The sequence below is a fragment of the Anarhichas minor genome, unplaced genomic scaffold (genome assembly GCF_050575085.1).
Source record: "Anarhichas minor isolate MPS153535 unplaced genomic scaffold, ASM5057508v1 ptg000043l, whole genome shotgun sequence".
Classification (NCBI taxonomy): domain Eukaryota; kingdom Metazoa; phylum Chordata; class Actinopteri; order Perciformes; family Anarhichadidae; genus Anarhichas; species Anarhichas minor.
Window position 1 is genome coordinate 6,055,764 of NW_027466489.1, and position 72,089 is coordinate 6,127,852.

The 72,089-nt window shown below is 40.1% G+C and overlaps 1 protein-coding gene across 1 annotated transcript; it reads right to left on the reverse strand.

Annotated features, from left to right (window-relative positions):
- Positions 1-36,032: 36,032 nt before the first annotated feature.
- slc6a11b (solute carrier family 6 member 11b) lies at positions 36,033-57,578 on the reverse strand. The gene is made up of 14 exons (XM_076110738.1): positions 57,368-57,578; positions 56,629-56,763; positions 56,390-56,530; positions 56,126-56,207; positions 53,253-53,385; positions 49,729-49,863; positions 43,348-43,451; positions 43,002-43,126; positions 42,088-42,200; positions 41,630-41,767; positions 39,006-39,108; positions 38,194-38,294; positions 37,432-37,602; positions 36,033-36,176 (listed from the first exon to the last, which is right to left on the reverse strand). The coding sequence occupies exons 1-14, from the start codon at positions 57,576-57,578 to the stop codon at positions 36,033-36,035; spliced, it is 1,836 nt and encodes a 611-aa protein (XP_075966853.1).
- Positions 57,579-72,089: the final 14,511 nt, after the last annotated feature.

Genomic DNA, 72,089 nt, shown 5'->3' on the forward strand with positions numbered 1-72,089 from the left:
TGAAGCGAGCAGGGACGTAACATGGAGCGCAGGATCCTCACTCTCATCTACATAGCGTCAATGTCACCTCAAAGTCGACCCACCCCAACTCCAACATTTCCACCACTGAGATGGCAGCGAGTTTGAGAGAGGAGCATCCTCTTGTCTCAAGGTTTTATATCCTTACTCCTGCAGCTTTTTTTTTTTTACATCAGCAAGTTCTCTCTCTCTCCCATTCTCTCCCTCTCTCCCTCATTCATCCTTTCTTGCTCACTCAGGGGCCAGTTGATGCTAACTAACCAACTTAATAAATAGACTCCATCAAGTTGCCATAAATAACACTTATGTGACACATATTTTTATTTTCTAAACTTCCATCCATTCAACTTTTGGGTGGTGATCATGAAACAGCTAGAAAGGCCAGGCTATGGGTAAAAATATAAAGTGTAATGTTGCACCAAAAGCAACCATTCCAAAGTAGCTGATATAGATGAAGATATAGACGAAGATGCCAATGGCTGCTTTAGCTCCTGGCAACACATGATAAGAGGGTCCCAGCCAATAAAGGGAGTCAGGGTGTGTGAGATGAATTGAAAACTGCTTATAATCTTCTTAGCCAGCTGTCTTCCAAAATGAAATACCCTTGTGGAACATCCCAAATGAGCAGTCTTAATGCAGACTTTAACTCCCACATCGAGATCAATTATTAGGGTCTCACTGGGAGATTAGACCCTCGCAGGGTTTAACAGTTAAAGTTTGAGTTGTGAAAATGAGTAAGGATTAACAAACAAGTGTTAATATTAAAAGAACATCTACAATTGCCTTTAGGAATGACAAACATCTGACTGATGAAAACTGTGATGGTGATTCATTTCTCCCGTATTTCAAGTTTGTTGGAAAGCTGTGTAGTGACACCTTGTAGTGATATCTTGGTGTCATAGCAGCTTCATTTGAATGTCAAGTGGAATCATATGCAATGTCATGGCTTATGTCGTTGTTATGGATGCTTGCAAGTCTGGACTGTATCAAAAACGTTTAAGAAAATGTTTATATTCTCCCATTCGTTTGATTAACTTCTTTTCCGTATTCCTTGTCCCACACCATCCCTATTTCTCTCACGTCTCACTTCCTTTGCTAACCCCCTGTGCTCATCTGCCCAAATCTTTCCCTTCCATCTTTTGTTCTTTTTGTCTCCGTCCGCCATGCTGTAGGCTGTGCGGTGCTGATACAGTGCAACAGAAAAGCCACACCACTGAGAGGGAAGGAAAGAACGCCCAGATGGTGAACCAATGAGGGGGTGAGCTAACCTTCTAATGATATGAAACAAAATTGAGCATTTTTAATCCCAACTGGCTGAATGGCCTGCAGGCTGTGGCACCTCAGATGTGCAAACAGCCTCCCGTTGGCCTGCAGCTCTGACACGAGGGGAATTCAAAATGCCACAGTGATGAGAGCTGGTGGAGCTGCGCTTGTGGCCCTGGCCACACCTGATGGCGAGACTGTGTGCAGTGGAGCTTGTAATTACAGAAGGAGGTGGTAGTAATAGAGAGTAGAGTAGAGGCAAACACACAGGCAGACAGCTGGCCCCCTGTCAGTTTCACCGCACAGAGATAGGGGACAAAAGTGATGTTGTGAAACTGTAGAGCAGATTATTGCTCATGTGAGAAAGACAAAATGGCGATGCAGATGATGATGACAGTGATAATGATGACATATGCATTGTTTAATAAAGGCGTATTTACAGAGCCTTATGTTGCCTCTCACTTTCAGTATTTCTATGAGGTTTTGCATACGTACTGAGGCTCTTTATGTGTGACATAAATATTATGACTGTGAATAACACCATCCCAAGTATACCTCTTGGAAAACTGAAATGAGCAGGATTTGAGTGTATATGAAGTATTTGTATATTGATAAACTGGAATGACTTATTGTGGATTAACGTAGCTATGAGGAGAGTCTAAAGCCAAGCCAGCAGGCAACCTGCTCACAATGACAATGATAACATGCTGCATGTAGTCATACTCTTTACTCTATTCACCATTATAGTTAAGTTTACCATGCTAGCATGGTATAATTTGCTAATTGCAATAAATACAAAGTACAGAATGTCATTAGTTTTTCAGGTATTTGGTCATAAACCAAAGTATTAAGGGATGTTTACGGTGTGTTTACATTTCATCCTGAGAGGAGCATTAAAATGTGTACCAAATTGTATGGTAATCCATGTAATAGTTGTTGAGACATTTCATACAAAACCACAATTGTCAACATCATGGTGGCGCGAGAGGAAAAATCAGGGGATCACCCAAGTCGTAATGATTCAACCTCTGGGGACCATGAATGTGTATACCAACCTTCATGGCAATCCGTCCAAAACATTGCTGATATGTTTCTGTTTGGACCAAAGTAGTTGACTGACTGACCAACATTGCTCGGCCCATAGCTAAAAATTAAAACAGTAAATAAAAGCATATGATTGAAATATGAATCCATACTTTTCTTGGGACAGTGGTTTTAACTATTTTGCTACTTGGCAACACATTAACCTTTTAACATTGACTGCATGAATCGTCTGCCGACACTTTTCAAGTCAGTTTCAGTGTTTTCCAATTGAAGTGTGTTTCAGCATCTCAAATACCTCATTTGAACAAACATTTTTTTTTAACATTGTTGTATGTTGGCTTAGCACTCCAGAGCTTATGGAAATCAATGTGTATGTTTGGGCATATGAAAGAGAGATAAAGACTTCGAGGTAAACGGAACGACACACTAACAAACAAACAAACAGACAGACGGAGCCCTGTACTGTAGCTTTTCCATGTCTCTTAATCCTAAAAGCCTCTGTTCTTTTCGGGTGGTGGGGAGAGGGAGGGACTGTTGTCAGGACCAGTTATGTGGAACACTGCAGGCCCATAGAATGTGTCTGGCTCTTCATTGGTAAGTCAGTCAGGTAGGACGCTGCTAGGCCTCTCCAGAAGAGCCTCGGTGCAACGTTTCCGCTCGCAGTGAAAAGAGGGAGACAAAGTGATGTGTCTGTTGCCGGGTGATTTACAAAAAGAACCCAGGGTGCCTTTCTAAAAAAAGAGAGGATGGAAACACAGCGGCAAAGTAAAACAAATACTGGCCTCCCTCCCTGCCTCCCTCACTCTTCTCACAGCCAAGCAGGAATGTAGAAGTCCGCCAGGGAGAGTATGGAGGGAAAGTGAAGCCAAAATGTGGCTGCAAAGCCATACTTAAATGTAGCAAAATCTTTAAGAACTACATCGTAACATAAACGTGAAGATTCTAATACTTGAATCTGAAATATGATTCTGAGAAAATGTTTAGAGAAATGCCAGAATGAGGGATAACTCTAAATAAATAAAAACAGTTGTCAGTTAATACATCACCTTCCTTTTAATGGTTGTAAATTCAGTCAAAGTTCAGCGACACAGGTTGCAAAAAGTTACCAAGGTGCAGCGGATGAATATGCAACACGGCATTTTAAGTGTACAAGATAAAAGATCAATTAAGAAAGAAGTGCTTGTTTTCAATGACTGATTACAGAGCTGGCTTATAATAATAATAATAATAATTTATATAGCGCTTTTTAAAATTCTCAAAGACACGTTACAAACATTAAAATCATCATAAAAAAGCTAAACACTAAAAACATAGAACACACATTCGTCACACATTAAAAGCAGTTCTGTAAAGGTGGCGTATGTCATATACGTATTGTCATATTAACTGTGTCATTATGTGTGTATATGAGAATAATTAGTAATTAAAGCTGCATTGCCAAACCTGCCACAGGTTAGGCAGGTACGTTGCTTCTTTCACATTACATTGAATATCTGGAGTTAAACCAAAACATGGAAAAATTGAGCCAAGAAAATGTCGCCTTTTCATCTAATAATTGTGGAGGTATTTGAATCTGGACATAAGGGTCGACCATCATTGCCACCACAAAAGTCACACCACTAGTATTATACAAATACTGTACTGACACAATACTCTACCAAATATTGCAGCAATCCATCCATTAACTCTCACTTAAAAACGTTTTTTCTGTTTAATCAGGCTCAGTATTTGACCACGTCTGTGTCACTAATGTGCTTTTTTTCATGCACAAATGAAAGGGCTTTTGAATGAATAAATGAGTCATTAAAATGGTAATTAAATACGATTTACATATTTGTTTCCTCATTACAACCTCTCGCTTTACTGTTGCTTGGAGACACTGAGACAAAGCATCAATCATGGGTGTTCGAATTAATTCAACATAAAACTGTATAGCTATCCGACACTATGTGGGTTACCATACAATAAGAGCCAGTCTGAGTAGGTGGTAGCCTTTTTAGCTTGCAAACTATGGATTTACATTATCTTGCCTCGGTGCCATTTACTGTTGTTTGTATGGCTTTTGAAACCCAGTATTATAGGCTCCATTATTTTGCTGCCACAGATGAAATAAATACAACTATATTCTGAGAAATAAAACTTCTGAAATGCAGAAATCATCATCAGACAAATATTATGAAGTTGGTCATCCCAACATCAGAACAGATGTGGAACAGGAAGTATATCAAATTATTATAAAGAGTACCGTGCAGTGGCGGCTGGTGGAAAACGTTCTAGGTAGGGCTGTGCCAGTCAATTTCCCAGCATCCCAGTATGATTTAATGCAAAGAAATTAAGGTATCAAACACGCATTACTACTTTGCAGTTAAATATTTAACATTTATTCCAACACGAAAAAATCCAGTAAATAACACTTTGACAAACACGTCAGGACATCATATTTTGTCACATGTACTGCTTCCCTTTCCCGCTAGTCTGCTGTCTGATTGTGGGGTCAGGCTGATCTGGGATCATCTCTTTCGCCTGCAGTTTCTCCGCCAAAGTTCTCCTCTCAAACGAGACTTGGAGGAATAGTGCTCGCGCTCGCCTATAGAGACTACTCGTGACGAGGACGCGCAGTTTGGGGCGATACAAATTCTGCCCTATAGCTGAATGTATTTGAGGACGCTGATTGGCTAAATTGTATGTCACACGTTCATATCTTTAATCAGTAATTGGCTAAACTGCTTCACAGACCCGCCTCCTGTGGGCTGTTTTTCCAGCGCCCTAGAGCTGCTGAGACGTGCAGACAGCGCCCTCTATTGGCCAGCCACCACAGGAACCACGTCCATATTATATGACTATAGACAACTTTTTATACAACAACCACTTAAGTAATATTACACAATAGATGCTGGCTCTAGCATAGTCAGTTTTGGAATAAATGCTAATTCATAGCCATCACTTATTAACAACTAGCAGGGCTTTTACTAGAAATGTCCAAGGTCAGCTCAGAGCGAGACCTACTATTTCCAATACAAAGAGTTTTGTACTTAGTCTATGCTGATTTTCCACCAGGTTATGTAACCAAACTCCAATTAATTTGAACTTTGACCCTAAATGTGTTTAACTCCACAACGTGGAGCATTGGCAAGAGGTGGAAGGACAATTTTACTGTTGACAAGCACGGTGGGAAAGTTAATTTTGTGCATCTCTGAACTGGCGCTATGTAATTTTACTCTCTGATCCTAACGGGACTTGAGTAAAAAATGTCAACCATGGCAAAAAATATCAGGGTGGAAGGGGCATAAGATAAATAGTCTAACCTGCACCAAGTCCTTAAAAATGAGTCAGCTGCTTTGTATTATTATGCACCGCTCTTTATTTGGTGCACTACATAGCACAAACAATCTCTGTAAGATTCAATAGGTAATCAAACAAAACAGGCTCAATCATAATCTTCTGTCAAGTGGTTTGCTGTGCCAGCATTTTTCCTATACTGTATTAACTATGAGTTCAGAGGACTCAGATGTACATCTTTTGACAGACACACACACACACACACGCCATCACAGTACATGGAACTGTTACATCATCGCGCAGTTGTGCCCTTTGCCCGACATCATGATCTTATACTACTGTTTAACAATCTTGAAGTCATTAAAGTAACTGTAATGTTTTTGCTGCTGCAGTAGTGAACATCTTTACTGCAATCAACATTTTGATTAATAATCTGAATGAATTAATATTTTGAAAGAGATTCAAATCTGGATCCATCACTGTAACAAAAACATGTACAGAGTTAATGTTTCATTTGACTTTTCTCACATTATCACATTGTTAATTGAAGAAGGATGAAAACAATAAAAAGTAAGTAAATGAAAGTGGGAAAAAAAAGCTAATTAGCGAAGTAGAAACAAAAATAAATCATTATGAAATCAATAGAAGAAGCACCTATTCTCCTGCTGGTCATTGTTCACATTATTCAGTCACATCTGCGAACTAGAAATTAAAATACATGAATAAATAAAAACATTAGTACTTCAGCATGCATTATGTATCTCAGATAAGGATACAGTTCAATGTCAAACTATTGATCCGCGTCAGTTATTGCTGAAAGCACCAGAGGAATAATTAATCTATTAAATATTAAAACAAAATGCTGTTTCTCTTTGTCCAGAGGGCCAGTGGGTTGTGTTATGGGGATATCAATACACTTTGGCCTCTGGTTATACTATAATTTATCGCAGCAGACAGTGTTCTTGCCTGTGCACCTGTATTACTGTTCCACATCATTCAGCTGTTTCATACAACATCTGAACAGAGCAGAGTGTGGGGGCTTCAGATGCTGGATGACTGAGTTTGATTGGGTTGTAGCTGCCGAAGCCACCGAAAAATGAATCATAGGATGGACAAGCTTGCTGGACTCAGAAAGGACTCAGTGGTTGGAGCCATAACTGGGATTTTCCTCTCAAACTGGTTTCTGTTGAATGTATTTGTAATAAAGGCTCGACAGGAGAAAGGAATGGAATGGGAAGATGTATCCTTTCTATGGGTTTCAGCTCTGTTCCCAAAACCATTTTTTATGGGTTGTTAACCCTTGTCAAGGTAATGGAGGCGTACAGAATGTGATGCACAGTCAGGGCTGATGCTTAATGGCTTTCAGAGAATCTGCATCCGCTGCCACCTGCACCCTCAAACTCATGGCTGACTGAAGTTGCCACCCCAGAGGAAAGGGACGGATGGAGGAAAGGATAGAGGGAAGAGAGGAGATTTGGATTGCTCTTATTCTTTTTTTTCAAGGATTTAATTGTTTGCTCTTGGGCAGATTACAGTAACTTTAATGTGAGATACTCGCCGAAGATGTTCACTGAATTACATCGTTGAATTTAGGTCAAAGGCGAAAAAGGTTTTTGAGCAAAACGTAAGAATCGACAACATTTCGAAAAGCAAACTAGATCAGTTCAATCCACTTGACATGTTTAAATGCAAATGTCCTGCCGTGTTGAAAGAAATATTCGCTCATGTGTTGCTAGGCAACAGAGCTGTGGGCTGATGTGGTCTGCTTTGAAGACAAGGGTCACCTGAGAGGTGGGCCTCAGTGAGTGTCCCTTAAATCATTCTTTAATCATTTCATCCTTTTTTGTAGACAACAGTGTTGTGAGCAATAGGGTCTTCCTTATCAATTCATTCTCAATTCAAAACTAATATTTAATGTTTTACTGTTTTTGTTCCTTCTTATAGGAAAACCAAAAGGTGTTTTGCATCAGTGAGCCATTTGTTTCCTTGTGTCTACTCGTGTTACTAATTGAGAAAAAGGCCGGCTTACTCCATAACTCTGCATGGTTATTGACTTCTACATTCATACAATGAGCACTTAGCATGTTGGAAAAGATCAATACAGTGTTTAACACCCTCATAAATCTCTCTAATTGATAGGATTGATTGCCATTGAGAGCGGAGCTGGTTTCACAGACATGTGTTTGGCAAATGAGTCATGATAGGCACAAAGGCATCTTGCTGCACCGCCATAAAAGTTATAATTCCCTCTTCAGTTAGTGTCTTTCCCTCTTTTGGGTGGATTGATCTGAAGATGGTTGGTGGAGATTGTATGTCTCTGCCTTAAACGACATCCTTACATGGTCATGAGTTATGCATCTGTCTAGAGTCTCCACACTCTAATTGTCACATAGGCGGACAAGCTGTCACACTAACGACAGTGATTTTCTCCTGCAAAGCTATAGACCACTACAATCCACTATCCTAAATACAAATGTGGCAGTCCGTACACTGTGTCCTACATGAAAAGTTCCCTTCAAAGAGCTGCTTAAGACCCAACCACCACTTCAAAAATGTAAAAAACAAAAAATGAATCCAAAATCAGACACTCCAGCAATCATTGCAACATTGAATGACCGTTGGTTCAAAAGCAGTTCCGTTACCCAACCGTCCTCCCTGAACATTCCAGCGACAAAGTGTCTAAATATGTTGTTGGCATAATCAAAGGGTCTTTTAAGCTATTCTGTGAAGGTTTATGTATGCAAAACATTCTTAAGTGTGATGAACTAACTCAAGAGAGCGTAATTAGAAGAAAGTTACTCTTTCAAGGTTTTATATGGTAGATGAAAAGTTACATAAAATACAGTTTACAATCAATTAAGGATACACAATCAGCCTGCGAAAAGAAAACCCATTTTCCAGCAACTATGATGTCAAGTGCAAACACTTGTAATATTAGCAGCCTCCAGTTCATATAGGTAAATGGCAATATAAAAGCATTTGGTCACTCATCTTAATACACCCAAATGTGTCAGTTAAATTTAAAGTGAAAGTGGCAGAGAGGGAACATGAAAAGACATTCTGCAAACCTGTAAATATCAACCATTGGTGGTATTTTTTCTTTACTTGCATATAGAGTGAAGCCTTTTTTGCACAAAGCCATGAGCATGCTACCAGACCTAAGCTGCACTGAAGAGATGCACCTGTCGCCTGTCTCATTCGTTTCTGTTAATGGGTTCTCAGTCTGAGACCTGTTACAGATTCGTGGTAAGAAGAACAAACGTGATGAAGAGGGCTGTATCGTCTGTTCATACATGGACAGTACTGTTTTGCTGGAGTCATGAGGATGAGGGCATGTTGTAGTTACTTTTTCTAAGAGACATGATTGGTGAGATGATTTACAACCATAATCAGGGTGAATTTCCCACGGGCAGATGTTATTGTGTCTAATGCTAATGTTTTGTCACCCGTACCATTTAATGTTGCTCACGCTGACAAACAAGCTACAGGAAATACACTGAAACAGCAACAACAGATTTGGCTTCTCAAACTAAAGCCCTTGAATCAAAGCTACATAAACTGATCACTATATGATAAGTGGTCTCATGCGGCTACCTCGTTCAAACGTTGACCAATATTCCACCACTGAAAGCATGATTGCTGTCAAAGACTTTCCTCTCCTGCAGAGTTTAGTTTATTAGTTTCTTCAACAGGGGCCACGCACATTTAGCCATATGGCTAATTTGCATCTGTGGGCCCTGGGCAGGAACATATGAAAAAACAAACAAAGTACAATACAAACAATACGATGCAAACAATTAAAAGCAAAACTGTTTAGAAACAGTTAATCACATTAAAAACAATGTCGCACAAAATACAGAATATGTAGTCTCGATGCTGGAAACAGCTGGTTCCATACAAAGATTTAGATCAGCGATCACATGATTGGTTTGTCTTGAGCCATGTTTTAAGTGTTGTTTTAAAAATACTGAAACATGTGCATTATCTGATGTGGGTAGGAATTGCGTTCCATCTATCTGCTACTCTGACTGAAAATAGTGATTGTACAAAAGCAGTTTTCCTGCATTTAGCCGAGCAGTAACCTCTGGCTGATGCCCTGGTCTCCCTAACACTGTCCCCATAGAATGACACACATTGTTTAGGTGGTGGTGGGACAAGACCATGAATTAACTTAAGTAAAGAAAACTGTCAACGGTCGACAAGTTATACTTTTGAATGATGGCACAATGGTGGTAGATCCTTGTTGTTGTTGTTTTTACATGTCTCTTAAAAGTTAGAATCAATGATTATGCCCAGATACTTGAAGTTCTCAAACATATGTATTATCTCTAACTTGAATGTCAGCTTGATGTATGCCATTTCTCTTTATAGAAAGAAAATAGAATTTTTGTTCACACTAAGAGTAAGACAACAGTAAGTTAACCCATCTGACAGTTCAATACTGCTGTGAGTTTTGAAGCAGTTTGTTCTCTTGCTTTAGCATGGGTGTAAACTACTGTATCATCTGCATATATCTGTATGGGGAGATCTGTGCAAATCAAGGGCAGATCATTAACACGTAAACTAGATAGAACTGGGATTAATTCCTGTGGAACTCCGATGGTACAGTCAGAGAAAGAGGAGCATGTGACATTTGTTTTGCACTCTTGTCTTTAGTTTAGGTATGATGTTAGGTATGAATTAAACCTTGACAGTTTGGATAGAAGAACATCATGACTGACCATCTCAAATGCCTTTTTAAAATCAAGGAAAACAGCACCTGATTCCTAAATCCAAAATGCATAGAATGCAATTTGGAAATGGCTTTGAATATGTATTATTATTATATTTAGTAGTAGTAGTAGTATTGTAATTAATATTATCCTTGCGTAATAGTAAACTGTGGTTATCCTGTGGTGGAGCTGTCCACTCCACTTTGGTGCTGAAAGCTATTCACAAGCACAAGCTTGAATTCTGTATCGTCAATAACTGACCATTCTTGTGTAATAAGTTTGCTCTGATGTGTGTAAATACCTTGTTATATCTCTGCTGTGTAGAAATGGATAATGTCTTCTAACATAGAACTCTTCAAAAATATGCATGTGTTTAATCTTGTTCAATTTAGGAATTGCAATAAGATTCTTGCAGGGTAAGATATGCTGTGCAAACACAGATGTGTTTTTGTTTTTAACTCCCCCAATGACTCTAGGTAACCACTTTCAGTTTGAACATTTCTGTCTGATGATGTTCTGAAATGAATGTAAGTTTATAAAGTGGAGACCAAGAAGTTTCAAATCCCTCAGTGATGTGTTTCATACACATACAAGGCTTTGCTCAGTCTTAATTTACTATTATTTCCCTGAGTGGGTGTCCATTATGAGGCCAATGAGTCGTGGATTGGCACCAATCATCCATGTGGCAATCCATTCATTCGTTACCATAGAAACGGCCGGGGTGAATAGGGGATAAGTAGGGGCGGATGGAGAGATGGCTGACACCTGCTCTCCTCCATTTCCTATTCCCACACACACACATACTGTACAATTCCTCACTAACATATAAACATTATGTAACTGTGCACACACGCACACAGTCACAATCAGTATATGTAAGACCTTGTCAGTAAGACTGCGCTCCTTACAAGCAACATGGAACATCAGCAGATTTGATCTGATTCTGCAAGTCTTAAGGAGGATTTTTGTCCACTTTTATTCTTTGCACTGCATTAATCCAAGACTGGGAAAATGATTCCTTATTCTTAGCGCAAAGTACAGATATTTGGTTTTATATTCATCCTTTCAAACGAGATGATTTAAAAAAAATGATGGGAGGGATAAAAACTTCACAGGGAATTTCTCTGTTAAATTTTGTTATGAGACATACAAAACAGTTTCTGTAGTTTATTGCGAGGAACAATTAACATTTTGTCATTACAGCAGTGATTTCAGTAAACAAAAAGACACACAATACATCTTACTTACACATTATACCCCTCTTACATATACCGTTGCTGTCCTTCATAAAAGGCATGCTACCTACTGCATTGTCACCAAATGTTAACACTCGATGTACTTCCAAAGGAGACTGAGCTGAGAAGGAGAGCTGAAGTCATGATGTCACTTCTGGGCTAGCCTCTTGTTCAGTTTCTCAACACTCTCTCATTCGAGATTTCTTTCATTGATCTCTCTGAGAAAATGAAGCATGTTCTTGGGGTTTACTATTCCATATTATGTCTAATTGGCATTTACTACAGCACGATTACTTTGTGAGCATTCAAAAAAACTACAGCTCCCATGAAAGTGTGTCAGACTGGCAGTGCTGGTACTTTCTCCCTACTTTTCAGCTGTATTCTCTGCTGTCTAAAACTCCTTCATCGTTCGGTCCTCTCTGTCCTGCTGTCATTACAGACGTGTCTGAAGTCAGCAATGGACTCTTTTCTCGAGCCACAATGTTTTTACATGGAATGTTCTAGAGTTTATGGGAAATGATGTCGGATGGTTTAATTTTGAAATACGGCCCTTGTGCAGACATGCAGAGTAAACCACACAACATAATGTTGAGTAAGGCTTTGTTTCAAAGCTGGATTTTTAGTTTGCGTTATTACAAATATCAGTGAGGTTTTCTTCTCTCCGGACCCTTAAGTTCTGGCTTCACTTTGGCTGTCTTACAGTGATTCCCTGCTCTGGCAGTGGCCTACAAACAGCACATTTAGCATGATGCTAAATTACAACAGAAGGTATAGTGCAGGAGAGGAATGCTGACATTGTGGTCCCTAGGGACAATGTCATGATATTCTTCAGCCGCATGTCCGACACACCGCTCAGTTGGTGGACACACTGTTGCCTGTATGTTAAATAATCCATAATTCAAGACACCGTGGTAAGTCATCCTCCATGGATCTAAGCTTATTCTCAAGCAGGTGTAGCATGGTGAAATGTGAAAGCACACGCAAACACACATGCAAACACAAGGTGGATCAGGTTGTGATGTGATTTGCATAATAACATGTCACAGTCAAATGTTTGAACTCAATGAGACCTTAGGATACTCGTCTCTTTTTAAATTGTCTAATAAAGCAATCCTACGAAAAAGGAAACTTCGAGTCCTCCCTGGAGGAGTTAGTGGAGTGTAGGAGGTGTGTGATTGGATCATTACACAGCCAACTAACCTACACCCTACTAGACTACTCCTTGTCCAGCTATAGGCTTACAAGGCAACAGATTAAAGGTGTGGAGTACTGCACAAGAAAAATAAATGCCTTAAAAGCTACTTTTTTTTTTGCTTTCACATTTTTGTACATGCCAGTCCCTTCTAGCACAGGGTATGAAGTGTAATTCATAAGCATGCAGGCTCTCTTTAGAAAACAGGGGTTTATAATCCTGCAATGCTTCTTCATTTGGACTATCTCATACCTACTTACACACAAAAGTTACTTTATTGTATCACGGCAGAATGTGCTACATCTACATACTGAAAAAGACGGATGTTTTAATTTAGGTGTCTGCTAGCACCGTGTGTATGTGTATTTTTAGCAGGCACCAATGGGAGTTATATGGCAAACCCCAGAAACATTGAAACCAGCCTGGGCTGGCAACATGCGTCACTTTGAACGGTATAAAGATCCAGTACAGTAAAAGATCTGAGTTGCAGGATTCGATTAGAAGAGGCGTCAAATGTAACACATGTTCCAACTCTGCATGAAAAAGACATTTTAGTATCTCCTTCAAGTGGTGCCCCTTCCTCCTCTTATAACGTTTCAAAAGCATTTCCTTGAAATATCAAATATACATGGCAGGGGAAGACTTGGATGAAGAAATGGTTCAAAAATGCAAATACAAATTAAAGTTAGGTTTTATCATAAAAGTAACATCCGAGTAACAATAATAGGGTTATTACCATAAGAAGGTTCCTATAAAACATAATCTAGGCCTGTTTGTGCAGTGGCTGTAGTAGCAGCAGCAGCTCACAGGAGCTAGAGGAGCACAGCAGCTCTATAGCCTCCTTCTTCATATCCACCGCAGCCTTGGTGCACTGTCTCTTTGTCTTTCTGCTTTACTCCTCTGCCCCCAAACTCAGACGTTGCCTCAGCTCTTGCCCTTCAATTCAAACATTGGCTTTAACCGTCTCCTTCATCCTAGTATCTTTAAATCCGATGTCAAGTTTTTCACTCACGTCTACATGCTCCTGACTGCATCCTTGATTGATACTTCACCTCAGAGAGCCTCAGCCCTTCGACATGCTGCCCATCTTCCAGAGTGGCTGTCAGTGCTCTTCAGTCCAAGATCCTTCTTTCACCTCAAGATACCCGCTACTACAGCTTGCCTAAATGTGACACTTTTCCCCGACAGTTTTCTTTATTTGGTTCTTTTATTAGATGTTGCTTCAACAATTTCTGCGGCAGTAGCGATGGACTTACCCACTATGTTATGCCATTTATTCTGCTTTCGTTTAGCTGCTTTCCAGACAACACTGAAAGTACTAAAAACAAACAGTATATGCTATTTTTTTGTTTTGTAATGGGCATTCATTATCTTTTTACATTTTGTATTTGTGAGGGAAATTGTGAATTTACTAAATCTTGTCAGGTCCACATGAAGAAACAGCGACAAGAGAGAATAGTCAAAAAGCTAGCGCCTGGATTTTCGGTAGGTTTTATTCTTATCAAGGATTTAATAATGAGTCTGTGATCAAAGATGATCAGTTATAATATCCTAATGGCAAAAAGAGATGACGCAGAGATAAAAGATAATTGGCGTGAAGCTTTTTTCTTCGAACATAGTCTTTCTGCTCTATTTCAGTTTTTACGATATGGATATAATAATATCCATTTATACTTTCAGAGCCAATGCCGGCTACAAGACGTATTCTTACAGAATGTACTCTTGAATTTATTAATTTTATTGAGCAAATTGAAATTGAATGATGAAAAAAAAGAACTGTTCTTAAAACAATAAAGAATTTGAGTTTCATCATCAGTATAGTTAATAATAAACTTTTCTGATTTAGTCCCGGACAGATTTTTAGGAGCACCCATCTGACATCTTTCATTTTTAACAAATGTTAATGCTAATAATTACCAGCCACAACGTCTTAGAAACAGACGAAGGAGCAATGATCTTCCCTGAACGATGACAGGGTGCATTGAGGCGCATTCTAGCCCTGTAGCAAACAAACGTTGCATTGTGCCACTTTCTTAACATCAGTTTCAAAAGACAAAGATCTTTGTCATCACCGGTGAAATGCATTCCCCTCTGCTGCTGCATCTTTTGGCTGTCTTGACGAAAACGATCACCATTTCTTCATATCGTGTTTCTAAATAGACATTTAGTATGAGGAGCAGATGTGTTGTGACATGGCTCTCTGGATGGTTGTCTGTTTGGCTATCTTGTGATGTAGACTGACAATGACAAGGGAAAAAGGTTCCAGCGGGCGTTTTTGTGGCTGAACCACCTGCTGATGGTGGTGCACATGAGGACCTAACCTTGCCTGAAGAACCTAACCAACAGGCTTATGAATGGGCATTGCCAGATTAAGTGCAATATATTTTTCTTCTTCTTGCATGTTAGTTAATAATCTTTTTCTCAAATTGTCCAATAAACTTTTATTAGTTCTGTTTTTGAACTGCAGATTATAAACTGTACAATTGGTTTCCTCACTACTGACCTTAATAATCAAGTGGGTTTTTTTCTAAGGCTCATTAGTTGTGGTCATGCCAGTTGCTTGAAAATGAGTCTGTGTTGTACATTTCTTGTTTGAGCACAGCTCCAAGACATGTCTTCTTCTGGTCCAACTGTAAGAGGTTGGGGTGAATGAGGAGTGCAATTATCACGGGTCCTGTCTACTGGTTCATTACCAGCTCAACATGCATGACAATGAATGGTTTCTGCTCTGGCCCTTTACAGTAAATGGGATTTAATGACTTTAGTGCACAGCAGCACATTTTCAGAAAGATGTCTTTTTTTTTCTTAATTTATCCGATTTAATCTACTGTATTTATGGAAGCATGAATCTTTAGGAGGATCACTATAGATACTGAAAAATAAGTCTCTCCTATGCTGAGAATATCTACGCCCATTTAACATTTGTTTTACGGAGTACGGAGATGCAATAAATGGTAAAGGAGAGAGAGAAAAGCAGGATAATATGTAGAGTAAAGAGGATTACAAAGGATATTTGAGCATGGTACATGAAAGACAAAGTAAAGCAAAAATGGCTCATGAAGAGATACAGGCACAACGCTAAACAGAGGGAAACAGAGAATAGGAGTAAGGGTTGGAGGGGGATCTGCCAGTTGAGAATTAACAACAGCTAGGCGCTGCTGCTGGCTTAACTATTGCATGTCTGCATCACTGAAAGGTTACCATGAACAGTACTGACAGTTCTGCTTACTAGGCTCTGACTGGCATTCTTTCGTCGTAGCAAAAGGAGGAGAGAGGGAGAGGAAATAAAGAACAAGTAAAAAAAGGGAAACAAACATAAGAGGCAAGAAAGAAGAAAGAAGCATATTTAAGGCAGTGGAAAGATGGTCGAAGAGTGAAGGGGATAAGAAAATCTGGAGGAAAAATGAAGAAGGGGAGTAAGGGGAGGGTAGCATGAAGACCTTAAATGAACACAGATGATTGTGTGATGCTGAATCATTAGTTCTGGAGTAACATCTCTCATCCCAGGGTCATTTAGAAAGGGTAAGAAGAGGACAATTGGCCCAGCTTATAACTGTACTAGACTATTACTTTACGCTGGCACAGAAAAAAAAATGTTTTCATGGAATTTGACAACAAAAAGTGTTTAATACCTTTCACGTTTGATAAAATAATAAACACAAACTATTAGCATTACCTAATCAGCTTGGCATTGGCTAAATTAGGGAGATACTTTCCTAAGCAGTATTCACGCCCCTCAATCGTCCATGGCAGAACATAGGGGGGAAAAAAACAAATCTTCACGTTTATCATAAGATATATTAATTAGAATGACACAATTTTATCCTATCTTAAACTTAAGCATACAAAAATGACGTGGAATTCCCCAAGGCTCCATTCTTGGACGTATTCTGTTCAACCTCAACATGCTCCCTCTAGCTTAAAATATAGAAAACAACAAAACATCTTAGAGAAACATTTAAAAGAGGAAAAAATGTTGGCCCACACAAGCAAAAGCTGTTTTTAAATAAACCTTTCAATCGACAGTGGCAAATTTTTTTTAACATTTTCTTTATAAAAAATGCCTTTGTTCAGATACTTAAGAAGCTTGAAGATGACTTAATGGCTTTGCCATTGTGGTTTTATTAGTCACATTGTAAGAATTCATAAAACACAGACAGGCTTTGTCCCAAACATACAACACAGAGACAGATAGGTAAAAGTCTTAAGTCTTTTGATCAGTTCCAAAAAGAGGCAAGGGTCAAGTACCAGGCAGGCAGTCACAGTATATATAGTGGAATCTCTAGGAATGAGGTTATGGCAGGGCAGGTAGGAGTTGCCTGATCTAAAATGACATGAGAGTTATTGATATGGCAGGTAAACACAGAGCAAACACCTGAAAGATGGTCTATATCCGTCTGGAGACGTCACACACGTGTTTTGGATTTGAAATACAATTCAGAACCCTGTGGGGATTCTGTGTAGAATGAAACAACAGATGACAAAGATACGTTTGGATTAGTTGAATGTAGATATGTAACAGACTAAGACTAAGAGGCTACCGTTACATTGCTAACATTGCAGGTGCTTGGTTATAAACCACAGCAGAAATCATAATTTTGACCTGATGATGGGATCAGATAATTAAACTTCAATCTGAAGAGGACGTGAATGTCTTTACCAAATTTATTGACAATACCTTCAGTACTTGTTCTTACATTTTTATTCAAAACCCCAAATGTCAACCTCGTGGCACTGGAGGAAAAGACAGGGGATCAACAAAGTCTGTCGGCTTCATCCCCTGGGAACAATGAATGGTTCATGGCAATCCATCAAACAGATGTTCAATAACTGTAAGAATTGTAGAAGATATAATGTCGATGGCGTCCTGAGTCCTGCATTGTTGCCCTGTGAATACAAATCTTGGGAGTCCCGTTGTATGTGTGTCCATTGAAATCTCCTCACGTGCAAGTCACATAAAACATTTGTTTTGTGTTTCAGAGTGGTGCTATTCAGTGTGGGAACATTTTGAATATCTACAAAATGACCAGTTGTTGATGGATATCCAATATGCAAAGCCTGCCGTCGAAAAGTGACTGCAAAGGGGTCCGAAAGGAGCTGTGTTTCACATTCTGAACATTAATATAACAGCAAACAACTATTTGCTATGTTATGATATGGTGGAGTAATGTCCATCTGAGCAGAGAATGAAGTCACTCTCCCTCTGTCTTGTAGTCCGAGCTTCTCCTTGCTTCAGGTAAATACTGTAAGCTCTGTCATCACTTTTTCCATAATTTGCGCTGTCAGCTATGAGTCGCAGGCTTGCTGTCGACATGTTTGGAGACGTTGAGAGGCCATTTAAATGCTACCAATCTTGGATCTTGCACCATTAACTAGCTAATCAAATTGAATCATAAGATTCCCAATGGTTACCACCCCTAGTGAAGCTTGCTTGCCTGGTAGGCTCAGTGGAAGTTACATTACATAACAAGAAGTGAGAAGTTTCGAATTTAGTGCCGACAACAAGATTCAACTAACACCTCTGAAACTCATCCAAGACAGAAACATTTACATGGAGCAATATACGGATGTCAGACCGACAAGGGGGATGCATACTACATGCCACACACCATTACATTCAACAAAACATCCTTATTTTAGTTTTTCATCATTGCTCGGCTTTGAATCTACCAAGAACCAAAGACCTATCTTTTTGGTTTGAGTGCTCATATTAAGGTTAATGCACTAAAGAACGGAGAGTGAAATATATGAACAGGCAACATAAAACATCCCGTAGCATTACAAAGGAATAGAAGAAGTGACTTGCTGATAGTATGGAGCAAAGTTAAGCAGAATCCTGTCCTCTATCTGATGTGTGCTGAGGAAATTCGAAAGGATGTGATGCTTGCACGACATCCACGGGGTCTAAAATAGCTTTTCACCATATTGCGCTCACAGGATAGAAGAGGCCCTTCATACAAGAACAAAACAGTTCAGATCGCCTCGGGCATCGAATTAGGACCAAATTAGCCTCCTCTCTTCTCCCCAGTGTTATTTCCGTGTAGCCGCTCATGGCATAGTAAACCAAATAATCCACTCGTTATCACAAAGCACATCATTATACGGTAATAGCCTATCCATGTTGACACACCATTAGGCATAGGGAATTTGGGTAATGTGCTATACCACCATTTGTAGATTCTTCCTTAGCTCAGGGGACATATGCAATAGCCAGTGAGAAAACAAAGCCAAATGCCATTTTTTTTTTTTTTAAATGGAAGCATGTTGTGCTTAAAATGACTTATAACCTTCATTATTCGGATTTGATAATGATAGGTGAGTTGTGATATGACAGGACTCTACTAATGATTCACCATCTGACGAGACGAAAAGTGGAAGAAACGGAATGAAACAAAGTGAAAAACAGGGAGGTGGGGAGAGAGTTGGAGAAAGAGAGAGCAAAAAAGGAACAATAATAAGAGTAGGAGAGGTATTAAAGAGACCAAGTGGGGGAGAGGCAGAGCAAGAAAGAGACATGGATTAAGTGTAAAATGAACCTCCAGAGGAGTGGGTGTTCCTCTAGCTTTGATGCTGCCATTCAGGTCTGCTTCCTCTGACCTGGCAGACAAACTCTTCCACACACTCCAGTTCACTGCACTGAGACCGGGGGCACCTTTGGCCCGCTCCATTTCAAATTGCTTAACTGAAGTTAAACTGATTTTCAGGGCGATGGAAAATAATTGAGTATCAAAATTTGAATCCAGTGAAAAAGTTGTGTCCCTTTGATGAGGAGAGCAAGGTGGTTTGGCATGATAGTTCACTTTGGCATGACTTTCTTTTGACACATCTGTTTGAAGCAGTCAGTCGCCAAAATCAGCTTTTCTCTTCTAATGTGAAATTAGTAATCTCCCCTTGTTCTACAATCTCTGTTGCTGGTGAATTATGAATTCAGGGATGTTTCACAGATTTGTCCCTGAGAAGCTCAGCTCTCACGAGTCTACAACTGTGAGCGATCTTCAGAGTGTTTTACATAAAAATACAATGATGCAGAACCGCTACTGTAGTTTTACTGTATGCGTAATGATTGTACGACTGCTGAGCACAACTGTGGGAGGAACTCTATCCTCAGGCTACCAATTCTCTCTCTCTCTGTCATGCAAACACTATCTTGCCTTATTTGTGTCAGATAATAGTTGGATTATGCACTATCTATGTGGGTGGACAGAAAGCTCAAACTAGCTGGATCCTTTTAGTGTTTCATCCCTCAACAGACAAGATTAATGTCCCTTAAAATACTTCTCACAAGTATCACATAGAAGGAGAAGTTTTTCATTTGTTTGACTTAATAAGCATGTAAATTCATTTACCAGACATGTGTTGGCATGCAAATCCAAAAAAGTGCAAAAAGTATTTTGATCATATGTAAGAAATATTTAGCAAATATCTGCATTATTTCTCCCTGTTAGGTCTGTAGGAGATCACTTCTCAACAGATTACAATATATCAGGCAGGAATATCTTTCCTAAAATTAGAGCAGTTTCTTATCAGATTGCCAAATGCTTAAGGGACCTATTCTCCTTGATATTAATTTGATTTCACACTTCATTCAGAGAGAGGGACAGTAAGATATAAATAGAGGGGAAACAGAGAGCAAGAAAAGAGATACAAATAGGATGAGAGAGTGCAAGAGAGAGGGACAGAAAGGTAAATAGAGGGGAAGAGAGGGGATAGGAAAAATGGGAGAGAACAGTAGAAGAGAGACTCTGGGTGTAAAAGGCGGAAGTGCGGGCCACCATGAATGACTACACGCATACTGAGAAGGACTTCATCAATATGAGTCATTAAAGTAAAGCAGCATCTCACAAGCTTCAGCAATGTTTCATTAAAATGACTTTGACATTTTTTTAATATCAAACAAAGCAAGGAAAATACTAAATGTTGGCACAGATTTCTCCTTGTATATAGTGCTCCTCAGTAAAACACTCTCTGATGTTTAGCAGGAAATGTTTATAGTAAATTGTTAGTTAGCAAGAAAAAAAGTACTGAGGCTGATTGGGACTTTTCTTTTCAAGTATAAAGGTCTAGAAACTCTAGATCTATTATCACTAGATGAAAAGCTATGGGATCAACAAAGTCAACCAAGATTGCATGGATAACACTTTATGTCAATCAGTCTAGTAGACGTTGAGATATTTTACTGGATCAGTGAACATTTTGACCTGCTAGTGATGCTAAGGAAAAGTCAGGGGATCAACAAAGTCATTAACATTTATCCTTTACTAAGGGACATACATATATGTACCAAATCTTTTGTCCATCCATCCAAGATGAAAAGTCAGAGGATCACCAAAGTCAGTTAGTCACTGCTGATCATGAATATCTTTATAAAATTTCATGCCCATCCATAAAATATTTGCCGAGATATTTGTTCACCCAACTGACTGAGTAAGCGTGGCCTAGCAGTCCTTGCCTTAGCTACATCCATGCAACAAGAAAGTATTGTAAAGAATAAATACTGGATGTGGGATTAATAAGGAGGGCCCTATGCTGGATATTAAAATATAATTTTCAGTGAGCTAAGTTATAATGGCATTTCTGTGCTACATCAGCTCTCTCACGGAAATATAACTAGATATGGCGTTCAAATGAGATCATCTGCTGCTGGATCATTATGGTCATCGGAATCATAAGTTTGACTCTATACATTATCACACATCATTATCTATATATAGATACAGTATATATATATAAGTCAAACAAGTCATAGATCACCTTCGCACTCCGGAGTTCACCTTCACACTGGCATGTTATATAATTATGAGGCATTTTTACAATGAACAGAGTCTGAAATTTTGATAGCGCCATCTGATATCAAGTAATCCTGTGATCTTGGCTGACAGGCTCCCAGGTCTGTGTACATAACGCGTTTCTATCCATCTGTTTTATGAGCATGTTATGAGCCTTTCCATCATGTTCAATACATTGTTTAATAACAACGCTTAATGGCACCTGACTGGAGGATTAGCGTCACCTACTGTTTATCTAGGAAATCTGGATAATTTCCGATAATTAGTTATCTTTCGGTGTAGTATATGTTTCCATCAGACTGAGGTATCCTGTCGATCCAGGTTCATGCTCTTATTAGCCCACCTATCTGTGCATATCTAAACATACTGTAAGATAGAGGACTGCTTCATTAATTGATTTCCTCCAGACATGTTTTCCTCCAGCCATGCACATATACGTACACTATAAAGCATCTTATCTATTACAACATAATTAATCAACCTAACTGTTGGCTATCACAACCAAATTACCAGGAACAGCTACGTACACACACACGCTCTCCCCAAACACTGCATGTATCCACACCTCAAGACAGATGTCACCCCAAGGAACAACTCCATTTTTTTTTTTCGCCGCTGGCTTTACATGGTGACCTTTCTGAGTGGTAGGTGTGTGGCGGTGGGACCGAGTGGCAGGAGCAGTGACTCACTGGGAGGTGTCTCTGCCTGCAGCCAAACTCATCAACATGCATGTTTTCAGGTCCCTGGACTCCAAGAGGTGGCTGTGTGCGTGTGTGTGTGTGTGTGTTCCTGTGTGTGAGTGTGTCAGTGTGGATATGTGTACTTTGTGCCACACGTTCATGGCCGGGTGTTTCTGTGTTATTCTTTTGTAATTTGGGTGTCAACAGTCCATGTGAGTGTACTGCTGTGTCTGTGAAGTGTTACGCCAGTGATGCTGTTAGATTTGTAGTGCTCCAGGCTCCTGTACCAGTTCACCAGAGAATCTGAAAGGTGGATGCACAGAGTAGTTTATTATGACCTCTTGGGAGAGAGAAAGAAAGAGGGAGGCAAATGTGCATGAGGTAAGCTCACAAAATGTAACCCTTTGGATGATATGGATATTTACAACGAGAAACACATCTTAACTCTCTTTTTATGTGAGGTTGAGAGAGAGAGAGAGAGAGAGAGAGAGAGAGAGAGAGAGAGACAGAGAGAGAGAGAGAGAGAGAGAGAGAGAGGGCATAATCATGGCACTCAGTTGAGAGTCCATTTTATTTTTCTAAAACATTTTATCTATGCCCACCACGTGATGTTCGCTCTCAGTGGCATGGATTTTAATATGCTGCTTCACTTTACAATCCTTCTGGAACTAGATAAGAATATTCAAAGGGACTGTTTCTTATATTTCCACAGTTTAGCAGGAAGCATTGCAACAGATGCCACACAGAAGCTTCAAAGGTCAAATTACACTGTTAACCTCAATTACCTCGTGCTTTACAACTGTGGCTACAGGTCGCAGCCTTGATGAGGAGATTCACTTTAGAATAGCCAGAGGTGTTTTTGGACGGATAGCATCATCTCTCACCCCCCCCCCCCCCCCCTCCCTCTCTCTCTCTCTAATTCTACCCTGTCTTGTCTCTTTACCCATCACCACCACCACAATCAATCCTTCAGCTGGTCTGTTTGTTGTGTTTACGAAGGGCTTAGAGCTCAGCTGCCTCTCAGAAACAACAAATGACAAACCCCAACATGGCTCAATGTGTCTTATGTTGCCAGTCATATCAAAAAAGAAAAACGTCTTCACCCCACTGACGACACATACACAGCATCCTGGACCAAAAATACAGGAAACTCAGAAGTCACATACTGTACATAACTGAGGGGACATGTCCCAGTTTGTATATTTTACAAGGCATTCAGGTTGACATACAGATTGATTTGAAACATAATGGATATTAGCTTCTATAAAAACTGAAGAAGTGCTGTGGTTTGTTGAGTTGCAGGGAACATGGAATTGGTTCAGATTTGCAACCTAAGGCATACTGGTGTGACAGGATAGTAACAATTGACTTGAAATCTGAGTTTAAACAACTGCACAAAGATATGTCTAATGTTGAGAGCATCATTAACGCTTGGAGCTAAAGACTTACAACTCAATAGACGGTTACAGCTCCTTAATGCTCCTATGGGGGTTGGATGGTGGAACATAAAAAGAACATTAGAGCAGTAGGAGGGGAGTTATCCACATTTACGAAGTTATCGATACATGTTGGGGTTGTAAAAAGCATGTGGAAAACACACACACACAGGCTTGTATGTGTGTGTTTTTGTATTGTATTGATATGTAATCATGCATGCCCATTTATAAACTTTTTGTATGTCAGAGAAGATACCATTAAAAACAGCTTGCGTTAATATTGTGTGAAGTTGTGTACATCATTACTGGACTACTAGCATGGTTGTAGATTCTTAGTTGTATAGGCCTGCAGAGGTAAAACCATACAGTCTGCTATTTTACAAGAAAATAGCAAAGATAAGAGATATTTGTGAAAGAATAAACACTAATGTGGACCAACGTATAACCAAGCACCAATGACAGTGAGCGATGTGTTCTCAATGGGTAACTACGTGATACACTGCAACCCATTGGCACTTATCATGACTTACTCACCTATGCAGTGTCTTGAAAAGAATGGTATGTTGGCTGTAATTCTGATTTACATTTTAACAAAGTCATGATATAAATATGAACATGTTCCACCTGATGGTCACACAAGAACGTGGAAGCTTTTTGTTTCTTGGCTGGTTCAAAACAATCACTTATTTCACAAGTCATCGTAGATATATTCAAAGATCAAGACAAGATTTCTAAGACATCCTCTAATTGATGATAATTTATAAATTAGTTTTTCAACCAGTTAACCTATCGGGGGTTTCTCAGCTGTATCAGTCCTCACGTGGAAGCTAAATCAATATCATGACGTTCGTAATGTTCATTGTAATAAACATCAGATCTGTCTTTGTAATTCAATCTGCATACTCTAGTTTACTTTGTTTTGTCATGTTGCCACTGACAATTTTTGTATGGATTAGAGAGACTTCATTAAGGTTCATTAAGCTGCATTTTCTGCAGACTCCTCCTCCACCGTGTTGTTCTGCACTAACATGCGCGAGCAGCCGGACCAGCTACATAAACAAAGCACAGAAGCGCTCAGATAACCACGCACATAGAGCGAGGGCAACTTCATTCACTCAGAGAGACATTACTCCACCATATCTCTGCTATCTATCCATTGCAAATAGTTGTTTGCTGCTATAGTAATGCTCTGAATGTTGTGTAGATAATTCTTAATGAGACATGCTTTGGTGTCAACAACCAATGTAAAAACATTACATTACACCTTTAAATCCAAATTTTGCTTAGAATTATTAGATTACTGCACTTCAGTGAACAACAAATGTGGAATTCTAAATCTAAAATCCTGGTTCTACCTGTAATGTATGTATTCTGTTAACAGCTTGGTATTGTCAAAAGTAAGTTAATTAAGTGTGTATCTTATTTTGAAAATAGGAAACAAAGTGTCAAACTACATCATATTTATTGTAACATCTAAATAAAAAGAGAAGTAAATGTGCAGTATACCTTTTTTTCTGCAACCTGCTAGATTAACATTTTGTAAAGCATCACACCTTCTGTCTCTACCCACAATAACAGGCATGTGTACCAAGATGCGTTTACTCCTCTCCTGCCTTCAACTGTTGCCATTGATCAGGTTTCCCTGACACACACACACACACACACACACACACACACACACACACACACGCACACAATCACATACACAGATGTCGTTTAAGCACTGAAAGGTGGGATAATGATGGTACCACAAGTAAGAGGGTATTGACTGCTTTGGTGATCAATAACAGAAAAGTGTGATGAGTGGAAAGCAGGGTAGTGAGAGTCAATAGTAAGAGAGTGAGAGAAAAGCCAGGGGAGCTGTACAGTCAGATCTGATCAGCATCTCATACCATTAAATTCTTACGCCATCATCGAGATTGTCCAATGTCTGTGACATTGTTTTTTGTGGCTATACAGTCATAAACATCTGATATACAATATACTTTTCATTATTGAGGGCTTGTACCAAAAATATAAAAATAAAACATACATTAGGAACTCATACTTTGCACTTATACTGTAATGATCAAATGAAGGTATGCCTTCATTTTGGATTATGATGTTGAATCTGATAGCCTAAACATAACTATTTAAGGTCTGTACACTGTAAATTAAGTTATCAAGAGACATGCAATTAATCAAATACTGTAGTACTGTTTTTCTTCTCTATCATAAGAAGTTCCATGTAGGCTCCTTGACTCTAAGAAACCAGGCCCAGCGTGATGAACAGTGCTCTCCCGAGCCCGGCAGAGCTGGTGCCCCACCTAACCAGTGACCCATTCAACCAGTCAACATTACTTGACAGTGAAATTGGAAACGTTGTCATTGGCTGGTGACCTATTAACACCAAGTGTGTGCATGTATGTGTGAATGTGTGTAGATGGAGGGTGGTGGGGGAGGGTGGTGGGGGCTGATGCATGAATGTGAGCTGCCCGGGGGCATTTGCATATTGGTGAGTGTATGTATGAATATGTGTGGTGTTTGAGCAAATTGAGTCGCTGTGTACATTAAATTGTTTGCTTGATTGACTCTTCTGTGTATGTATACATATACTGTGTGTGTGTGTGTGTGTGTGTGTGTGTGTGTGTGTGTGTGTGTGTGTGTGTGTGTATGTGTGTGTGCGCCTTACAAATGACACCTGCACTGCAGGAGAAGAGTTTTCCAAGGTCAGGGGTAAATCAACAGAAATTACACAGCTGCCAAAACCTATTACTGCAGAACCGTGCAACACCGGGCCTACCCAATGGGCATAGACCACTCATTGAGTGTACTAAGCAAGCACACACAATTCTGCGCACATACACTACATGTGTGTGTATGCGTATACATTTTGTAACACACACACAAATTCTTAATCACAGACTAGAACATGCAGGCATGGCCATCCTAACACATCCCATGCCATGCCTCATTTATCATACAGTTTCTTCATGCCACACAGTATTTATTGTGTAAATCTATTTTTTTTCAGTGCTCACTTCACTGGCGTGATTCAAACTAAAAACAGAAACATGAAATAGAAAAGAGATTTGCCTCTTTACCCTTTAAAGAACCAACCAAGACAAACATTACATGGTGTTGATGGATTATAAGAAACTTTAAGTATAAATAATATTACTTTTACTGTAAGCTGATTTCAGCCGAGCATGAAAAAAAACAAAAGCTGTTTAGCCCCTCCAGTCACGCTTCCCCTGACCCACCTCAATTCTCTCCCTCCCACATTCACACAGAGCTGAGTTTGACCTTTCACAGCATGCTAGCTGCACACAGGTAGAAAATCAAGGCCCAGCTTTTGTAATAGTAATTCATATCAAACTATGAAATTGGGAGGACGAGGACACAGCAGCTAACACTTGACAACATTAGTGTTCACAGTATTGTTTTGGTACTCGAGGCTTGCAGAAAAAGTGATATTTGTTCCAAATGTATACAGAAAGATAGGAAGAAAATGAGGCAAAAAAAAAAACCCAAACCTGTATTCTGTCAGCACTTGAATTGAATTGAAATGTATTCAATAGCCAAGTTTTGGCCATACGAAAAGATCATAAGCCTGCAGATACTGTACCTACACACAATCAGCTGATCCTATGGACCAAGTAATCAACAAACCCATAAGCAAACACATCTGGGAGCAGGCGGGGGACAGGAGACACTTTAAGACAATTCAAGTAATTAAATAAGGCAAATTCCCATTAAGATACACCCCAAAAAATTAAAAAGGGGAACCAACAATACTCTTAAAGAAAACAAACAAACAATTATTCCATAGAAAATAAGTTAATATCTTCTACACTACTGTGGAATACATAGGATATTTATCATCAAAAGTACAAAACAGTGACAACATCTGTATTGAAAATATAAATTCTCAAAATGACAAAATCACTGAATAGTGATAGTAATCGTATTAATGAATAAATAGGGTAAACATGTCAGATTATTCAAAAAAAAAAAAGTGATACGTGATAAGTGGTACCAAAGTCAAATTCTTAGTTAAAAATAATTACAAAATGAGTTACTACAAAAACTAGTCACTGGATCGCTCCTTTGGTTAGTTAATAATCACTTCCTGATTGCATTGAAGATGCTGGTCACGATGATGATAAATGGTGATAATGCTGATTTCTTTCAGGCTACACTTCATTTGCTGCCTACTGAAGAGGACAGGGAGGGCGATGGAGAGAAGGAAAGATGCCTGGAGTGTCCTCAGGCTTCTTCTCTTTTGACCCATGAGCTGAGAACTCAAAGAAGGTGCCGAGTCGGGTCCCATTTGACATCCTTACCCCTGTGACATAGTCTCTCTCTCTCTATTTCACCCTCTCTCCCCCACACACATAATTCTAATGTGTGCTGCACTGTCATTATACAACAAAGATGTTGACGTGTAGGTCAGGGTTTACCATGCAGTGTAATAGCTTTTCACTGACTGTTTATAATGTTAGTGGACATTAATGTGTCATTAAGAGAACAAATATAGGCAGCACAGAATAAGTAAATAGAGGAGAGAAACATCTTATTATTAAAATGAATGTCAGAGCGTTTTAAATGGCTCTGCAGTTCAGTTTGTCATCTCTCAGTGTTCAGAGACCCCATGACAATGTAACTGAATCGGTGTGAATGTAGATTGAGTGACTGGTTGAAATAGACACACATTATGCTAGACATGAGCAGCATTGGACGTATTATTTATCTTTACAGTCACAAGGACATCTTTGAATCGCTGAAAGAAGCAGAGAGCAAATCAAAACTGAATTGAAACATACATTGGCAATAAACGGTTCTGATTCTGATTCTGATTCTATTGCATTTCATGTAATATGTTGGTTTTGGACAACCCCTAATTGTTTTATCAGTTGGTATTTATTAACTATATTCGGACTGTTTTATTTTGCAGACATAAAGAAAGGCTCTGGTAACGTACTGTGGTATATTCGCTCTCTTTTAAAGGCAGGTCTTCCAGAGGTTCTTGGGGTGTGATTTTAATTCTCTCATGGCCCACTTTCCTGTTTGTGGGCGAGTATAGAGACCAACTGCTATGTTCCACTGTGTACCTCTGCATTTTCTGATGATTTTCTGTTTTTTTTAATTAGATATCCACCACACACATAACACAAACACATAACACTCAACAAAACACAGAAAAGGTAAACAATTGATAGAATGTTTTAAAGGCTTGCAGATTACAAATGATACATTATTTACAGACTGAATCCGTTATCATTCATTGAATAATTAAGTTATTTTCCCCAAATAGATATCATATATATATGAATTTGATATTCTTTGTCTGAAAACAACAACAGTGGAAATGAGGTATTCTCATCAGCTGTTTTTTTTGTTAGCTGTATCTGGCGATTTCATACAAAGGAGAATGAACAGTGTTAACCTTTTTGACCGCTGAGTTTTCTGTCCATTCTCTCTGCTCTCTCTTTCTCTCACCAGGTACAGAAACCATTTTCTCTGTGTTGCCTCCTTTCATTACACAGCAGATTGCTCTCACTCATGCCCCTCCCCTCTTCATTTCCTTTTCCCATCCTTCTCTTTCCTCATGTTTTAGTTGAACCATTTATTTCCCGCTATTGGTCATCCGCTTTCTATCTATCTCACTCTATCTCTCTCCTTTTTTTCACAAGATTGTGTGCCTGTGAAACCTTGGTTTATCATGATCAAGACACACATGTGCAAAGACATACTCACAATGAGACTGAGGTCTATGTATTTCATTTTCTTTGGCTGTCAGCATCAAGCGTGCAAGGATGAAAATTACCTGAAATTACAATGATGCCCTATCGGGCGCTGTGAGCATGTAAAATTGTATTTAACGATAATGAAGGCAGAGATGCACACACGATGCTTGAGCACACAAATATATTGTCATGAGCAGAAAATGCATTGCACACGCACATAAATGCACACACTTGTAAAAACATATGCAGCCACGTGCAGAGGCCATAGCACACACACATGCATCAGAAACAGAAATATGCAAATGAACTGTGGTATTTCTACCTGGTGTTCAAGCTTGTTCAGTCATGGTAGTTTGGAATTTGCTGCCCCCTGCTGAAATTAAAAGAATAACTTTAACCTCATGTCACCAGCAGGGAATCAAGAGCGAACAAAACCTGATTGATTTTAGTTTGGAAGTCGACTGTTTTTAAAGCCAATTTGAACCAATAATGCAACCTCCTGTTGATTTCAGGCACCGAGCCATAGCTCAATAAAAGCTGTATGCAGTATCAGAGATGTTCTATAAACGACTGGCTTTTTACTGCATATTTACATAGTAAATGTGATTTTCTTAATCACATTGTCTCACTTTTTTTGATTCAGCTTTCGCAAAAAGTCGTCTCACAATAATGTTATAGTGGTGTCACTCATTCATTTATCTCTTATTGGAATGTGCAGCGCATTGGCAAGTCTCTAAAGGATTTTTCAATCACTTCAGAAGAGTCATATTTATGACGATCCTTCCTTCTCATAATGACCCTGTATCCGGCCTCTTGGTGTTCATCAACAGTGCAATACATTGTTTGCAGAAAAAAAGCCAAGAGCAACACATACAAAGCCATGGTGCCAGCAGAGACTTGTAGTATCTGAATCAAGTCAGAAACTGCATCCTCATTTTTTGGTTGGACTTGGCACAAATGTCATGAAGCAATGCATTAATAAGGTCTATTTGCCAAGAAAACTAAACTGATTGAGTGAGTGTTTGATTGATTGATTGATTGATTGATTGATTGATTGATAGATACCCGGCCACCACTCCTCCAAAAAAAGAGCATCAAATATAAATATGAGAAGTCGTAGCATCTACTACAGTAATGAATTAAAGGGTAACAGGATTTGGTGTAATATTAACTGTGACATCTTTGGATTCCCTTCACATTTTCTTGCACATTTTTTTTTTTTTTTATCGCTCACTATCAAAAGATCAGGAGAAAAATCTAGGTTGCTTTAATCTTTAGGCAAGGCTGACTTTTGGTGCGTCGTGTTTCTATCTTGGCTCTGTCCTGAAGCGCCGCCCCAGAACACAGTGCGTGAGTCAACTAATCTGTTATGCCATCTCCATAATCGCAGGGAGGAATGCTGCTTCCCTCTTTTCTCTCTTTTACTGCCTGCTGTTCTATCTGCTGTTTGTTATTTCCTCATCTGTCTTATGGCATCCGTCTCTCCATCACTTCTGTAAATTTGCGTCTGTTAGGCTTCCTGTTTGTGCTGTATAGTACATACAGCACAAACAGGAAGCCTAATTATTATAGTATTATTGTCACTGTATCGATATAATAGCATGGTGTTTGTTTGCTTGTCTTTCATCTGATGGCTTCCCTGTCCTACCTGTCTCGCTCTCACTCCACCTGATGGTTTCTCTTCAAGCTATTATCACTGATTCAACAGCGGTGGTCTGTTAGATCATTCAACCTCTGTTTGTGTTGTTGTACAGGATCACGATTTGCTCTTTTATTAATCAATATTTAGTTTAAATTAACATTAAAACGTATTATTGAAAATGATCATTTTATTAGCCTATTTTAGCTAATTGTTTTAGCGTTATTGCCTGCACATCTACTTTGACTTGCGTGGTTGTTTCCACTCCCATCAACCCTGTCTGGTCAAATATACCATACCGCTATCCTAACGCCAAACAAAGTCAGCAACTAGCTGATCATTAAAGTCAAATAACTAGTAAGTGTAAGAGCCAACAAACAGAGCAAACAGATATTTGACTTATATTCTTCAGATAACCATAATCAAGACTCCAAATAAATGCTAATGTTGCTCTATGTCTGCTGTTTGTGTATGAAGCCAACTGCGAACACATTGTCTAAAAAACTTTGTTACCCATTGATTTGAGCACAATATGCATACAACCTTATATAATGCATAAAACATATAGTAAAAGATACATAAAATAAACAAAATTCATGTGGTGTCTGTAACTGCCAGATAGTTTTTATGTGTTTTATGCGCCCTAGCCAGAAATGGATCAATGTCGTTTTAAAGAATAAAATGAAATGGTTAGATGTTTCCCTAATCTGCTATCTTTCTGCCTGGTCTACTCTTCTGCTGCAGTGGTCGATTCAGCTTCCAGGAAAACTATTTAATGTGGAATGCCAGCTGTCTTCATTCCTAACAATCATCGGAAGAGTGAAATAATAAAACCCTTTGTAGGGAAATTGTATTATGCCACTGCGCCAGGCAGAGCCGTGGCCAGAGGCATCATGTTTCCTGGTTTCTGTCCGTGCATACTACGTATATCTGGTCTCTTCTCTGGAACGCGATACCTCAAGAACTCCTGGAGCAAATAAATTTAAATATGGCACAAACATCCACTCTGACTCGAGTATGTACTGATTCGATTTTGGAGGTCAAAGGTCGCTGGGACCTCACAAAAAACGTTTTTGGCCATAACTCAAGAATTCATGTGCTAATTATGACAATTTCACACAAATGTCTAATTGGATAAAATGATGAAGGGATGACATTTTGGACAGATATGGATACACATTTTCTGGTTGGCAGAGGCATACAACCATGAGGCGGTAATCCTAGTTCATAAAGTATACATTAGGTATTTATTAGAAGGATAAACCCCTTGAATGAACCGTCTTTTTTTCAAGGGGTCCCGTTACTAAACTGGGGTTACTAAACTGGGGTTACTAAACTGTAAAAGTGATACAGTATGTGCATGTCAGTCAATATAACTGTTTTAGATCAGGGTTTCAGATAAAAGCTTATCTCCTCAAAGAAAGAAATAGAGATGCAAGAAGACATTTTACAGCATTTGAAAGTGACAGATTTCCCTCTCTTTTTGTAACATTTACATTACTCTCTGAATGGCTTTTGCTTGGCTGAAAAGTCCAGAAACTTTTTCAGCTCATAAAGTGTTCTCAGAATTTGTCATGCAGTTGCAACGTGACACAACAACAAAAGAAGATTTACTTCACATCATCAACCGGATCAAGTCAAGATGTCACCTCCAAGTCAAAGAAAGTAAAGCTCATTTCTGAAGTGTGACAGTTGGATATATGTGCATGAGTGCACACACACACACACACACACACACACACACACACACACACACACACACACACACACACACAGAAACATGAAGCATGCACAACACACATACACACTGAAACACACACCCAGAGGCCTACAAACACACTGGTAAGGGATTTCATCAAATCTGGACTACAGTCATGTGGAGGTCCCTGAATGAAATCATCTAATAAGATCATATAAAGAATGATGGCTGCTGGCCCTATGCTCCTGGCTGTATCAGGATTTCAGAGGCCTCTGTCGCGACTTTTAAGATGGAGAACAACAACTATAGTCGTGACGATGGTGATACAGAAATGTAGGGGAAAGAAAGAATACATCAAAGGTCCCATACTGCACCGGACCAAGACACAAAAATTGCATAGTTTGGTCAGCACTTACGTTGTACTGCAAATCCACATGAATTGTTTGAGGTAGCAGAAATGTTAAGACCTCTAGTCAGGTGGAATTAGGGTGGAGTTATGCTGGAAATGATGTAATGTTACAACAAGTAAATTATAACAAGGACATTTGTAATGCCCTGACAGGTGTATCAAAGACAACATAGTAAGGATGCCCAGTTTGAACACACACACACACACACACACACACACACACACACACAGACACACATACACACACAGAGTAAGAAGAGATGTAACAGGGCAGATTGAGTGAAAACACCTGGGATAAAGGGTATGTCGGGGTTATATGTTAGATTTGTTGTTTTTTTCATTTAGACATTTCCTTTGCAGTGCTCATCTACAGCTAATACACTTTTTTGTATTATTTTTCAAATATTTCATTCAGTCATCCGACTTTCAAATGTCGTTGCAATTTTTTTTGCAATATGCATATTCAGCTTTTTTAAAATGCCATCTTATCTGATCCCATCATTTTATCTATAAAGTCTCATCATAGATACAGTAGAGGCATTGAAACCCTTTAAGAAGGAAATGTCAGTATCTAAGAGTCTTTCCCTCTTTAGCATAACTGTGATGCTGAACTATGAGATTAAGTTAAATGAAAAGACCGGAGCCAACACTCTGTTTTCCTTCATAATATTTATTCTTAAAAATGAGTAAGCAGACAGTTCACGTGTCCTGTGAATACCAAAATGTGTATAGAACAGTACAGAACAGTAAAACACCTTTCATTATATTTCTATAACAAGATCTTTTGAGCAACATATCAAAAGTCCAATCAAAGGTTGTATTCTTTTTAATACAGCAATTCTTTTTAAAACATCTTTCATGTAAAGAAATAGACCACAGATTTCTAGAAGGAGATGTAAAAATATACATCAACAAGATGAGTGTTAAACAGCAGGCTAGAATTTTCCAAAGCACACAACTATTAACTTGCACAAACATCAGTGATGATCAGTAATGCAACCACGCCAGCGGGACCAATCACATGTTCAAGAGGATGTCACAGCTTAGACAGGAGGGGCTTCAGTCGCTAAACACTTCCTCTGTTTCCCTCGTTACTTACTCGATCACGCACTTCCTCAGCTCATCAATTCCTTATTTCTTTCCCTGCTTTCTTTGCCTCCTCCTGAAAAACTGTAAAGAGAGAAATTTGAGTTTCATTCTCTCTGATGCTCTCCTCTGATTGCATTTTCATCAGGAAACAAAGAACAGTGGGAAGAAAGGCCGGGAGGTGAGAAAGCCAGATAAAGCAAGGAAGGGAGGTAGGAGGACAACTCAGAGTCACTGGAGTGCTGATTGGATGAGGCTGTAATGAACTGAGATTGATATGAACAATGAGACCAGCTCATTGACAATAAAATGAATGACAGGAATAGACTGTGCTTTCACTCCGGCATTGCCTCAATCAGCAAAATTAAATGATGTATTCTTTTCAGTGAACACTAATCAATAGCAAGACTATCGCTGATGCATCAGTCTGAGATGAAACACAAAGCATTCAGCAGCATCACAGTTTCATACAAGGCGAGTGCCATTGCTCAGTGATTAAGAGAAGTCAAATAAAGAATTGGAAAAACATTGGACGAGGAGGACAAGCAGAGGTTGAGGATGAGAAGGATGGACAGGGGGAGAAAGGAGAGAAGGGTAAAGAATAAAAAGAGGGGGGAATAGAGGATAGATGGGTTTTAAAACGCTCAGCCGATGGGCGTGCATCTTCTCCTTTACAGGCGAAACAGGAAATAAAAATGCAGGGGTGGAAGCCCGTCTGTCCGTCACTCTGTGTTAGGCTCAGCATAATTGCTGTGAAATGACAGAAACCCACGACTTACAGGAGGGCAGCTAGAGGAGGGAGAGAGGTGTGTTTTTAGACTCAGCCTGCGAGTCACTCACTATTTGTGGCCATGTGGAGCTTTGTAGCTCAAAACAATAGATGTCCAATTTAAGATTTCTAAAAGAGGAATGCTTTTACAGGTTTTACTATTCACTTTCCTTCAACGTTCGTCTGAACCTCCAGAGAAGAGATGTCTATTTAGAAAGAGCAGTGCATTGGAAATCAGCAAAGCCCTCAAGAACCTAATAAATCATAATATTCTAGTAATATTATTCAATTACAGCAGTAAGCAGTAAGCAGAAGAGTTTTTGCTGATGTTGCTTTGCAACAACAATGAAATCAAGTAAATAAGAATCACTGAAGGCCTAAAAACCCTCACAGTCACAGCTGGTTCAGATAACGTCCGACATTTTGATGGGAAAACTCTTTTTGTACAACTAAAGTTTAACTTGCAGGGTATGCCCTCAGTACTCTGGTATAGCTTCAGTACTAACACATACTGCAGTATTCTCCTAACACACAAAACTATGTAGAATGGTCCCCAAGCTGCTACATCTTAGATAGTCACATTTGGGTACCTAGTACCTAATAGAGAGGCACAGCACTTTGCCAATAAATGTACAGTCTTTTGCAACACAGCACATTGGTATCGTTCTACAGGCCCAGACACTAGTGTGACCAGTACTGACAAAGTACCAAGACAAGTTTTAACCTTAAATTGTACATCATCAAACATATTTTAAAATATTAATGGTTAGAAAAGAAAGAAACAGCTGCTTTACTCACAATGTTAACTGAAAAAAAACAACAACAAATGTGTTATGAAAGTTTGTGCAAAACATAAGCAGACTACGAATAATGTGATAGCTTTTGCTTTCTTTTTCCTTTTTTTTTTTACAAAACAAAAACAACACTTTTGAGTCATTTGTTTCATTTCCTGTTGTGTATAGTGGTGGATAATGTTGTTGTTGTTTGCTGTAGTTGTCATTTGTTGGACTTATTGTGAAGAGGGCAGGCAGCTCGGTCGGTCAGTCAGGCGGTTGGTTAGAAATGTGTCTCCTTCTCTGAGATGGTGGATACTTTCCCATCAACCTTAAGTTTTGCATCGTTGGCGGCATAAGGACTGAGGGCGCCGAGCTTCCCTCTCATCTTCAGGTCCGGGCTGGGAGTCGTCAACTTCTTCATTCTCTGCAGAGAGCATTGAGACAGAGAAACAATGTTATTTTTCAATCTCCCACCACAATGCTTTTTCGGATAACAGCATAAAGCAAATATAGTTCATGCATATAGTCATACTCTTAGAACTTAAAATGCATCAACAAAAAAATGTATCCAGATATAAAATGTCTGTGTCAGCGATTCATTTGTTGACAGATACAGTAAATCAGCTTTTTATGACAGTTTATCAACTAACCATTACCTCATTTGTATAGACATTAAACTAATAGGTGATTTCCTATTTATTCAGTCTTGAGGTACTTCAGGGATGACCAGGTGAATAGAAGAGCATTAAGACACTCACGCAGTTTGTTCCATAACATGCTGTATATATCATATCAAATGATGAAGTATGTATTCCACTCATTTGACAATGTCATACTAACTGAATAGTCACTGTCCATACAGGACTGCACATGGAAATATATGAAGCTGTCACAATATATTGGCATTAAAAACATCCAGATATCACTAGTATCATTCCTCTGCTTTTCATTATGCCTCAGGTCTGCTGAAAGCCAGAGGCTACTACTGATCATCTCACAGTCAGAAACCTGCAATTTGTTTATTTGATCCTCCCTCGAGCAGTGATGGAAGATAAACTGTGTCAAAATCCCTCTGAGAAAGTCAAATAGATCCAAGCGCTGGATTATTTTACGTCATGTCCTTCATTACAAGGTGATACGGGTTGCATTTCTAAAACAACAGTCACCAATGCTGTTCTGCTTCCATCACCTGTACGACTGTAAAGTCTTGTCTACATTAATTCCATTAATTCTATCACAACATGTGGGGGTCACACTGCCCATTGCTGTTTTGAACAAGGAATGATCTGCTATAATTGGCGTTGCGTTATCCTCCAAATATTTTGCTTGCGAGGTACATCTATTGATGATGACAGTCATGGCCGCAAACCTTGTCATCCACACTGCATGTTGATAATGTTTGCCACAGGGTTAGATTCGGGGAAATTACCTGATAGATCAGTTGAACACACAAAGAAAGGTTCTCTATGTCATCAAACTGTTACCATTGCAGCTCATCCTGGGCAAATTGGCAATATGAGAGAGTGAAAAGGCTGATGGAAATAATGGTCTATTTATCTATCTATGGTCTGTGCAAACCAAATAAACACTACATCACATTTCTGGCCTTTGGAAGAAAAAAAATAGTTTGTTTTTTATGTAGAAAACCTTGTAAGAGTTGTCCATGTGTGTATGTGTACCTCAGAGAAGGTGCCAGGAGTCTTCCAGATCATCCAGATCATGCCCACGGGGATGCAGACCATCGAGGACATGGCCATGAACCAGCCGATACCATAGCCCCAGTCAGGGTAGGTGTACACGTTGTTGTACTTCAGCGGCTTGTATTTAATCAGGAAGAACAGGAAGATTGCCTGCAGAAATTGAAATTAGAATCCTATTTGTAAATGTTGTTTTTTTGCATTGTAAGAAACAAATGCAGTTATCGATGACTGAAGGTTGCACACTTTGAATTCAGAGTCAGTACGGTTCTGTAGCAAATACAGGTCTAATAAATGTAAGGCCACACGCAATAGACATGTACAGAATAAGTCATGTGAAAACAATCCAAAGCCATTGTTTAAAATGTTAATACCTTCACCCAAACCCAGATATCATTTTAAGCTGTATATGCGACACACTGTTTTTGACAGTGATTTTGCTTTTATCAAGAAATATTTAAAACATAAATCCAAAAACATTATGGGTTTGTGTAACTGGATACAGAAACAGCTAGAGGCTAAAATGTAATTGTTCACCGAAAGTGAGAAAGTATCTCGCAAACTCGACCAATAACAAATTCAACAATTTTTTTCCATAAATAAATGGAAACCCAGGATCCATCTGAAAGATATCAAAGAGCATCCTCCCAATGTGTCTGTCCTTCATCACTATCGAGCTCATCTACATGATATGTTGTCGATGCTACTGCTGATGCTTGATTTTGTGTCTGCAATCAGACTCACAGAACAGATGCCCGGGGTCAGGATCATCCAGCACCATTTGATGAAGAAGACAGGTTTGTGGCCAATCATGTCCTCAATGTTTGAGTAGAATCTGTCACTACCTGAAATGCAAATACGTGTCACTCAGAGTTTCTGCATGTACCATCAAAATAATGATGAGATTGATGTCTGTTGACAGTTTTAAAAGATATATAGCCATCGAAACAAAGCTGCTGAATAGATGTGGATAACGTTTTGTTTGAAACTTTCTTTGAGGAGACAGACATTCTGCATTACTTCATGTAAAATGTTCTTTTAATATATATTTTAATATTTATATACTTTTAATATATATATATATACACTAATCGTCTGCTTAAATTAGACAATAATTAAATGTGATGATATTTAAACATAAATAAAAGCCACAATTTCCTGTGGGCATAATGTCAATTGCAGGAGAGCATATCAAATAGAAACAAATGCACTACACTATGTTTGCTTAATAAAATACAAAAAACCTTTCACACTGCTATAATACCATAAGATCAAGTTCAATATCTCACTAAAAAGATCTGTGTGCCTTGTATAACTCTAAGTGAGTGACGCATGTGTTTGTGCCCATTCTCCAGCAGAGGGCAGAGAAGAAATATTATTTCAGCAGAGGGTAAAAGCATGATTCAATGTTTGCGCCATGGCCTTTTTCTCTACGGAAATGTGTGACAGTTAACATAAGAAAGACGATTGTTTTCTGAGATGACAAGGGTGAGAAATGAAAAAACACATTTCTCTGAGACCTCTAGTTATATTTCAAGTTGAGACTGTTATCTTACCATACACCCAGCCGATACATATGGACTCAAATATGGCCACAAACAGCAAACACATCCCGCTGGCGGCGTATGCGTCAAACAGCTGGAAGACGTACATTCCTCCCTGATGGGACGAGACAGGTGTCAGTTTTCTGTCACAGACACTGTGTAGACATCAGACTTGGTTTGATCACATCAAATATGAAATTATTCATGTTTTCTTAAGTTGGTTGTCGGGGCCGATGTCATAGTGACTTATGGTAAACCAATGTAAAAAGCAACTCGGCATTGATATTTCTTTTAACAAAAATTTGAATTTGTCCCAAAATGACCATGGTTCTCATGGCCTCAAGAGGTTCTAAGCTGCTGTGGTGTTAATGAAACATCTATGCAGTAATCATGGATATATCTTTGGAGGGCTATTTAAACCCAAACTACACGCTGTTCTTTAGTGGTCCATTATGTCTCTGATACATTGAGAACATTTTAAAGCAATGTACTGTAGAAAAGCAACTTCAGCCAACTGCATGATCTTTTTTTTGTTCGTTATAAGATACTGCGTTATATGTGATCTTCATGCCCATTTTGGGAAATACTCTAATTTGATATACCACACTAATATCTGTCAGTTAAATATGTAACTAAAGCAAGCAGCTGGTTAGCTTAGCTTAGACTAGCCTGATTTTGCCAACAGGTTAAAAAAAAAACAGCAACTCTAAATCTTACAAATGAATACGCCATATCTCGCTGCATGCGTAAAATGTGACCTTACTGTGATGACAAAACTGGTCATTGTTCCCGCTGTTTCAATTATTTGTGTTAAACTAGGCTAACCGTCTGCCAGCTGGAGATTTGATTGTACATAAATTATATATGAGAGTGGCATCAATCTTATGATCTAATTCTCAGCAACAATGCAAATATTCAAACATTTCCCATAAATCCTTTAAAATTGTCCATTGTTACAGTGCTCACATCATCCACTCTACCTACCCTACTTCCACTCAAGACAACTCATTTGTGCTTTTATCTTCCACTAACATGAATTATCATGAATAAAATCTCACATGAATCTGAAAGTAGGGTTACTCTGAACTTCTCGTAAACACATAAGAATATCACCAAAATGTCTTAGTGAGTGTCTTCATCCCCATATTTCAGCCGGGTATTGAACTTTACTCCCAGAAGACCTTCTGAGCGGTTATTTAATCCTACTCCAGGCCTCTTGTGACATTTTATTCACGATGGCTCTTTGGTGGCAGAAAAGAATAACGTGGCGAGAGGTGCAGGTGCTGAAAGACGAGTAAAAGCCGAGGGAAAAATTGGTGGTGATGATGAAACAGTCTACAATGGCAGAAAGACTGAGAAAGTCCTGCACTTTAATATTGCATTAAATTCTTTTCCCCTGTTTCATCGCCATTATGGGCCACCAGAGAACAGTACGGCATGTTTACAGTGGGGATGGATGGAGAACAGTGCATATGGACACATGGAAAGCTTTTAGTGGATGAAAGACCTTCTTCATAGTGTTGGGAACAAGAATCTCTTCCATTATTATGACTTAAAGATGAAATGTCTTAAGAGCACAGCAGACCTGGTGAACGTAGCTCTAAATGGACAGCAGACCTTTAGGATTGAAACATGATAAACTCTGGATCAAATGATTTTAATCCAACAGGGCCACATTCTATCATATGGATTGTTGACCTTTTATCTAGAATGTACCTGGCTGGGTTTCATCTCAGACTTTAGACCTAAATTGGTGGTAGTGATGATGATGAGGATGATGATGATGATGATGATGATGATGACGGTGATGCTGACATGCCCTCATAGAAAAGAAAAGAAAAACATGAAGTGAAGGTAAAACCTCCCCAGAAATAAGTTTGAATACACTTTGACTGTACATTTAACATATTAACAAATTCTTTTTTTTGCCTCCTGTTGGACTGTACCAAATAGTTTGAAGCATCGAAGCTTCGTTCATAACGTTGTCATTCAAATTCTAAATCAACATTTGAATGCTGTGCACCTCATTCTGTTTAAACCCAGTATTTTTGCACAGTTGCAGATAAAGATTAGGCTACACTGTAACAGTGTAGAATTAGATTACAGAGGTGGCTGCATACGATTGTTTCTGACTCGTGTGATCCAAACATTTCCAATAACTCCAGAGCGTTGTCAAGTCCAAAAGTCAGAATCTATTGATGAAAGTGTAATCATTTCCAAGGTTCACAACATGTTTTATCAAAATATTCTGGTCAATCCATATTTGTTTACGTTTAGCCTTTCAAAAACAACATTTTCACTCTGGTGGAAAAAATATTTAATTAAGGTGCGACCTCTAGTTCACCCGGTGGAGCATTTGCCCATGTAGGCCCCCCATTCAAATACTGACCAGTGTCATCCCCCTCTCTCTAAAAAAACTAAAAAACATTCGTTACAGCCCAAGCTTCCAGTCTACATCTTTGACTTGTTTGTTTCATTGCTCAAACACTTCATGTACTGTAGGATTGTAGCAGTGTAATGGTAAACAATAATTTTGTCTCTTGGTGTAGTTTGGCGAAGACGTTCTACTCTCTTTTACTTTCTTTTGCTCGCTTCTCCAGATTATGTAAACATGTCTTCCTATAGCTGAGTCTTACCTCCATACACATGATGAGTCCTATGAGGAAGGAGACTATAGACATGCCCAGAATCAGCAGCTCTCTGCGGTAGCCTCTCCTGAAGGTCTCCGGGTACATGTCCACCACAGCTGTCACTAAACTCTCCACACACACAAACTGCAAAACAAAATAGATAAGATAATTGTTTCAATGGAAACATCCTTGAGTTTAGTTGTGAATTAGTTGAGAAAAACAATACTATGGTACAGTACAGACAACATAGTTATTTCATAGTGGCTCAGTATTCAACAACTGAACAAAATCCAAAGTGTAAGATAATGTCAATACATATTTATAAACAGTGTAATTTGAGCCAAAACATAAAGTCAGCCCCCCCCCCCCCCCCCCCTTTTTAGCAACCTTTAGCAACCTTTGAATTGTATTAAAAAGTTAAAGATTCTCTATATTCTCAGTAATGTGACACCAGTGTTCCTCACCTGACTGTCCAGACCGAGGAAGATGAGCATCAAAAAGAAGAGAATGGCCCAAAGTGGAGACAGTGGCATCATAGTAACAGCCTTTGGGTATGCAATGAATGCAAGACCAGGACCTGTACCACAAAAAAAAACACAAAAAAAGCCCATAACAGTAGTCATATTAGAACAGGTGAAAATTTCAAGACTGGAGTCTGATGGCCTAATAGCAAGAATCATAGATTGGTCCATAAATCTGTCGCTTTTCAGTTACACCATATTTAACCTTCGCTGGCATTTCTTTTAATATTTAGTAAAATCAGTTGTTCTTTGGACTTATAGCTGTCTATTTGACAGTGCCTTAAGTTTAACACTATTTTCCTAGGAGTCCACATAAGGCTTTAGGCTTTATTGTCAAAAATCAATGCAGATGCTAGTAAACCTCCACTTGGCAAAGTGGTTTGAATAGCTCTCTCAACAAAACGCTGTCTACAAACTAAAGGCAGATAGACGTATAAATATACTGTAAGTGCACAAAGTGGCACAATGCCTGATCTTGGGGGAAATGAACGAGATGAGATGAGATACAGTTGTAAAACTGATTCAAAATAAGAGGTGGAATGCCACTGTGTTATTTAACACCTACATTTTGTGAGAGACCCACATTATTTAAAAAATGTAACTTTGTCCTCACCATGCTCTGAGACAAATATTTCAACTCTCTCGCTCTGTCACATTCACTAAATCATTCATACTGACTTGAATAAATCACTACGGTGGTCTAAGAGCTTAGGTGAAGAGTGTGGCATTATATAACTGGTTATATTTGTCCATTTGTCCACAATACAATGATTCAGACAGGCTCTCTCCAGTCTACAGTCTGTTCTACAGTCTTGGACTTGATACTTGATTAAGAAATATGATTGTTATTCTCTCACCGGATTCTGCAACAGCCTCGATAGGAACATTTTGTTCGTAGGCCATGAAGCCCAGCACAGAAAAGATAGCAAAACCTGCTACAAAGCTGGTGCCGCTGTTCAGACAACACAGCATGAGGCAGTCCCTGAGGAGCAAGACAGACAGACAGAGAAGGAGATCACACTTACTGTAACAGCTGTGCCCGGACCTTATACTAAAGGCAACGCACACGTTCTGCCTTATATATTCTCATGCACGAAACTACAGCGTGATGAATGGAAACTGAAATGATATAGTATGTGGCAATGCATTCATTCTTATCAATCACCTTTTAAAAGTGGGGCTTTACCTGTATTCTGGTCTTACCGGTAGCAGTTATTGTTGTAGGAATTGTAACTTCCCAGAGCAGTGAGACAGCCCAAGCAGATGGCATAGGAGAAGAAGATTTGGGTTCCAGCATCCACCCACACCTGAAGGAAAAGTGGGAATAAACAAACAGTACATAAACAGGTCAACAACAAATCATTGTAAAAAATAACAAACAGAAAGTATGAATAAATAGTTTTTCCAGCAGAGAGAACAACTATAATCCTCTTTAGCATATCGTCTCTAACTGTCCTGGAGGGGAAGGGTGAACACCATTCTTCTAAAATATATTCAGACACAAATCAAAGTTTGAGGCATCTGATAATTTGACATGCGTTGCAGTTAAGGGTTACATTTCCACTTCATCTATGCTTCTCAGCATATTGTCACTGACAATATACATTTTTGTGAGATTGTTTTGATTAATTAAATCACAGAATTACAAAAAGTAGAACAGGCTTTCCCATTCAAAAGAGATTACCATGAAATGTCGAGAGGTGATTTATCTGCTGTAATGAAACCCCATATTTCTTTTGTTACTCCTCATCTACCTGATTTTCATCATCTCAGTGGCTTTGTAATGAAATTATGGCTCAGCTCAATCTATTTCTTTGCCCTCTAAGAGGCACACAGTGGAGCAGCATAAATCATGGATTAACATCCTAAAAGTAGATACAAAGTCTTCCGGTGCCTAAATATTCATATTTCGCTACACCAACTCTAGTCCTTTCGACTGTTTGGTGGGGATTAATGGGGGACAGCTAGAGTATAATTAAGGGTTTACTTTAACATTCAATATTTTATCACAATGGAATTTGTCTGTTGTGGGCAAAGCATTGAAAAAGTAACACGCAAAATTAAAGCTTGATTTATGCTTGTTGCTTTTGCAAGGATGAAAGAATACAGAAGACGTGAGTTTTACGATACACCGCCCCCTACAGTTTGAGAGAATATCGGTTTGCCACGAGGATAAAACTGCATGGAGTGTAAAAGAACTAAACGTTTCATAGTTATGATTCTGCTTCAGCTCATTTCTGTATGGAAAGCATAAATGAAGCTTAAGATGGTGAACATAGTAAATATTATACCTATGCAACTTGTTGTCATTTTCATTGTGAGCATTTAACTCAAAGCAACACTGCACTTAAGTACAGCCTCACAGAGCCACTATGGCCGTAGACCAGCGGGGCACAAACCTTTTCCCTTGGAGGGTCAAAACTGAATCTTGATGGTGGGCCACGGATAAAAAGCAAAGATGTTCAGATGCAAAGTGGCAATAGGATCCCAAGATCCCTTAATTGGATATTTTTTTAGCTTTTATAGGGTTAATCATTCCCGCCAAATTGATTTCCTGGGCCACTCTGCTCACTGTTCTCAGATCATAAAAATAATAATAGACCATAGCCCATAGACCATATTTACCTCGCCACAAAATTAAAAAAGCATTAACAGATATTTATTTTATTAAATATGAAAAGTTTTTCACTAGAAACATCTGGAGGGCCAAATCTAACCTCATGGAGGACCAACTTTGGCCCGCGGGCCCCGCTATGGGCAGCCCTGCTGTAGACTTTAAATCTTGTTGTAATTTGGGCGTCTGTAAGACACTGTCCTCAAAAGAAAAGCAAAAGAATTGGTTGCTCATATATTACTGACAAGCACATTTTTGTGGTTATGTAAATAATGACTGTCCTCTCTAGGAAGCAAAGTTGTAAGGACCTTGACAATGTTTTACCTCACAAAACCTCGAAGCATTGTGACTTTGCCGCTGACAAACAACCTATTTAATCATTTAGGTATGATGTTTGTTGTTCCGTAATCAGCTGCTACACTAAGATGTCCCTGAGTAAATTCCTATACAAGGGGATCATTAAAGATAATTCATTAATCTTCTTTAGGGTCACGGCTTAGTCCAGTACACACTGGGTTGAAGGAAACATCGTAGTTAGGTCCCTGTTTCAAAGCAAAACAATTCAGAATCAAATTGCCAGTAAATGTTTGATGATAAGTAAAGATGAAGTGTAATGCAAGACCTTTATCACCTTCTTTATCCCGGCCAATTATAGGTATAATGTGGACATGGGTCAAAGTTTTTTTGATTTACAGGCTGCATGGGGATATACACATGCAAGAGTCTTCACTGAGACAGTGAATTAGTCAAATATGCATTATTATTAAACTAGTTTGTAGTTCAGCACAGGACCCTAGAACCCACAGGATAGCACGGTGTGCAAGCGAATTCACACTTAATGCAGCATGGCTCTTTGAAAACTCTCTCACATCACCATTCAGCCACTAATCTCATTTCCCCACCAAAACAATTAACAAACGCACGGTCTTCGCTCCCTCCTGAGAGTAACCACGGTAACTTCTGTGACCTCACAAACACAGGACTGTTCCTGTGGTAGAACAGGCCTTTCTCTCCTAATGTTCATTAATGTTCCCTTTAGTTCACCCTCGGCTGATGGCCGCACAGCGCAGGAAAACCTTAGAGGTCCAGGCGCAGAGAGAATCACTTGTTGATGTTGTGCCTAATTTGGCCGGCTTGTGTTTGGTCGTGTTGAGACTCTGGCTCCACCGAACCTTTCTACTTTGTGAAAGCTGGATAACATTGGCTGTAAGATAGTCTTCTTGTAATGTAAATGTACCACTCTTGGTACTCCTGACGTCGCACTCTTTGTATAATTGAGATCCATACAGTAGGCAATACTGTTATGTGAAGTGCAGCAAGATATTTGGCTGAAATAAATCACTTAGATTTCACTCGCCACTTTACCTTGGACCCATACAATGAACATAATGTTATCTGTATCAAATAATCATCACGTTATATTACATTGTACAGATGGTGCAAGCAGCAATGAGTCAATGAGGGACGTTCTTAGCTTCTGATAAACAGTCAAATGTTTTGTTCTCTTACTTCATTACTCGTATGTATATGTCTTAAATGTAGATTTAGGGTGAAGAAAGAAACTTCTTTAGTGTCAACGGTCTTGTAGTGTCGAACTCTACTGTGCATCATTCTGGATAGAGAATGTCAAACATCCCAGTAAAGTAACAAAATGCAAAACTCATCAGTTTTCTACCCATTACAGAATTAGATGTGAGATCAGGGAACAGATCAAATTGAACTGGTTACCTAAGTTATCATTTTAAAAATGTGCATGTTGATGCTGTCATGTAACAGTCGTCGACATGCTGTTGAGTTTTCTACAACTATTACTATTACTATTAATACTGTATAAAATGCTTTAGATTCACTGAAAAATACATGGTTCTTAAAAAAAATAAAACAATACTGCAAAGATCAAATGTAGCAGACTGTAGTGCATTAAGGTTGTTTATTTAAATTAAATGTAAACTCATCTCAATAAAATCAATTTGAAAATGAGTTTCTGAATAGTTGAAAAAAACATATGCAAAAATACACTCCATGGCAACTAAACAACACAGAAGCGTGATGAAGTGATTTAAAATCACTGCTCTCAAAACGTTGTTTTGAAGCTCTTTCGGCTACAAAGCTCTAAAACTTCCACTTTACGTTACCTGCTCAGCATTAACATTAGAGATGACATCTTCAGCTAGCTGCTGGATGTGTAATACTTTTTTTTTTGTATATTAAGGGAAGAACATGTTCTGATGCTGGAAATAAGGAGGGGAATGGAAGTTAGATGGTAGGTTTGAATAGAAAGAGGCTGCAAAGACACAAATAGCAACAAAGATTTGGTTATAGCACATGGAAAGATAACACGGAAGGAGGGAGGGAAGAAAGGAGTGTGTGAAGTGCAGAGAGGAGGAGTGATGCACAGTGCAGAGGGAGGGGGGGAAGAGAATAGATAATGCATGATGAAGTTCAGGGGTGTAAAAAGAGCAGGTGACACACAGCCACACACACTGCACACAGCCTGGTGAACAGAACAGAGCCCTGATTGTCCCTTAGGAAGCTAATTTAACATCGGTGTCAGAAGTAATGTCTTCCTCAGCCAAACAGCAGCACTTCTTTATCACCCTCCTTCACTCGCTCTTTGCCTCAGTTTGTGTCTTTGTTTGTCGATCCATTTTATCTCACTCCTTCACCATCTATCTGTATCACTGTCTCTCTCTATCTCTCTATCAAAACAATTTTAATCATAGTTTTAATTTATTTTGCCTGTTGAAAGAACAACTGTGGTCAATATATTTTTATCAGCTGCACCTAGTTGGCTATATCAGCTCCATGAATTGAAAACACAGTCTCCACCTGACTTTTTTATGCTTCCAGCCGACTCCTTTAAGTGTGCACTCGAGTGCTACTTACACCGAGGCCGAGGTTAAAGCTGTATGTCCCAGGCAAACTTAATAATAACCTCTTTTGCCTCAGAGATAACGATAGATTACTACTGCAGGTGCAAGAGTAACCCGCACATGCTAACGATTGCTGTTTACATTACAGCCAGTAAACACACCGTGTAGTCCCTTCCTTACAGTTTTGCTCTTGTGTTAAATCTCAGATATTGCTCTTGTTACAATGCACATCACTTCAACATGCAGAGAAATCCAAAGCTTGACAGGTCTGCTAAACCACATAACAGTAGTTAATCTGTGATTGCACCATCGCTGCTTGAGGAAGGGGTTCAATGAGAGGTCAATTCTGAAGTCATGTCTTTCCATCAGTCCATCTATCCATCCATCATCTATCCATCTATCCATCTATCCATCTATCCATCTATCCATTCATCCATCCATCCATCCCTCTAACCATCTATCTATCCATCTAACCATCTATCATCCATCCATTCATTCATCCAACCATCCATCAATCTATCCATCTATCCATCCATCCATCTATCCATCTAACCATCCATCCATCCATCCGTCTTTCCCGCTCAAACTCTACATCCATATCGATTCATGTTGTCATGACACCCCATCCACTGACATTTTCTTGTGCACTGTTGCTTAGCGACCCGAGCAGTCTTCCTTTTCCAGACGAGGTCAAGGAGTCTGCTCTGTGTGTGTGTTTGAGTTATATGTCGATGCACCACCTCTATTAGCCTCAAATCCTGAACTGTCAACTCCTCCAGGCTCTCAAATCTCACTATTTACTTGACCGTTGATCATCTCATCACCAGCAGGAAGTGTCAGCACTGCTATGATAATCTTGGCTGTATATTACTGTGAGCCACAGTAGTATCAGTGCCACTAGAGAGGGGCGTATAAACAAAGCCAAATGTTTATAACTATATGGAACAGTTGCCTTTGTTTCAGACTTTTGCCACAAGAGAGGTGCCATTTGGTTGTTTGGCTATTTTATGCAGAAAAACAACAGGACTTGGGTTTTCTGGCCTTGCAGTTCCAACTTGTGCCACCAGCAGCAAGAAAAGTAATTGCAGCCACAGTGTATCTGTAAGGGGTGGGAATCAACAGAGGCCCTACGATACGATATTATCAAAATACAATATTATTGCGATGTTGGGATATGCTGAGTATTGAGCCAATGAACCAAAATGTTTATTATCATCATCAACTATTTCCTTTTACTTCATTTAAGTCATCTATAGTGGTGATGAAAAAATCCTAAAATGATTCATTTTTATTATGTATTATAAGCTGCTTAGAGCTCGTGTTAGGATGATAAACAGGTCAAATTCACTCTCTAATCTCTATTTATGTTGCTGTGAAAACGTCTCCTTCAAACAACTGGATTTATTCAAGTTTCTCACCAAAAACTATATTTTACAAGATTACATTTGAACATATCATGATGACGTTAAAATTTACTTAAGATAAGATAAAATAAGATAATCCTTTATTAGTCCCGCAGTGGGGTGTTGGTTCCCCTCTGAAATGCTTACAGCAACGCTTCAGGTGAGTGGCACAACTGTCTCAAACACACAAAAGTAACTGGTGCATTCACGAAAGAGGAGATTTCACTGCACACAAACAAACCTCTATGCAGGAATCAGGACACCATAGATATCGTAGCTTCTTCAACTTGACGTGACTTATATAACCGCAGTTATGGCAAAATTGGTTAATCCCGACATCCTTAATTGCAATATTAATAGTTTATGCAGTAAAATATCTATACTTGGTGTTTGTGTACCGATACAATATTGCCATGCAGAATACCGCAACACTATGCGGTATTGATTTTTTCCCCACCACTAACAGTTGTATTTGTAGACTTGATATGCCATCTACAGGCAAGGACACCAATAGCTTCTACAACCTTGACACATGTGCCACCTGCAGCTAATAGGTGTTACAACTCCATTTTCTTTATAGCTGCAATGTGTGGGAAAGTCTGAGGTTACATTTTAAACATTTAACTTTTTTGAAAGAGGCAGATTCGTAACCTGTTTGCCATAGATGAGAGCGATACATTGGAAATAAGCCTACCTGAGGGTCAGAGAGTCGTGAAATGTCCGGGTAGAGGTAGAACTTGATGCCTTCGTATGCGCCTGGCAGAGTCACTCCTCTGATCAGCAGGACCAACAACATGACGTAAGGAAATGTAGCTGTCACATACACAACCTGCAAGTATAAATATGCAGATTTGGAATATTCATTTATATACAGAGTTCTGACACTGTCAGAACTCAAAGTGAAGCAGTGCAAAGCAAAACACCTTCCAACAGTATTCACAGCTTAATAATGTTGGGCTCTAACCAGCATGGCCATGTTTCACAACTATATAAGATAAAATATGATAATCCTTTATTAGTCCCGCAGTGAGGAAATTCTGCGGGACTAATAAAAGATTATTAGTCCCGCATATACATATACTTTGAATACAGTATGTACAGTACAACAACTGGTAGGGTTTCATGCACAGCACTCAAGTTAACTCCACTACAGTGCATTCAGTGCAGTACAGTAGCTAACCATTAAACCAACACTCCCTTTTTTATTGAATTATTCAGGTTTTGCAGAATTGTGCTCAACAGCTCAAGACTCTTAGAAATCTCTTGAACAAAGACCCTGGCCTCTTGGAAGGCAGAGGCGGGCCGCATACATCCCCTGGCTTGCTGGCATCCAGTCAAAGTCCAATTGAGGGCAGAACAGGACAGAACAGAGCCAGGCCAGGAGACTGAAAAGAAAAGAAGGCTCCTCTGGCCCCGTCTCTTAAACAGGAGAAGCCCAGAGGAGTGATGCTGGCAGTGTGGGAAAATGTGCTTTTCTTTGAAGTACGTAGAGAAGTGCATGAGTGCACACACACACTCTACTTCATTCACAACACTGAAATGGGTGTGCACATACTACAGACGAAGATAAAGTAGATCATTCACACATACGGGCCTAAACACACACACCCATAAACGCATGCACACTCCAATTAACTGTACAACCCTGGTCACATTATAACTGCAAGCAGCATTTGGATTTGAAGCATTTGATGTATTGAACTTCTTAATACAACTTTCAGATAAGTTCAGCTTGCTCTTACAGTGTGGGGACAAGTGTGACCTATGTGAAATGCCAGTTAAATTTGTATTCTGCCCTCCACCACTCAGAAATGGATAACATTCGGCTTTACTGAATATCCTTAATATCCTTCACCTTAAAAACCTGAATCAAAAGTTTAGAAATAAATCAATTCCTAACCAAGGTAGTGCTTGAGCAGTAAGGATGCACAAGACTTAAGGAGGCTGTCCGCACTAAGCTTTGTTAATCCTAGCGTGGCCAACGGGGAAAGTGTGGGAAAAGTTGTCTCCTGCCTAGAAAATCTCTCCTTTAATTTGTCAAATAAAACGATCACGCATCCTAAACCTTCTTCCTCTCTTTCTCTCCATCTCTCTGGCAATGAACAGCACAATATTCAATCTCTGCATGCACTTTTGGTGCTCCACAAGCTCCATCCAGCTCACCACGGGTAAACATTTAAGCCACCACAAATTTACTGGTCAAACTTGCCCCTGCCTCGCCGTAAATCTAACAGGAGGGCTTAAATGCGAGAATGGCTGGCAAACACAGCCAACAACAGCAAACAGCTTAGCAGAGTCGGAACTGAATGGGCTGTAGGGTCTGTGGAGAAGAAAGCACTTCTCTCTCTTGCAATGGGTGGCTGTGGTTTATTTCTCATAGCAGGAGAGAGAGAGAGAGGCAGAGAGAGAGAGAGAGAGAGAGAGAGAGAGAGAGAGAGAGAGGCAGCAGAGGCAGAGGCTGAGGGTATACTCTGCATGCCCCTCATGAACGTTCTCCTTTCCTCCAGTGAATACAGAAATCAATCTTGGACCGGCTGCTAAAGCCCAGCCATGAAGAAGCCTTCTCCCCTCTTACTTCACAGCCAGACAAAAGACACTTCAGGGAGATATAGGCATTGCCGCTTGGTTGTTTCCCCCACCCCCCGTCATGTAGAATGTGAACCCATTCATTTTTTCTCACACACCTCTCTTCTTTTCTCTTTACTCTCTTTCTTCCCTCTCTTTTTTCCCTCCATCTCTTACTCTCTACTCATTCTGGCTCATTGAATCTGAGAGGAGTTTCTTTAGTCGAGCTGAGCATCCAAAGCAAGGTGCAGCATCTTCACTATCCTCCTCAAAGCTGCTAAAAGAGACTCAAAGGACATTAAAATGGATGATGGGAGGAAGGGTAGGAGTAGGTGGTGTAGACGCATCTTTCGTTTTTTATTTAGAGGGGGGATGCATATATAACCAAACCTTGTACAACCAAAGTTAGAGCTGTGTCCGTACACTCTGCACAAAGTTAAACACGTTTCCAGTGGGTGTTAGCCTCCACCCGGGTTGTCCCTTGTCACCAATCCTGTTTGTGATTTTCATGGACAGGATTTCAAGGTACAGCAGGGGCGAGGAGAGAGTCTGGTTTGGTGACCTCAGAATTGCATCTGTTCTCTTTGCAGATGATGTGGTTCTGTTGGCTCCTTTAAAACATGACCTTCTGTACGCACTAGGGGCGCTTTGCAGCCAAGTGTGAAGAGGTCGGGATAAGAGTCAGTACATCCAAGTCTGAGGCCATGGTTCTCTGCTGGAAAAAGATGGATTGCACCCTCTGGGTTGGGAGTGACTCACTGCCCCAAGCGAGGGAATTCAAGTATCTTGGGGTCTTGATTGAGGGTGAGGGTAAAATGGAGCGGGAGATGGACAGGTGGTTCGGTGCAGGGTGTCAGAAGTGCTGTGGCCGTTGTACCGGACCTTGTGGTGAAACCCTCGATTTACCAGCCCATCTACGTTCTGACCTTCACATGTGGTCATGAGAATGAATGAATGACATTGCGGAAATAAGCTTCCTTCGTATGGTGGCTGGGTGCAGCCTTAGGAGATACGGTGAGGAGCTCAGACATTCGGAGGGAACTCGGAGTAGAGCCGCTGCTCCTTTGCGTCGAATGGGGCCAGCTGAGGTGGTTTGGGCATCTAATCAGGAAGCCTCCCTTCATAGTCCAACTGGTAAGAGGCGCCGGAATAGACCCAGAACACGCTGGAGGGATTGTATATCTCGTCTGGCCTGGGAACACCTCAGGGTCCCCCAGGAAGAGTAGTGAAGCATTGCTGGGGAGAGCGACATCTGGAATACCCTCCTAAACCTGCTGCCCCGGCGACCCGACCCCGGATAAACGGATAGAAAATGGATGGATGAATCGATGCATGTGGCCTCTTGTGATGGTGTTGTTTTGAGGACAAAAAAGGAAGGTGCTTTATCTTGTGGCTGTTTCAGTGTTTAGGATGAAAATGAAAACTGCTAAGTGAATAAAAAATGGCAAAGTAGCATGCACACGTATTCCTGCACATATATATACAAATTTCTCCATCATGAGTTGAACGATGTGATAACAGCGTTACACAAATATTTCCTCCTGTTTAGCGTGTGAAAACATCATGCAATACGTATATGTGGTGCTTGCAGTTAAACCGCATAGACTTCCACATACTCACACATAACAGTAAACATGCATTACTCAGTCTCACCTTGCCAGTTGACTTGGGTCCCTTCCAGATACAGAAGTAGCAGATGAACCAGGCCAGGGCCAGGCACATGGCGAGCTCCCAACGCATTCCCCCCATGTGCTCAATACCATCTGAAATCTTCAGTACTCTGCGTCTGATTTGGCACAGAGAACAGAGGTAATTTACAATTTAGTTAATACTCTTGTGTGGCATAGGTACAAGCCTCTTTAAACACTTTCTGAAAAATGTGGATGTGGATGTATAGAAAATAGAACTTCGGTCAGTCTTCAGGTATTAATTGCAAATGGTGCAACTTAACTTAGAACACAGAGGACTGATGATGAAAAATAAATATTTGCTTGAGGCTGCTCAATATAAATAATAATGTAATTTTTTCTTGTTAACCATAGTTTATAGTTCAGTTCATGCATTATTCAACCCCACAAAGTTTGTCTACTCCTCAAAACCAAAACATTGTCCATCACCCCAGTTGGCATACTGTACTAGCTGACAAATATAATATGCAATGAGCCTCAGAACTCATCTAAGATTTGTAATTGAATTGAGAAACAAAACAAAACAATTTCTTATTTGCTTTGATCACTAAATTACCTTTATTGTGTTTTATTGGTTCCCCATGTACTTGCCCAGTCACTCAGGATGAGTGTAGCTCAGTCATTAACATTGCCATCCTGACCAAATCATACATCCACTTTCTGTCAGTGACTCAGAGAGCAGCACGATGTCAAGGGCAATAACCAGCAGTAATGGATGACCTTAAAAATCGTCTGTGATTCACAATGCAACTTCCTCCTGTCCATGACCCTCATCCCGCTGCTAACCTGACAGTTAAGGATGCAACTACAAGGTAATACAACCCTCTACCTAAAATGTTTAAGTCACTTTCCACCTGCCATCTGTTAACTTGAAGTATCGAGCAGCTGTCAGCATTTGCTCTGTGCCGTTTATTCGTTAATTTGTTATAGAACTGCACAGTGGAGTCCAAAGCAAATTCCCCATTGGCACAAACAAAGTATATTTTGAAATGGCTAGTTTCAGCATGCTGATCGGCAGTAGTGGGCCATCAAGCCAATAGAATCCAGTAGTAGCTTGTAGTGTGTTACTGTAATAGTATAGGTCTACTACAACTGTAATGTTCTTCCCTGCAATATAAAGGTAACAGTGTAGGTGCAATATAACAAGCAAGTTGTCAGCGATTATGACATCATCTTGTCAGCGGTGGTGAAACAACAGTGTGTTTCCTGTTTGTTGAAGCAAAGCCAGGCAACAGCATTGATGGTGGATGAGAAGTGAGACTCAGAGCCATAGGGCTACATGGGGCTGCCAAATCTTTGCCACCGAGTTCACCCCCGGAGCTCCTGACCAGCCATTGATCATCGTGACATGTTCTTGGTGGCCGGCCACAGGCTAGGTCCAACACAGCCCCCCTGGTCAGCCGAGAGGGCAAGATGTGAACAATAATGTGTGTAAATTACTTTTGTGTGATCTAAATCGTATATAAATCTGTTTCATATGGGTGCAAAGTGCTGCATATTTCTACAAGGCAACGTGTGTGAGATTATGATAGAGTAGGTGTGCAAGTTTCTCTGGTAAACAATAATATCTAGTCATTTGTGAGGGTTCGGTATGGCTCAATCTACAGATAAGCAAGCAGAAGATCGATATCTTCTACCTGGTCCCATAAATAACCATCATAAAGAGACTCAGTTGCGTTAGTTAGTTTTACCAAAGAAACAAATTTTCCTTTTCACATGTGTGAACTTTTGAAATGTAAAAAATAACACGGTACTGCATCCTCTTGGTTAAGAGACCTCAAGACATCTGCATTATCTTGTGTCCAGTCTTTTTTTTTGGTTCATTCTAAATGATTTGTCCAGACATATCAATACTTTAGTGATGCACTGGTACAATTATTGCACATATGTACAAAATGAATCGCATATTTACGAAATAATGTAGTTGTTTGTGAGGCTTTCATCAAACTCTATTTCAGTGGATAATCTTTTCATTTTAGTAAAGATGGGATGATAAAACTGTGCAACGTGATTTTGGAGCACCAACGTAAACATTCATACAGATGGCAAAATACAGCTTGTTTAACTTACTGCTCTGATGTTTGTTTATGCTGTATATATAGTACAAAACATAACAGTCTGTCTTGGCATGGATCAAACAAAGCCTGGTTGGTTTCTATTTTTGCCAGTAACATGGTGGTTCTCTTTTTGGCCATTTCCCTTGGGCATGGCGGTCTCCGGGGTTAGGTTTATGTTCATGGCTCGAATCTGATGTTTTCATTCCCGTTACACAAATCATCACTCACTTCATTTTGATTTAGAAGCACAAATATATATTACATTTTTTATTTAACCATCCGACTGCAATATACTGTTTTTTTTTTTTAAATCTAATTAGATTTTACCCAGTAGTGTAAACATAGCCACTGGCAGCGGGACAGGAAGTGTGGTCAGCATTACACACTGACAAGGCCTGATCCGCTGCCACACACATGGCTCTAGCTGGGAGACAGCTGGCCTACCAGGGCCTGTTCACACACAAATATGAAAAGGGCTGACTAATTATTGGGGGAAATGTTAGGGGGGGGTCAGTGTAAGTCTGGAGCTATCAGAAGCTCAGATTTTCAATGTTATAGTACAGTAAAGGAGATGCTGTAGACTGCCTGAACTGCATCTCCTTGTTGTGTTTTTATACAAACTGTAATGTCATTAATACTTTATACCCACAGAGATGAAAGCCATCCTAACAGTATGCCCTCCGATGGGACTTTGCACACAGAAACAGAGCGTGAAATCTCATATAAAGGCTAATGAACATGACAGAACACATGATAAAAATGTAATGAACAATGTACTCACTCCCAGAACTCAATGACTGGAGAGGTTCCATTGGGGTTTGTAATGTTGGTGGCATTTTCTCCAAAGCTGTCCTGACAGTTCTCTGAATACACAATGTTATTACTTTTTAGTGCGTCCTGCAGGTAGAGATTTAGATATGGCATTTCACATTAAACCCTAGGAGGTATTTTCTATTTAATTTACTCTTGAAACAAAAAAGATGCACATGATTATTTTTGCACACAAGAATAATTTCCTCTCTTATCCACTGTTTCCTCCTCCTACCTGTATTCCAGTAGTGCCCGCAGTTAGCCCACGGCAGCTCGGTGGTGAAGCAGTTGAAGAGGTAGAAGATGGCCCAGGCAAGGATCACTACATAGTACACGTTAAGATGAGCTTCAATCACCTGCGTTGCATAACCAATTCCTGAAAAGGCGAAGAGACACAGATGTCAAAAGAGACACAAACGAAATTAACAATTGCAGCACACCTTGATAAAGGATATGAAGTGCGGGTTTTCTCACCCTCAAATAGTGGGCAGACTTTCCTCCAGCAGGTGATACCTCCCTCACTGGTGAACTGACCCAGGGCAGTCTCCAGGAAAAACAAAGGGATACCGCAGCACACAAAGAAGATGACATATGGAACGAAGAATGCACCTTTAGGCACACAAAAGAAAAATATTTATACACAGAGCGTGAATCAATAAAAAAGTCTGATAAAACTTTAAATGACTGCGACAGGAGCAATTCACAAGATTTAGATAAAAGCACTCGCTACGATGACACTCGACTGCAAAATGACCTTTTCATGTGATAAATGGAGGACCTATACTGTGTTGTCTAATGGTGTCTATTGAGGGAAACCACCTCTTTCATTAACATGATTGTGCATAATGGATGGAATAATAAAGGACATCATATTTTTATACTTCTCTTGCCATTTTTTATGAAATCAAAGCTAATAGAAACAAAACTGACCTCCCTTTTTGGTATGATAAAATAACTTGTCTTACCTCCTTTACTCAGGAATCTGCCTTTTACATTTTAATGACCATATATTATCCTACTTATGTGTCTAATCAGAGGTAATATTCACTTATGTGTTTCTTTTCTAATCTTGCCTTTTCAATTCGTACCTGTTTTGCCTCCTGCTTCCTGCAAGGGAGCTTATCTTGTGTCCACCTATTTGCTAAGACAAAAACCTCTCCTACCACCTTGACTCTTTGGTGTATGTCCACAGATTAATTGAAAACTTCTTTACCTCCTCCATTCTTGTAGCAGAGGTAAGGAAACCTCCAGACGTTGCCCAGCCCAATGATCTCTCCAGCCACAGACAGGATAAACTCAATCTTGTTGTTCCAGTGGCCCCTCTCATTGTACTGCGTTTTGTCTACGCTGGAGCTGGTCCCTTCCGGGTCTTTGCCATCCTCTGGTTTACCGTTTATAACGGGCCCGCTCTTCTCAGCTGTCATGACGCTCCAGCAGCCCGCTGGACAAACACAAGAATAGTGTAAAAGGTGACCTCATAACCGAAAACTGGATTTAGTGACTTTCTCTGGAATTTGTATCTTTCCTGCAACATCTGAATGGGACTGTCCCATCACTTCAAAACCACGCCCATTGAAAAGTCCATACTTATGTATGTGAAGGTTCAAATCAACAGAAGTCCAATTAATGTTCACTTATTATGCAAATGCAGGCCCTTTAATCAGCCATGTATCTATATAAAAAAAAGAACAACGTGGTATATAAAAAAAGAACAATGTGGAATTAAGTGTGACGCCTCATCAACTATTCATTCAATTGAAGGACAACAACATCATGAATAAAAAAGTGGAAAAGACATTGTACATTCATGTTAATGTTAGTGGGCAAATCAATTAACCCAATCATCATTATAGGCTATTGTACTTACTGAATGTAAGTTAGCAGCCTAGTAAGAAGTTAGGTCATATGTCAATACAAAAAAGAAATGTATCATGCAGTAGAAAGACATGAAACAATCCGTCGCTTACTCACCGGTCTCCTATGGAACAGTGGCAAACCTCCTTTTGGCTCCCGCGATGATGCGCACAAACAATTGCCTTTACAAAACACAGGGTGGTTAAGCCTGGTTAACAGGGGGGTGAAAAAAAGGAGAGAGGGGGCAAAAGAGGAAAATGAAAACAATCTGGATCCGCGTTGAGTAAAGTGGTGGTGGTGAGTCTACCGTCTATATAAAGGAAGATCCCAGACGTGGCAGAGTGACGGTAGATCTTGCTCCATGCAATGGAAAACCTGCAACTGCGCTCCCACTCTCCAAGCGGTCTACTCTCAAGCGCCTCTACTTGGATAAAAGCCATCTTGTAACCAATCTTGCTCTCACATCAGCGTTACCACGGCAGAGAGAGAGCAAGGTGACATAAGGAGACGGGCAAAACGCGAGAAAAAAGTTAGGTTGGCGTTGGTCTAAGCATGAGCTTTGGAGTTTTTTTTGTATATTTAACAATATTTAGTCGTCTTATTATATAACAGCCGCCCCATTATTTAGGCATCATGTCTACAAATTCACGGGTGGGATGTGGCATACACAACTAAATCAGGCGCTCCCATACAAAATGGAACAAAAACCTGATTTAAAAAAAGGCCCTAGTACACATAATGTAGACTACATATCAAGCCCTACATTCATTTAAAGTTGAAAATGCAGCATGCAACCAGTCAGACAACACTATAGATACAATCTGAAAGGCTTAACCTTTTCTTTTCTTTTTTAAATCTGGGTCTTATTCTGATAATTATGTCCATTCTGACAATATAACAAACACTTAATCGACAAAGATCTGCAGCCTTGTGTAAACTAACTGGTGTGTGCAGATGAATGGCAGCAAGGTTGGTCAGCTGGCAAGTTGCAGGTTGGCAAGTAATAGGTTAATAGGTGTGTATAGAAGTCAGATACATCTAGGTCTAATGTTTGCTGCTGAATGATGATAGCTGGTTCCATGAGCAAGGCTAATACTTCCTGAAAGCCTAACGAGTTCATCTTACAGATATATATTTTGTTATCAATCATGTTGGAGGACATTCAGTTTGTGTGCATGGTACCAAACAATTGTTTGAAAGTTTATTTTCGTTGTGTTGTGCCGTATGGGGTTGATTGCCGCCTCCACATGTGCACTTGAGTATAGCACAAAGATAGAATGTAGTCTGTATATTGAGGTATAATACACCATTTCAATTGATATTAACGTGCCAAATGGTTTAAGTTGTATCGGAATTAACTGCATGTGGGTTTGTTTGTTTTATTTTATTTTTGTATTATTGGAAGAGTTGCCACTACAGTTATTTATGCACTGAATTAATCCACCAAGCGGATTTACTGCAACATTATGGTTTTAAGGCCCTTTCATTTGGTTGATGCACTATATATGTTAGTAACGTTTATTTGTGGAAGTCTTGTTGGATTATTTTGAATAGTGAGTTACATTTTACAGTGAGAATTTGTGTCTGAATTGTAAATTGTACTGTAGGAAAGCCTTTGTTAAATATAACACAATTGGGACATTCAGAATTCATTTAATGCTATTCTCCTACGTAAGATTAGTCGAGAAATAAAGATCCCTGAATATAGCTTTGTGTCTGGTGTCTCTCAAGTTTCCCCTGCCTATATTGTTAATAACAATATGACAAAATCATTTTAGGGAAAATATGATATATAATCTGCATTAGAACCCCGCCGATATATCAGCATCTTTAAATATTAGTTTATCACATATTGTTATCAGCCTATAAATCAGCTACACTTTTTTTTTTCACCTGAGGTCCTTGTTGGTTGAAGAAATGTGGGAAGACAAGTCTCGATCTCCAAAGAGGCAGCGACCCCGTTTGATTTATGAATTGATGTCAACAGTCTGCTTCCCTTTTGTCAAAGCAGTTGCTCCTGGGGCTTTGCTCTGAGCATACCAACTCACACCTCTTTGTCCCATCTAGAAGTCACTCTGCGCCCGAGCATACAATATGAACGGATCTCCTCGTTTGAAAACATTGGATTGTTGTTGTCACTGGCTAATGATGAATGATCAGCCCATCATAAAGTCTTAATAACCCATGCTGCTTGAAGAACAATTCTTTCCTATGGGCTTAAAAAAAGAGTTTATAGGGTTTGTAGGGTCTGTTCATACACCAGTTGATTGCCTGGTTTCCAGGCGTGATAGACTCGGTGCACTAGGAACTCCCCTGACTCTAAAAGCTTGACCTAGTCTCTATGAATCCCTTCACGAAAGGGTCACTTGTCATTTGAAGCTTAAAGGAAGTGCCCTGCATAAAAAGTATGGCCACCCAAAGCGGCTGGCAAACACTCCCTGTGCTTTTCAGGCAGAGTCAAGTCCTTTATTTGTGCTGCCCTGTACAACATTATCAGAGGGGGAATGCTTGATGCGGATACAACTTTGATCATTTCTTGGAGGTAGAGGGCTGCTTCAGAGGCAAATGTTCCTGTTTTCATGCGCTTGTTTTTATGATTGGTCAGATTTATTCCTCAAAAAAGCGCTGCATGTTGCTGCGGTGTAACGAGTGTGGTGATACAAGTACACAAAAAAACATTTGACCCCATCTGATGCAGTGACAAACACTTTAGGAAGGTCAAGAGTTTGTTGTGGACTATGATGTGAGACAGATTGCCCCCAGAAGATGTGTTAGAAATGGAGAACCTTTCATCTCCAGCACTGGATTGTCTGTTGACAAGATGGCTACAGGTCATTCTCTTCAACCACGATCCTCCTGGCCTACTGACTCCAGAACAAGCAAGATGCTTCAAAGGGATTGGCCGCCTCGGTCCCAAGGGACCAGAGACTTTTTGTTCCATTGGTTGTTAAAGTCACGGGGAACACATCACTTTGCTGTCCATTTGGGACACTGGGGGAAAACAAGACTTGTTGCTATGATACCTACCAACAGTCTTTTACAAAGTGCTGCGAGTGGTAGAGAAAATAAGCCAAGAGATTAGATAGGTGGACTGAAATAACTGTATGTAAGAGGCAGAAGTAGATGGAATACAAAAGGGTAAGTAGTAGAAATGAAGCAGAAAGACAGAAAGGATGGAATCAAAATGAAAAATGAAGGACAGAGAGAGGGGTGGACTAAGCTGTCTGTCTGCATCTCTCTCACCCTCTTCTCACAAGATCTTATGTGACAGTGAGAGTTTTCTTTCATTGTTTAGTGAATGCTGAATCTATAGAAAATTTGATTTTCACTCAGCGGTGAAACATGCACAGAAAAGTTTGGTTTCTCACTCATTGTGCAACAAACTGTAACAACAACCGGAAGTAGCACCATACATTGTTTTTAATCGTTGGCTTCAGAGCAGTTTTCCATGATCCTTATTCCACATTAGAAGTTAAAAAGTTGGAAAACAACAACAACAGACAAACAGAACACTTACTTCTTTCTTACTTACTTCTGACTTACTTCTACTGAGCAATTTTTGCATTGGACTTTAACCAGAACATGCACAAATCCACTTCTTGGGGCTTCTGGAATATAGTTTAAAATTGAATTGGACACCCATTAGTTACCAGAACAGGCACTTAAGCAGTAGCTCACAACAGGCCGGTATGTTGTGATTATATCACAAGCTAAGGGGATTTGTTCAGCACGAGTAAAAGCTGAACATGTCATGGACTGGAGAAGCAGCGTTCAGTTTTTCTGCTCCACATATCTGGAACAAAGTCCCAAAAAGCTGCAGGTCTGCTGAGACCCTCAGCTCCTTTAACAAGATTGAAGACTTTTCTGTTTGCTGCCTTTAATTCAACCAGATTCAAGGATATTAATCAATTTCCTGCATTTTACTACTGTATTTTATTTCTTACACTGCTTTTTAGTGTTTTAATGAATGTTCTTAATTGTTTTTAAATCTCCTTTTCTTTTGCCTTATGTTTTGATGCTTTTACTGGTTTTATGTGAAGCACTTTGAATTACCTTGTTGTCGAAATGTGCTATACAAATAAACTTGCTTTGCCTTGAAGTGAGCTATTGCTTTTATAAAACGGTCATCAAATATGACATCATTAAAGTTAGACACATTCAATTTGAAATGTTCTTTTCAATTAATAAATAAATAATAAATCTAACAATAGAATAGTCCCTCTTGGGCTAGTTGCATGCACATACCGAGGTGGTTGCTTTGAAAGGTAGCCTACATTAACAGCTAGCATTTTTGTTTTCTATCAGAGGTCAGCATTATATTCATTTCATTATCTATTAACATTCATTTTTATGTTGCCATTTATTGTGCAACCACTGAAAACCTGTCCAGCGTCAGTAGGGTGGCTTTGATAACTGCTTGTAGACTTGCACTTTTTGTCAGGTGGAGGTGAGTTGCTTGGCGTGGCGAGGATGTTGCTCTTCTTTCTCCAGTCCCCAATTTCTGGTTGCCAATAGCTCTATAGAATCTCAATAGAATTTTCACATTTGTGGCCAATCATGGTGTCAAATCGTGGTGCTGTGGAGGTTGTTGTTAGTGTATTTCTGCTGCGTTCTTGCTCATTCGCATGTTCTGGCCAACATTGTTGCAAAGTGATGACGGATCTCGAGTGTACCTGCAACACACAGCAAATATATTTTTTTACATTAACAGCCAGGATACCAGACATCGATTTTTAAAGTAACTCTATGGTGCCCCAAACGGCAAATAACTATGCACTAGGGCTACTTTTCAAACAATGTTGACCCCGCAGATCACTCTTCTTTTTGGGTCAAGATAAGGCTGGTGCGTCCTAATAGAGAGATATAAATCTATAGATGAAGCAGGGCAGAGAGGATCGTCAGGCTGTTCATATATTAATCTTCTTGTATTCTCATTATTCTTCTCGTATGGGTCACTGAGGTTCTTTGTATGCTCGTTGAAGGCCAGTGTCGGATACTTAAGCCCATTTTCTTCTCTTTTGATGGTGAATGACGTGGGTTTGAGCTGCCGATTCCCCTAATTTCCCCTGTAGCCTACTCAAGGTATAGTTGGATGTCAAACCACACTCTGTTAGCTCTTCAAGATTTTTGGAATACAGCACCTTCTTTATTGCTTTGAAGTCATCTTCTGATATTGACCTATGCTAAACTGTTGTGTTGAGTCCTCTCTTTCTAAGGTTTTTCACTACCCTGATGAATACATGTTGCTTGTTGTAAACAGTTTCTGAGACACCAGGACCAACTAAGTGCGGCACAATAAGTGTGTAGTTTAGTAAATAAAATCATTTCTTGGGTGTAATGTAAGTTAAGAGAGTTTATTATGTTTCCTATGTGTTTATGAGAAGTTCATTCTAATTAAAATGTGCGGTACAGTGTTATTTATCTCCAGCTACATTGTAGGCAGTAGCGCCAGCGGATCGCCAGTAGGTATGAAAGGTTCCCGGCCGCTATCGTAGTAGTAGGAGCGCGGAGAGGTAAGATGTGAGGGAGCCCCTGTCGCTCATATTATCGTTTCATAGGACTGTTCAGTATGAAAATGTATGAGACCAATGTAAGACATATTACACTCAAAAGAGTTTACGAGGTGTAATAGGTCCTTTTCACGCTGCACGTTCCAAAAGCGGAAGTAGACAAATGCAGTGTAGGTTCACTTGCGGTTCATTTCCTGCCTTGATCGAGAAACACTAGCCTCCGCTTCCGTTGAGAAATTGAGCTAAACCATGGCGCAATCAAGGTGCAAACGTCACTGTAGTGTTCCTTATTGTTCCAACAAAAAGCCAATGCATCCGTATTTAAGCTTACACGACTTTCCCTCGGATAATGGATTGCGAGCTCGCTGGGTTACAGCAATCAGAAGAGGCGAAGGAGCCACTTTCAAAATTCTTCGTGGGAGCACCTATGTCTGCAGTCTTCATTTTAGAAAGGAAGACATCTATTCAACCCTGAAAGGTCTAAGACGTCTTAACAAGGGGCCTGTTCCGTCGAGGTTTGTCTGGAACGACTGGGGAAGAAAGTGTTTCGTCTCTCCAGCTCTATAGATATATATTATTTATATATTTATATACACATAAAAAGTGTTTTGTCCCTCCAACTCTCTCTGACTTTAATTTTATCCATAATAAAAGTTATTGAGGGAAATGTCAGATCATGAAAACACAAATCATTCTAATAAATGAAGACAGTTGTTTGTGGTCCTTTTGTTGTTCAGATCTACAATGAACATTTATTTAAACCAGACGGTGAATCAGAAAACTAATCAAATATAAACTAGAGTTTAATCTGCAATCCGTCTTCACTGTTTACATGTTGAAAAAAATCGTATCAGTTCGATCGGCTGCAGTGTCCAATCACATAACAGATGAACAATGAGGGGGCGTGTTGGCCGTTAAAAGACTTCCTGGAAGTCTGTTCTCGTGGTTCCTTGCTCATGGCTCCCCCGAGGTCCCTCCTCCATCCTCGCTCCTCGCTCCTCCGAGCAGCAATTAGAGCTTTGGGACGGCCGTCAATATGGTGGCGCAGAACAACTTCCAGTTCAAGCGAGGATCGAGGAGCGAGGAAACGACAATTAAGAGACTTGAGAAGTACCCATTGAACCAGGGGCAACACAGACCACATACACAAGGAGAGCAGGTGAAAAAACTCAGGGCGGAGCAGACAATCACAAAGGCGGGAAAACCCACAAAGGCAGGAAGTAAAACATGACATGTGAGGAATGAACCTACAAAATAAAACAAGGAAATGGACACTAGAAAGGTGCATTCAGTCGAGTGCAGATCTCCACCAGGTGTGTCTGCGACAACCACTGCTGTATGGTGTGATAGAATAAATACAATCCGGACACAGAGCCAGAATTTTTCAGTCGATCGCCTTCTTGATTGAACTTTCTTGATGCTTCATTCTATAGGAGGATTTTTTTAAATGGAATTCATTCCTCTCATCTTCTTTTGATATGTTTAACATGTTTGGAACTGAGCCCATTCAAGGGAAGAACCCCAGTTGACTGACAAAAGACAAAGTCATAACTTCAGCCAGATCTGCCATTCAATGCCTTGCTATGCTAATGCTTTCCAGAGTGTATAAACCTGCAGCTCAATAGAGACACCACCCCACATCTTCATATCAACAGCAATTTGCTTGAGCAATTCAACAAAATGCCCCCAGAACATTTAAACATGGGTCACTTCACTGAGAAAGCCTTAGACTGCATTGATGCACAATTTTAACCAACAACAAAAAGACACTGTGAGGGAAAGGGGAGAAAAAAGAAGCCAGGGGAAATGCAAAACAAAGAGCCCAGCGCAACAGATCCCAAACCCAGGTTCAACACACAAGCTGCAGCCAATCCACTGCATCCATTCAGTCCACTTGGATTCAGCGTTTCTTTTATCCCCATGCGACAATTAGTCTGGTGTCCAACAAAAGGTAGTATTTACATTCACAACAATGTGTGACTGTATCAGATCATGGTATGAGAGTGTGATAATTAAGCATGAGTCACATATATACACATGGGCATGCATATACACATACACACACACACACACACACACACACACACACACACACACACCACTACACACACTCTGACCCCACCTTACTGAGTCCAATAGCTTTTTCTGCCTGGCAGGAGAGGGAAGTGTTGAGTAGCTACCAACAGGCCACCCAGTAGTGAGTGAGACCTGCCAGCAACACCCCCACAAACATGCCAATGGAGCTGAGAAGGCTGATATTGGTATGCTGAATATTAATACTATTAACGACTAGCGCTAGTGTACTATCATGCAAAGCAGCAACATAGACAAACACAGCCCACACCACAGCAATCAATAAATCAAATGCTCTGACAAAAAAAAAAAAATCCGGTTTCTGTGGCTGTCGCAGGACTCTAAGATGTCCATTCAGTCATTTCATTCGGCCAACATGAAATGACTGGATGGTATGTCTGACTGTCTACCAGTCTACCTCTAGCTGGTTTCTCCACAGTTGTCTACCCCAGCTTTAGTTTCATCTACAGTAACACTAGCGTCAGGTCAAAATGTCCATCCATCCCTTTGGCTGTGTGGTTAAAACAATGACCCTTTACTGTAAGATCCTTGGTGAGAATCCTGCTCATCTTACCTATATTACTCCCCTATATCTAATAAAGGAATAAAAAGCAGTTTAGAGCAAGCACCAATAAACCGTACCTTAACCATAGCAGTGAGAGATGAAAAAAAGTCATATGAACCATTTTGTAAAGGTCATATGCATTTTGGAAGGAACAGACTAAATGATTCTGCCATAAAGGTACACCAAATCAGAAATGCTAATATGGGTTATTTTTGAGAGTCGATGACAAACAACCTCAACATACTTCAATGAAGCTATCATAGAACACAGACACAGAGCATTAAAGGATTGGAAATATAATAAAGTCAAAATACAGGGATTGAGAATCAGTCACAATAAGTTAATATCTTACTGCTTTTGTGAAAGGATTTGTGGTCCAACAAAGTCCTGAGTTAATTTCTCTCACAGAAACGCCAAATGCAGAGAAAAGTGTCAGCATTGATTACTGTCATTTTCACTCCTGCAGTCACTGGTTTGATGAGCACCAAGGTAATAATTTCATTCAAGCCCTTCACCTTGCATACTTCTCATGGGAGACTGATAATATTAAACCTGATGTGCAATTATACATTCAGCTATTCTTAGTTATATCCGTCTCCGTGCTCACCTGCCAGACAGCCTTGTGATGCGAGAGCTATTAGTACATCCTGCAGTGCAATGGACCATGGGTGATGAAGACAAACTGGAGATGTCATACAAATAATGGCTGCTGGTGGTCTCTTTCTCTTTGTTTCTCACCATCATTCATTCACCCCACCCCCCTCATCCTTACCTCAAGATGAAATGTCTGGGATATATGACACCCCCACGTTTTCCTCTGAATTTGTCATTTCACTTATCGTTGGCTGACATCTCGGCATCGACACAATGAGCTGGGGGATGGGAGCTATTATACCTGTGAGGTTTAGAGGCTGGACGGTAATCACACACCTGTCCATCTGCTGTCACCTGAGGATTGAGGATGATTGCATCTTTGGGCGTGAAGGCATGAGTATGTGGTGTTTAGCTTTGTGTATGTGTGTGTTCCCAGGCTATGCATCTTATAACTCTGAATATATTTGTTACACCACCGCTGTTTAAATGATGTGTCATCCAAGCCCATGAGGTTTTCATTGCAATCCATGATTTCATTACTCTTTCTCTAATTATTTCCTCTCAGTCTGGTCAGAAGTGTGAATTTGCTGAAATGACTGATGCTGTCTCCCTCAAATGATCAGTCGATATATCAACAAGCCTATAGACAGAAAACTAATTGCTGACAATTTTGATCATGAATTAATCATTCACTTCCATAATTGATGAATTCATAATGAAAAAAAGAATTCCCCCCCCAACAAAAAGCTAAATCTGTTTCACTCTCACTGGCAAATATAATTGAGTATGAATTGTTCAAATGAACTTATGGAACCACATTTCTGTCTATCCATGTATCAAAAGGTTTTGCGGAAGCTTTCAGACACTTGTCATGGTGTAACAGAGTTAATGATTCCACTTGTCATCACTGGCCATTGGTTGCTAGTATTACTGTATTATTTAAGTTATTGCTAATCCTTATCATTTTCATATTATTTCCTCCTTTAAATATCATTTACAACTTGTTATCATTAGTTCCCCACGGAGACAAGTGTGTTGTGTGTAACATTAGCGCCCTCTGCTGGCTGCTTGCAGACTTTAGTGGTGCGGCCGTTTTCCTTAACTAACGTTAGTCTGAAGCAAGCTGTCTCCGTGGTAGGTTGATCTGTGACAAGCTCCGTTGTGAAACATCTCATTCGATATCTGAGATACATACAGTATATATAGAGAGATATCTGTATAAGCCCTTTTTGTTCGTATAATTGTTTTAATTTATAATTTCCAGAGCAAATGTTTTTAACTGATAACTGATTTAGCATTTAGCATTAGTAACATGCTAACAACAGCTAGCTTAAGTATTTGTCTCTTTAATTTGACAGTGTTCCGGAGCTTGTAATCACGACGTGGGCTGTGAGAGTAACTGAAGCTGTTCTGTTTGTTACCAGGTATATTACACTGAAATGTCATTTTATTTACATGTAAGACTAGTCTGAAGCAAGCTGTCTCCGTGTGTTCCGGAGCTTGTAATCACGAGGTGGGCTGTGAGAGTAACTGAAGCTGTTCTGTTTGTTACCAGAGCTATCTATAAACTGAGCTTTGAATAAACGTCTGGTTGGAGCCATAAAGACATCAAGTGTGCCTGAATTAAACACAACGCAACCGAGAGAGTACACAACTGCTACAATGGTGCCGTGACCCGGATTCTCCGCCGCGGGATTTCTGCCGACTCATCGTGGGCCGCTGAGTCGCCATTTTGTCCACTGTGCCGTGAGTCGCCATTTTGGCTTGGCTTGGTTTGGACGGGGGGGGGGGGGGGGGAAATGGACTTTCAAAACTAGGTGGAAAATGGATGCGGCTTTTGCTTGCTGCTAGTGAAATTGTGAATTTATTTTCTTTTCCCACTCGTTTTTTTTTCCTGGACATGTTTAGAAGTTTTCAAATTTTAAAGTGATATTCATTTTTGTTTGTGAGCCAAGAGTGTATATATTTTTTCTCCTCTTTCTCAATTTACACATTCTTTGATTTTGAGTTTTATGCTTGTCACTACCAATGGACAGGCCTGATTTGTTTGGTATTGGTCGGGGTTTGTGGTTTGACTCACCATTACTGACAGTGGGTGGGCTTAGGGAGAGAAAGCCTGTAACATCTACCCCTCATCATGCTATGGTGATTCAGAGTAGATGTGATGTCGGATCGAGTGAGCAGTCTGCACCTTCTGTGGGTCAAGATGTAGAGCATGTCCCAGTGGATGTTCTCAGTGACTTAGTGAAGCAGATAGGGACCAGTATTGGAGAGAATATTGTCTCATGTCTTAAGTCAATTTTAGCTAATGATGTCAGTGTGGCTCGTTCCACCATTGCTGATCTCTCCAAGGTTAACCTAACAGTGAGCAACCACAGTTATGAGCCAAATCCTTTCAGGGGGGACGGTACTGACAAAATTTCATTTTCTGAGTGGGAGGACTCTGTCAAAGTGTATCTGGTTAGGAGGGGCATTGAGGTATCTGAACAGGCAGAGGAAGTATTGAGCAAGCTGCGAGGGAGGGCGAGTGATGTTGTGAAAGTTGGGCTACGTAGCAAACCATCTTTAAACTTACAGTCAGGCCCTCGTCCCATTTTTGACATACTTAAACAACACTTTAGTGATAGTGTGACTTTTATGCCTCTAGCCGACTTTTATGACACCAAGCCATTCCCCACTGAGACTGCTGTCGACTACTGGATTCGGCTTAACAAAGCCATTGACACTGCTGTTGGGACTAAAAAGACAAGACAAGACAAGACACTTGACAACTCCTTCCGTGAAGTAACGGTCATGTTCATCACTCACTGTCCTGATCCTGAACTGTCGCTAGTCTTCAGCTGCAAGCCGCTTGAGGACTGGACAACCACTGATGTTCAAGTCCGGCTGGATGAACATCACCGTAAGAAGCGTCTCCAGCAGCGTCAGCCCACACGCCCAGTCAGTGGCTTACAATCCGCCCAGGCAGCGGATGTTCTGCACAGCCATGTTCAAACAGCAGAGAGCCGTCCTGCTCCTCAACCAACTGCAGCTGCTAGGCCCTTTCCAAGTGATGGTCAGTCCCTTGAGCATGTTATCACTCTCCTGGAGCGCTTGTTAAATCAAGAGTCCTCTCAGCGTTCCGGGCCGCCGAGACCCAGGAATGGCAATCGCACCAGGTTTAGGGGTCCGTGTGTCATTTGTGGCAGCGACGACCATGACATTGTGTCCCACTGTCGGAATGAACGTCTATGCTTTCGCTGTCATGCTCCTGGACATCAAGCAGTGACTTGTTCTGTTACCCCTGGTCCTGACTCACCTGCTGTTCGATCTGGCGCCCCTACACAGCAGGAAAACTAGCTGGCCCATGCAAGGAGGGGACTTGTGGAGGGCCAGACAAAATGTCCCCAATTGATGATGTTGACCGTGAATCTGTTTACTCTCAGTTCTGTGCCTCAACAGATTGCAAATCCATAGTGGTATTTCAAAACACACAGAGACTGGCTGCAACAGATGACCTTTTCTACACTGGTGTGACAATCCAAGATGCTCTGGAGCTGCGTGCCATGCTAGACAGCGGCTTAATGGCCTGTTCTCTGAGTTCACGTGTGCTTCCTTTACTGGAAAAGGCCAATATTGTTTCTCCTGATTCTATCTCCCACATCGGTTGTTCTGATTGGATGTGGAGGGTTGAGGACGTCCCCCGTCGGAGTGTGTGAGCTTCAGATGAAAGTGTTTGACTGTCTCATCTCGGTTCCCACACTCATTGTGGATGGTCAAAGCGATGACTTGATTCTTGGAAGCAACGTCATAAAACATCTCATTTGGGTGCTGAAGACTTCTGGAGATTTCTGGGAGAAAGTTTCACTTTCAGATCAAGCGTCAAGTGATGAGGAGGCCCTGATGCAGATGTTGGCCACTGTGGAGAAATGGAGGGGCGGTGAGATTCCTGACAAGGTGGGCACTGTTAAACTTAAACATGCTGTGACCCTGGAGCCCTTTAAAGAACATTTGGTGTGGGGTCGTCTGCCTAGCCATAAGTGCCTCTCGGCTGGCAGCACAGTCATTGTGGAGCCAAGTGATTCACGTACAGTGCCAAAAACAGTTATGGTGGGACGGATTGTGACGCCATTGTGGGGAGATGGATGGATTCCAGTGAGAGTCATTAACCCTTCCAATAAGCCAGTGACTTTGAGACGCAACTGCAAGATTGCTGACGTGTCCCCCTGTGTGGCACTTGAGGACTTTGACACTGACTACTTGTATGTAAAAGACCAAACTGACAACGTGAAATGCAATGTGACTAAGACTGTTGACCAAGCTGACACCGGCAGTGAGAAGAGTCTGACTGTTGACTCAGAGCATTCTACACACAGATCTGGCAGCTCTGTGCTCCACGACTTAGGACTGCAGGACATTGACGTTGACTCAAGTGACCTGTCCCCATTCTGGAAGGTGAAGCTGGTTGATCTGTTGGCCAAGTATGAGTCCATCTTTTCCCGCCACAGTTTGGACTGTGGAAAGGCCAAAGACTTTGTCCACCGGATTCGACTGAGTGATAGCAAACCCTTCAGACTGCCTTATCGTCGTCTATCCTTCACACTATGAGAAATTGAGAATGGCTTTGAATGAAATGGAGGAACAAGAGATCATAAGGAAGTCTGCAAGTGAGTACGTGTCACCGCTTGTTCTTGTTTGGAAAAAGAACGGAGATCTGCGGCTTTGCACAGACTTTCGCTGGCTGAACGCACGCACTGTGAAGGATGCGCATCCCTTGCCACACCAGGCAGATGCTGTGTTGTGTTACCTGGATGACATCCTTGTCTTTGCTCCCAATGAACAGTTAGCTTTGCAGAGGCTTGAAATGGTGTTTGAGAAACTGAAGGCGCACAACCTGAAGCTAGTGCCAAAGAAGTGCCACTTCATGCGACCATCTGTGAAGTTCCTGGGGCATATTGTGAGTAAGGATGGCATCTCCACTGACCCAGAGAAGGTCAAGGCCATCGTGGATCTGAGTGAGAAGGATTTGATGGATGAGAGCACCAACATTCCCTCTCCATCCAAAATAAGATCGTTCCTTGGTATGGTTGGTTTTTACCAAAAGTTCTTCGAAGGATACTCAAGTATCAGCAAGCCTCTCTTTGCCTTGACATCTGGTGTGAGGAAGCCACGAAATGCCAAGGGTAAAAAGAGATCACCTGTGGCTAGGAAGTTAGCTTTGGCTGACTGGACCACCGAATGCAGTGACGCTTTCAATGAGCTGAAACAGGCTCTGCTGGATAATGCTACCTTAGCTCATCCCGATTTCAGTATGCCTTTCCTGCTGTCTGTTGATGCCTTATCCAATGGCCTTGGGGCTG

Coding starts and splice junctions, on each gene's coding strand:
- slc6a11b (XM_076110738.1), bottom strand. CDS start 57,578: ATGACAGCTGAGAAGAGCGGGCCCGTTATAAACGGTAAACCAGAGGAT. Junction 37,603..38,193: donor TGACCCCGGGCATCTGTTCT/GTGAGTCTGATT, acceptor CAATTTCTGCAG/GCAATCTTCCTGTTCTTCCT. Junction 36,177..37,431: donor CTCCTGGCACCTTCTCTGAG/GTACACATACAC, acceptor TGCTCTCTGCAG/AGAATGAAGAAGTTGACGAC.